The following is a 72,089-nucleotide window of genomic DNA, read 5'->3' on the forward strand; positions in this document are numbered from 1 at the left end:
GAGACCACCTATTATAGCCGGTGTGGCTTTAGTTTATGTGACTATCAATGTGTAGCAATGACTCCCTATGCAATTTTTCAATAGTCCAAAGTTCCTTGGTAGGGTTGTTGAATATGTGTACGCCATAACATGTAAATGTTTACCATCTCCATTGCACCAACATCCAATCATCAAAAGACCATGTGATAGCAGGTGGGCTTAGGTGAGTTGCACAAGGCGCCAAAAGAATGCCCCTTGGAAGTTGCATTGAAAGGTTGACATTTGTCTATCCTTTGGAGAGATGCATCTTGGCCCTTGAGAGGTAAACTTAGCCATTGTACTACCAATTACACTAACCTTACTACCATTCTGGATGCTAGTACCAAGTAGCAACAACCTCAGGTCACAATGACATTGGTAATAATTAGGTGAAAAACCATAGATTAGGCTTCCTTCGATTGCAAACTCAATAGGTTACAAATTACAATAAATATGTGTGTGTGTGTGTGTGTGTGTGTGTGTGTGTGTGTGTGTGTGTGTGGGGGGGGGGGGGGGGGGGGGGGGGTAAGTAGATTTGTGCAATAGGAGCCATCTCCATGTGTACATATAGCCCTTAGACTAAGCTGACCCCCTTTGAGAACATTATAAAAACTACATTGCCTCTAAATTGAGAGAGTGGTCAAAACCCCTTGTAGAAAAGGTAAAGCGTCTCTTCATAGTAGGAGCTTCTATGAGGATCCATTATCATTTTTTCATCTTTTAGAGGGACATCTGTGAGGAACCCTCTTAGCCCATGGTGCCTCACAAAGCACTTCCACACGCCCTCTATGATCAAGTGGTCCTCTAGTTGTGATAGCAAATGCCCATATACCCTTGTACAGCATAATTGTATGCCTAATGTGTGGTAAAGGAGGTCCCCTACTTGAATACAACATTGGCTAAAGACAAACTACAATTCTAGTGTATGGATGGTGGACACCCCCAATCCCCTCCTTTTTCCATGGGGTGGAGCGTGAGGGCCACCAACCTTTTCACAATAATGTCACATGGTCAAAAATGAGGAGTAAGATCTTTAAGTTATTCCTACAACATTTTTTAAAAATTAGAGGGGTCTTATTCTTAATGCAGTTTAAGCAGACCATCACCGCTGGGAAACAATTAAACTAGAGTGCTTCATTAGCTACATTTGTATTGAATTGAGCGAGTTTAGCACAGGCGGTTACGCAATGCGATTTGCCAGTGATTAAAAAAGCTTGCGACATAGGTGATTGCATCTGAAGAGAGGCCTTCTCTTCGCATCTACTGAAAACAGCATATAGCTCCTTTTTGTGCTTTCTCAAGCGCATCACATTTGGCATACATATCAGCCAAGACAATGCCAAGCACGACATCGTTTTTCAACAACCTCTGACTAACAATGTAATCCCGCAATCAGTGCATTCCAAGAGGCGACATGCCAAACATGAAGCTCCTCAAGCACTTTTTATGCTTTCTCAAGCACACCACATTTGGCATACATATCAAGCAAAACAATGCCAATTTCGGTAGCATTTTTAAACAGTCTTTGACCAATTGTGAAGTTTCGTGTCCATACAAGCATCTTGTGTAGAGGCACACCCCTTCAAGATGCATGCGTAGGTGATTGCATCTAGAGAGAGGCACTCGCTTCGCATCTGCTAAAAACGGCCTAGAGCTTTCTAGCCCAGCTCTCATTGCGCACTTGCCACAATCAATATCGACATTCCAGACAGGAAGCTGCTGAAGCAATTTTTATGCTTTCTCAAGCGCACCATATTTGGCATAGATATCGACCAAGACACTGCCAAGCACGACATATTTTTCAACAATGTAGTTTTTGTGCCTATATTAGCATCTTGCGTAGAGCCACATGCCTTTAAGATGCCTGTGTCGATGATTGGAATTGGAGAGTTTTGGCCTTGCTCTTGTTGCACAATCCCACAATAGTGCATTCCTTCGAGGTGACATTCCGGACTGGAAGCTCCTCCAACACTTTTTGTGCTTTCTCAAGCACACCACATTTGGCATACATATCAACCAAGACAATGCCAAGCACAACATCTTTTTTCAACAGCCTCTTACTAACAAAATAATATCGCAATCGGTGCATTCCAAGAGGCAACATTCCGGATAGGAAGCTCTTCAAGCACTTTTGATGCTTTCTCACGCGCACCACATTTGGCATGCATATCCAGCAAGACAGTGCCAAGCACGACAATTTTTTTCAACAGTCTCCGACTAAATGTTAAGTTTTGTGCCCATATTAGCATCTTACGTAGAGCCACATGCATTCAAGATGCATACGTAGGTGATTGCATCTGGAGAGGCCCTCGCTTTGCATCTTTTGAAAGCAGCCTAGAGCTTTCTAGCCTTGCATCATTGCACACATCCCGCAATCAGTGCCGATATTCTAGACGGGAAGCTCCTAAGGCAATTTTTGTGCTTTCTCAAGCGCATATCAGCATCTTGTGCCCATATCAGCATCTTGCATAGAGGTTGCATCCGGAGAGAGGCCCTCGCTTCACATTTCCTGAAAACAACCAAGAGCTTTCTAGCCCTGCTCTCGTTGCACAATGACTGCCGACATTCCAGACAAGAAGCTCCTGAAGCGATTTTTGTGCTTTGTCAAGCGCACCACATTTGGCACACTTTTCGTCCAAGACACTGCCAAGCACGACATCGTGGCACGGAAGCTTTGGTCTGTTACAAAAGGTTCTTGATAGGCATATTGTGCAGTCAACGCGCTCCAACATTTTGCACAGAATGCCCATCAAGAGCTTTCCATGCTTTCATGAGAACATCGAGCAAAGCATGATAATTTTTTGCAACAGTCCGTGACTAGCAATCTCATCATGAATTCTCTCACCCATGTCAACTTCTTTCATAAGACCACACACCTGCAATGTGCAAGCGTAAGTGATTGCATTGGGACAACTGCAAAGAGGCCTTCGCTATCCCGGGAGAACAACAAAGTACTTATGTGACGTAGCCACGTTGGGCTTATCTGTAATAGTGATGACAGATCGGACATGAGAACTTCTCATGCTTTTGTGAGTCTGCTTGATGTGATCACGAGTATTGCTTCTTCCCTGGAGTTGTTAGTGGATTTGCTGCCTTTCTGTGGACATTGTAAGGGCACCACATTTGGCATACATATAAAACAAAACCTTGCCAAGATCAACCCATTTCTGAATAGCTTGTGACTGACTAGCACTCTCATCATAAATTCTCTCACCCATGTCAGCATATTACGAAGGCTTTCAAGATGCTAGCATAGGAGCTTGCTTCATAGATGATTGCATTGGAGAAAGGACTTCTGCTTGCATATGCTTAGAACAACCTTGACGAGTTTTCTTTCCAACGTCCTGCAATCGACGCGTTCGAAGTGACTACCCATCTTGTGGTTTTTTTGTGAAGGCACCAAGAAAGAACAAAGGAAGACGATCTCCTGCTTTCATTGAAAGGCTGCAATTTTGTCGATTTCTCAGTTTGCGCTGAGAAAGACGTCAGAGGGCCGAAACTGTAGTTTAGAGCAGGAATACGTCTTGACAAGTCGATTAATGAAGGCCATCATGCTTTCGTGATAGTACCACATTTGGCATACATATCAACCAAAGCATTCCATGGCATGACATCCTTCACCAAGAGCGTTGGGGATAGACGTATTGCTTGCGAGGATGCATTGCACATTGTCAGTAATGGACTGATGTTGCTTGCGAAAGTCATGATCAGATTCGCTATATGAATTTGAATGCACGCAAGGCATGCCAAGCACGACATTTGTTCTCAACAGCCCCTGACTAACAGTATCAGTGTGAATGTTTATGCCCATATCAACATCTTGCATAGAGCCACATACCTTCAAGATGGACGTGTATGTGATTGCATCAGGAGAGAGGCCCTAAAGTTTGGCCCTTTTGGAACAGGCAACATCTGTGCCTTTGGTAACTTGGCTGGAATCTAGTATAAGGTTGAGCTATTGGCCCTGGTCCTGTTGTGCGTATCCCGCAACCTATGCATTCCAAGAGACGTCGTTCCAAGTCGCTCTCATCGCAACGTCTGAACTCCATCGGTAGACTATATTCACGATATCAATCCATGATTTTGAGCATGGTATAAATATAGCCTCCTTCTTGATTGAAGTGCGATGTCTCGCATTCGATCTACTGAGGTGTATCCTACGCTTCCGGTGATGGTCTATTCAAGCCTTAAGCTGGACTCAATATGAATGATTCAAATGCGATGAAAACCTTGTGATATCTAGTTACTAGTCACGTCTAAGCAACGAACAATGCAAGCGTTTGAAACAAACATGTACTTGGTGCTGGATTGTGCTGCTGTGGACTTTCGAGCTTGGAAGAGGCAAGCGATAGAGCTGGTTTTCCGAATGTCCCTTGCAAAGAATAAGTACGAAGCGTCAGAAAAGTAATAGCATAATGTTCAAGGTTCTGAGAGTAATCTCATTATTTGTATGTGTTCTTTCATTCTTATGTTATAGGAAAAAAAGAAAACCTGCTGGTGTCCTTGCACGGGGGAGTTTGCACAGTCCTCCCCAATTGCAAATGTAGAGGAGATGTGTCCAAGGTTCTCTTGATCTGTTTGCAATGTAACACGGTAGAGTTAGACCATAACTAGTTGCGCCTGCAGAAACGAGCTGAGTAAGGTAGTTGAAGCTGGACATACTGTTCAACTTCTTGTTACACACAAAGCTGCTATGATTGTTACGCGGGGAAGGCGCAGAGGCTTTACTGCAAAAGAAGGTCGATTCCAATATGCCGATGAGGCAAACAGTGACATTGTCAACCTTCTACTGCAGGAATGAATAGGGAGGAGCTTGGCCTACAGAATCTATGATATTGAAGAATGCTCTCGCCATGTCGACGAGGCAAGCTTTTCTAATTCATGGCTCTTTACTTTCATGTGAACAAGCATAAGGTGTCAGTACAACAGCTACCTGGGCGTTGCCACTTCCAACACCATAGATACTCCTAGCACCATAGATCAAAGAATGAGTGGAAGGCAGAAGGGCCCGATGGTTCTATTAAAGCTCTGCGCGAACAAGTACTTCTAACTTTTGTCTCTATTGCTTTCTCTTATATATGACTTCATATGTGAGTAGAAGCTGCTAATTAACCTCCTAATAAGTTGCTTAAGCGTATGATAAATGCGAGCTATTTTGGAGCACATAAGAAAAGCATGGAAAGAGAAGGGTAATCTGTAGACCCACGTGCAGCAATGCTTGTTTGCTTCCTATAGTACTAGCTACAAATAAGTCACAGTCTCGTGTAGCAATTACTACTGTGAGTATGTGTGTGCGGAAATTTTAACGTGCTGCGATGATTGCTTTGGTTGAAAGGAGGAGTGTCAAAAGATGCTACTAGCTTCATAGCCTTCTCTCTCTCTCTCTCTCTCTCTCTCTCTCTCTCTCTCTCTCTCTCTCATACACCCGGGGAATTCACTTTATATACAAAACGGACGTCACCTGCAAGCAAACAACTTTGATAAAACCCATATATACGACTCATACTAGGGAATATGACCCCCGTACTACGCTTATACGACGATCAATGCAAAAAACTATGATATCCTTATCTTACATATAAAATTTAGGTCTCATGTGATCTAATTGAGTAAAACTAGTCAGAGAGCGTGTAGCATTGTGACTCACAACATACTAAGAAATCACTTCGGTTGAAAACTAGATGTACCCTCAATGTGTCTTAGTTTGACTTTCAAACTATGTGCCCATTCAGTCTGCACTCTAGCTACTCGTCCAATTTTGACCCATCTAAATTACTCGAAAAAAACATGGTTATAAACTTGTGTTAAGTTCTCCGTGTAGATTTGCATCCATACAAAATCTTTATAGCTTTCATCCCTCAACAAATGAGCTATAATCACAAAACAAGCAATTGATACAAAGCATTGTTAGTTATTGCATGTATCTTTGTAGCTATTGACTGACAAGTTTGAGGGCAGACTCTTTTGGGAAGCCATGATTTTGAAAGACAAAAACTTTCTCTCATTTTTTCCTTTTCTCACTCTTCCCCTCCCCCCCCATAGATATGATACCTCCTCTCTTATTTTTAAACTTAGAAGATAAATTATTGGAGGCCTACCCCTAACTTACACGCTTATGTAACTTGTAAAAAAAACCCTCTCCATTGCACTTACGTGGTGCGATAAGTTTTCCATGGTGAATCCCCCGGGCTCATACAGTGGCTAGAGACAAACCTGTAGACAAATTTCGAAGCTGATTACTCCTGGAACCTGCGAACTGCTGCGGAAATTTTAACGTGCTGCGATGATGGCTTTGGTGGAAAGGAGGAGTGTCAAAAGATGCTACTACCTACATAGCCTTCTCTCTCTCTCTCTCTCTCTCTCTCTCTCTCTCTCTCATACAGTGGCTAGAGACAAACCTGTAAACAAATTTCGAAGCTGATTACTCCTAGAACCTGCGAACTGCTTGTGAAGAAGATCGAATTGCTCCTGCGAACTGCGTACTTCTTGAACCTGCGAACTGCTTATGGAGAAGATTGAATTGCTCTTGGGAGCAACGAAGTAAAGATTGCTTACTTGCATAGAGTCACATACCTTCAAGATGGACATGTATGTGATTGCATCAGGAGAGAGGCCCTAAAGTTTGGCCCTTTTGGAACAGGCAACATATGTGCCTTTGGTAACTTGGCTGGAATCTAGTATAAGGTTGAGCTATTGGCCCTGGTCCTGTTGTGCGTATCCCGCAACCTATGCATTCCAAGAGACGTCGTTCCAAGTCGCTGTCATCGCAACGTCTGAACTCCATCGGTAGACTATATTGACGATATCAATCCATGATTTTGAGCATGGTATAAATATAGCCTTCTTCTTGATTGAAGTGCGATGTCTCGCATTCGATCTACTGAGGTGTATCCTACGCTTCCGATGATGGTCTATTCAAGCCTTAAGCTGGACTCAATATGAATGATTCAAATGCGATAAAAACCTTGTGATATCTAGTTACTAGTCACGTCTAAGCAACGAACAATGCAAGCGTTTGAAACAAACATGTACCTGGTGCTGGATTGTGCTGTTGTGGGCTTCCGAGCTTGGAAGAGGCAAGCGATTGATGATTTTCCGAATGTCCCTTGCAAAGAATAAGTACGAAGCGTTAGAAAAGTAATAGCACAATGTTGAAGGTTCTGAGAGTAATCTCATTATTTGTATGTGTTCTTTCATTCTTATGTTATAGAAAAAAAAGAAAACGTGTTGGTATCCTTGCACGGGGAAGTTTGCACAGTCCTCCCAATTTTTATAATACGAAGGAACGTGCCATTCCCATGGCAGCATGCAGTTTTCAGTGTGTTCTTTTTACTGTGTTCTCAGTGTTCAAGTCTAGAATGTGGCACTTCTTACTCACCACACGCTGGAATATGTCGTCGTTGCAAATGTAGAGGAGATGTGTCCAAGGTTCTCTTGATCTGTTTGCAATGTAACACGGTAGAGTTAGACCATAACTAGTTACGCTTGCAGAAACGAGCTGAGTAAGGTAGTTGAAGCTGGACATACTGCTCAACTAGCCACTAGGTCTTGTTACACACAAAGCTGCTATGATTGCTACGCGGGGAAGGCACAGAGGCTTTACTGCAAAAGAAGGTCGATTCCAATATGCCGATGAGGCAAACAGTGACATTGTCGACCTTCTACTGCAGGAATGAATAGGGAGGAGCTTGGCCTACAGAATCTATGATATTGAAGAATGCTCTCGCCATGTCGACGAGGCAAGCTTTTCTAATTCATGGCTCTTTACTTTCATGTGAACAAGCATAAGGTGTCAGTACAACAGCTACCTAGGCGTTGCCACTTCCAACACCATAGATGGGTGTTGCCACTGTTAGCACCATAGATCAAAGAATGAGTAGAAGGTAGAAGGGTCCGATGGTTCCATTAAAGCTCTGCGCGAACAAGTACTTTTAACTTTTGTCTCTATTGCTTTCTCTTATATATGACTTCATATGTGAGTAGAAGCTGCTAATTAACCTCCTAATAAGTTGCTTAAGCGTATGATAAATGCGAGCTATTTTGGAGCACATAAGAAAAGCATGGAAAGAGAAGGGCAATCTGTAGACCTACATGCAGCAATGCTTGTTTGCTTCCTGTAGTACTAGCTACAAATAAGTCACAGTCTCGTGTAGCAATTACTACTGTGAGTATATGTGTGCAAAAATTTTAACGTGCTACGATGATGGCTTTGGTTGAAAGGAGGAGTGTCAAAAGATGCTACTAGCTTCATAGCCTTCTCTCTCTCTCTCTCTCTCTCTCTCTCTCTCTCTCTCTCTCTCTTACAATGGCTAGAGACAAACCTGTAGACAAATTTCGAAGCTGACTACTCGTGGAACCTACGAACTGCTGTGGAAATTTTAACGTGCTGCGATGATGGCTTTGGTTGAAAGGAGTGTCAAAAGATGCTACTAGCTTCATAGCCTTCTCTCTCTCTCTCTCTCTCTCTCTCTCTCTCTCTCTCATACAATGGCTAGAGACAAACCTGTAGGAAGCTGATTACTCCTGGAACTTGCGAATTGCTTGTGGAGACGATCGAATTGCTCCTGCGAACTGCATAGTTCTGGAACCTGCGAACTGCTTATGGAGAAGATCGAATTGCTCTTGGGAGCAACGAAGTAAAGATAGCTTACTTCTGGGAGGGTGCGAACTGCTTGTGGAGAAGATCGAATTGCTCGTGAGAGCAACGCACACTGCTGTTTTAATTTTATTCACTTGGTAGCTTCTGACGGCGTAGTTTTCTGTAGAGCTTTTCTATGCCGTTTTTTTAAGAGTATCTCAACGTTGCTAGTGTGTGTGTGTGTGTGTGTGTGTGTGTGTGTGTGTGAGAGAGAGAGAGAGAGAGAGAGAGAGAGAGATTAAAACGCATGTGGGAATGAATATGACGCAAGCCGGGTGAGTGCGGAGCTGCAATGCACGGAGACCAATGTGCAGGTAACGGAGACAAAGGAGCAGAGTGGGCCGTTTTTTTTAGAGCTTTTGCACTGTTTTTTTTTGGGCTGTTGACGGCGCTGGAACCACGTGGGCTGCGTAGTTTTTTTTAGAGCGTTCTTTACCTCTTTTTTTTTGGGCTGTTGACGGCTGGCCACGTGGGTGAATGACAGGGGAGGGATCCAAAAATCGCCACTACGCTAACGAAGTAAATATTGGAAACGATTGAAATATTCACATAACCATTCTGCCGTACATGGTGATTTTCTTATTAACTAAACTGGTCTTATCAAGGGGAAAACTAGATTTAAATCAGATAAAAGAAATCGATAAAAACTACTTCAGGGTGCTTCAGATAGCATTGAAATGGGCCTAGTAGGAGATGATTGAAGAACAATGCTTGCGCAAACCAAAGTTCAAAATACACCTAATGGATTAATCACTACAGGGATTTGAGCGGGTCAATACAAGTGGCTTGAGGGCCTTGTCTCTCCGGTCCCAACCATGTTGACAGAGGCGGTTAAAATACACAAAAGAATGAGATCTCCGATCCCTGATCAGGGGTATGATCTCTTTCTGTACAGACTGTGGCCTTTTTGGTTGTTGAAAGAGAGTATGAACTCAGCACTTAGATTATTAGGGGCTGCAGACTGGTCAGCATTTTACTCAACGAGTGCCTTGCAACTATGATCCACCAGAAAAGCAGTTTACCATGGTGGCTACCTAGTCTGCAACATGAAAACCCCCTTAGTTTACAACATCTTCATGTCACAACGCTTCGCTTCATGCTAAAAAGTGATTCCTTCAAACCCATAATTTACCTTGTCCAACAGGCTTCTGATACCCTCCCCTTCTAGCCTGTCTCTCCCTGTAATTGCCGTTTGAGTTTTTTCAAGGCCGAACAAACCTCAGGATTCAGATTATGTTCTAGCAACTTTCCCTTTGTTGAGTAACACCTGCAATGAACCCCTGCAGTTCAGCACATGTATACACAGCAATGAAGTAAAGACTAGCTTGACAGTGAAAGTTACATACGTCATTTCGCGGACAATCTCGTCGCGCTCTTTCTTAGCATCCTTGATCTTCAAAACCCAAGAGATGGAATCAATTTGTAGGTTCCGTTATTCGTCTTTTACATGAGAAATGGATAATCAGAAACAAAAGCGTTCCTTCAACCTAAGAACATTACTAAGCATGAGTATTCAGACAACAAAAAAAATACGGTTGTAATAACGGCAAGATGTTGCTTGATTGAATCTATTAAAGTCAAGGCTTGACCTTACCGCAGCCACTAGGAATTTGCAGCTCCATACAAATGCACCCTGCATCATGCAAGAATTCATCAGAAACTTTGATTCTTGAACCAAATGAACGAGGATTAGGCAACGCCTCCCCACTAGGGAAAACTTAAGAGATTTTCCGTTTATTTTCCCCCCGGGCCCTTCTCCACCTCATCCACTCCCAAACCAATACAAAAAGAGTCGAATGCCAGGCACAAACCGAGGCATGGGCACACTGCTGCTGGAGGTGGTCAGAAGTTACTACCCAGATTTTTGGGCAGCCGTCTTTTCTAAGCAACCCCACCTGGTCAACAAGCGAACACTACTTCTCAACCACAAAATCAGTGTGCATTCCTCTATGAAGGTAGTGTATTTAGCATCTCTGTGCCACTTGTAACAAAACTTGTAATTAAAAACACCAAACAGAAGAGTAGTAAGCCCAGATTAAACTACAGAAACTTCATTAGGTAAAAAAGGGCTACAAGAAAACAGGTGCCTCTTTATGAAACGACACCACCAAAAATTCGCTTAGATTGACAAATAACTAACCTCCCTCTCAATCCAGGTGTCAGCAGTCACACTAGCTGAAAAGACCATATCAACTCTGCAACAAAACAACCTTGTGTTCATCTGGCGATACATTAGAAGCTAAAAATTTACAATCCAGAGACCTAGTTACCAAAAACCTCAACAATTCAATTTTCAGTTTCAGTAACCATTAGAAAAAAAACAGTCAGAAAATTGGTGTTGTCATTAACGTTGTCGACTTTGGATTGCTTTAGCCATTTACAGCTTTACACTTGTTTTCCAATCCTCTTAGATGCGAGATACATTCCATTGTGTGTAGTGTTATGTCATGTGCACATGGCTCTATGTGCCACGAAGACATGCTACTTTCAAAGCCAAGGTTTGTCTATAGATCCTAGGGGATTTCGTTCGGTGATTTTGTGAGCCATTCACAGGACCTGCACGCCTAGGCAAGTCCATTAGATTAGATTTCCGTATTTTGGAACCCTCTTCAATAAATAGTTTGTACACGTGTTTGAAGGGTGATTTTACACTTCTTGGGTATCCCTCAACGCCAGCATGTAACTTAGGTTCAGCGGAACAAGTTGGTTCAGTCCCCTAGTCAAATGCATCACTGGTTGGTTAGTGAGATACGGCAGAGATAGCGTTTGAAGCTCACAAGTGCACATTTGCACTTACTAGGTGGTGATTGACATACTGAACAGTAACTCTCTCTCTCTCTCTCTCTCTCTCTCTCTCTCTCTCTCTCAGGTTAGAGATTGAGATCGGGAGACATACTGGTGTTCCCAGGGAGGAGCGAGTCTGCAGAGCCTGCACAGAGGAGGTGGAGAGTGAGGAGCACTTTGTATGTAGATGCAGAGCATACACTGAGATCAGAGGCAGGTATGAGGCCTTATTCAGAGGACAGCCCACTCTCCGAGAGATCATGGACTCTCGAGATCAGAGACAGCTCGGACGTTTCTTACTAGAGATACAGAGCCATCGGGACACACTACTACAGCCACACACAGCTACACAGACAGAGGGGAGACAGTCGCAGCTCACAGACTTCTTTCAGAGGATTGCCGCCCCTCCCTCACCAGACACTCAGAGGGGAGTGACACTCCCACAGGCGGAGGTGAGCCGAGCTAGACGACGACCACGAGTCACAGGCTACAGGGGCGCGAGCTCCCACCACCGACAGATCGAGGAGATCCGAGCCCGGGAGCGCCGTGCCACTGAGGAGCGAGTGGCTCAGATGAGGGCCGACCCGACAGCTTTCATCCGGGTAGCCTTGGCACCAGACCCGCCCATGTACCACATCTTACATCCCCCCATTAGTACAGGATGGAGCTAGATAGCTTGATGCATTCTCATGATTGTACTACCTTGAGCATATAGACATGCATATACCCCCTAGAGATAGAGCTCCATCCCTCCTCAGATACTCCACTACCTACATTCAGTTCAGTTTTGTATCAGTTTTGTTTCATTTGTCTTTCCGATAGACGGATGACATACATACCATGTACATTTGATTTGTCTCATAGGCCGATTTCGGCCTGACATAGACGTTAAAAATCTTTCTTTCTTTCTTTCTTTCTCTCTCTCTCTTTCTTGTTTTTACAGTAGCAACCTTGTAAATCCAAATTTTCAGCACCCCTCTTTAAGTTTCAAGTTCTCTCTCATCATGGACATGACCATGAAGTGGACTACTACTATTTGGAAAGGATGGGCTGATTTTGTACAAATTGGAAGGCTCTACTTATGTTCGTATTTTCTTTTTATGCATGTGCACTCATGTACATCTTGCATAGTCTATAGTAGTACGGGCCACTTACAGTGGTATCAGAGCTTTTGCTTGATCCTCACCCATACTCATTTAATGCTTATAGACATTTGCTTGAGTGCACAATTGTCGAGTATAATTCTTGTTACTAATGGAGCAAGAAAGTGTTATTTTGCAAGCTGTTCAGAATCTTCAAGAGGAGAATCAGTAGATCCGGGGGCACCTTTTCAAAATAAAGAAAGGCGCAAAGAGAAACGAGGCAAATATGGAAAAAGCTCCATCAACAAAACGAATCAAATGGGAAAAGCTCTTCAAAAGAAAATGAGGCGAAGCACGACCATCATAATCAAAGAACATCACGAGGCTCTCCCATCTCTAACAAGCATGGTGGGTCAAACAGAATAGTGGGGAGATGCTTGACAGCATGAGCCAGGGATTGATCTGCCTTATCCCCAAGGAGGGAGGCTCCTTGGATGAGATTCGACAATGGCGACCTATCACCATTCTCAAATCAGCCTACAAAATCTTAGCAAAGGTTCTGAGTTTGAAAACCGTTACTTGAGAGCATTATACATGAGACACAAATGGGTTTTGTCAAGGAGCGTAGCATCCTTGACAACATTTTCACCTTTTGGAAGGCGACTGCCCTCGCACGTCTTCGAGGAGAGGATCTTGTGATACTCCTTCTGTCACAAACTGTTGACGTGTCAAGCCACTAAAGAACGGAGCTAGCTTGTAGATCTCGGCCGAGGGGCCTAAACCCTAAGAGAAAGAAGCAAAAGCAGCAAAAGAAGTTCCCACCAACTTCTGGGACCCCTTTCCATGGGGCCCTTGTCTCTAGGATTACAATCGAGTCAGCACACACACACACACACACAATTCTTGCGTAAAAACTCGATGACATGGAAGCAATACGGACGCTCGCGATTTGCGCTAATGACGTGGCAGCCTCTACGGGCTTCCCCGAATTGCACATGTTGACGTGGCACTTGTACGGATTTCCGAATTTTACACTACAGCTTTTGGGTTGGATGCTTTTGGACTTGGGGCCATTGCGCTCTTGGGGGTGGAACTCCACCACTCCGCGTCTCATGTGTCGTGCATCTCTTTCAGTTCAATCATTATTTGAAGTGCTTAAGGTTTTTCGGTATGTTCTTTTCCGTTGGCACGTGGTGCCCTCCCGTTACACCACATCAATTTTGAGAAGGCGTACGACAGAGTTGACCGGGGCTTCCTTGAGGGCACTATGCGTTGGATGGGGTTTTCAGATGCATGGATTAGGGAAGTGTCAACTCTCTATAGACGTGCGCACAACCAGGTGTTGTTGGCAGGGGCAAAAGGGGAACGCTTCATGCTCATACGCTCAGTTCAACAGGGCAGCCCTCTTGCCCCTTCTTGTTCCACTTCTATGTTGAGGCAATGAGCGTGTTTTCGACCTCACAAGAGGTTAGCTTGTGTGGACTGCAGCAGCCTATTCGGGGAGAGAAGCTTCAGGACGCTGAGATTGCTCATGACTCAAGCATGTTTTTGGAGGATCGGGAGGCCAACTTGCACAGTTGTGAGCAATCTCTTGAGGTGTTCTGTTGTGCATCGAGAGCATTGATCAATTGACGAACGACAGTCGCTTTTTGGGTTGGTAGTGCTCCCGTGCACGATTGGTCGTCTGGAGAGGGCTTTAGGTGGATTCCTCCAGGGACACCAACACGTTACTTGGGTTGTCAGGTTGGTTTGAATCTGTCACCAGAGCAGCAGATTGATGCTCTCCTCCTTTCCATCAGGAGGAAACTGCTCCATTGGAGCTCATCACGGCTTTCTCTTACTAGCAAGGTTGTGGTGGCCAACCAGGTGTGTTGTTGGCTACTGTGTGGTACATCACATCTTGCTGGATTTTCTTGAGTTCTTGCATCAACCAGCTGAAGCGGCTGATCAAGAACTTTTTATGGTCATGATGAGACACACAATCGGCTTGCGCCAAGGTCTCAAGGCAGGTCATTACTTTACCTTGCTCTCAGAGAGGGTTTGGAATCATTGACCCAGCACAGCAGAGTAGAGCCCTCCTTGGGAAGCTTGTGGTCAGAGGACTTCTTTTGGGGGAGGAGCCCTAGGAGGAGTTGTTGCTACACCAGATTTGAGCCCAGGTCCCGTAGACAGAGACTCAAGGCCCTCCACCCGTTGGATCTTCTCGGAGATGCACAAAATAGGCCTTAGCCAGAGATGCGAGGATCGCTTTGTTGCGAGCCTGCTTCGGTCTTGGGAGCAGCTGCGGGTGGCCTTCAGCAGCACCAACCCACATGCATTGAGGAGCGGTTGAGGAAGCCACTTGTTTAAAACCCTATGGTCACCACACAACCACGCCCCATGGTTGGTAGCAGACCTCATGTCTCTAGGGGCCACATGGCAGAGGGTCCATCCCATACCTTTGAAGATTGGCTGCAATTTACAGTACTCTCTAAGGAGATTCGGGACATTCAATTGTGCAACATGAGGGGGGGCACAGAGCAGTTGTCAGGATATTATAGAGGCTATACCTGCAGAGTGGCACACCCCTTTGGAGCCTGCAGCTCCCTACTGGATGGGGGCCTCCACGCGACTGGAGGCCCTCATTTCAGTCAGGGCTTCCTCAAGTCACGGGTTCTTGTAGTCTTCAAGGTACATAGGCAGGGCCACCTTCAAAGAGTCACTACCGAGGCACCAGAGGTAGCCGAGTGCTGCTTTCAAAGGATCAAAGTTGTGGGCATCAGAGGGAGGTAACTTGTGTCATCAACCCCGACCCGTCAGATCTTCGTTCAAGACACTGGCAGCTTTGGGCTTGGGAAAGCCACCCTTTGGTGCGAGTGCAATGGAACCCGCAGGAGTGGTTTTGGCAGGATCCCTTTACTCCACCGATCACCGAGGACCCCTTTCTTCCAATACACAGCTCGGCTGGGTTGCAGCATACTGACAGAGAGTCGTCCTGCTGTAGAGCTTCACTGGCAGGAGGAGGATCTCACGTCCAAGTTCTTGGCAGGACTTTGGGAGCGCTTGTGGGACAACAGGCAGCCGAGGCAAGTCACCATATTCCAATGGCTAGTTGCACATCGAGCTACTACAGTCGGGAGTTGGTTGGTGCACACGGGAAGCTCGGTAGTATGTGTCGCCTGTGACCACCCACTTGAGACACAGCGGCACTGTCAGTGGGACTGTCCCATGGCGCAGCAGGTTTGGCTTCAGATTCTTCGGCTGATGCCTGCACTTTCTACATCCAGCCAGTACACTTGGGGTGCGGTCCACACTCAAGGGCCCAGCACTTTGTTTCGAGATGGCTTCAGTCAGCAGGATGATCGTGATATAGGAGGGCCGGCCCACACTCAAGCCAGCCACTGAGTTAGTCCCTCAGGTGTGGAGCAGAGATAGAGAGTGGTGTTGGGAGCTCATCTGCAGCTCAGCTTCAAAGGCAAACGTTCTACCAACCTAATCAATACCACAAACTAGAGGAAGTATCAAACCACCTATATTATGCATCGAACCTCGTCAAATGAATTAACAAACCAGCCGAGGCAAATCAACTCTCTATTGGGAGAGAAGAAGAACAGCACAAGAAGAAATCTCCAGCCATCCCTGGCAACAATCAACAAGGCCATGGGGATCAAAGACCCACCGTGCTTGCAAGCAGAACAGCAGAAAATACAAAAAAAGACCAGGATGTAGAAGAGTCAACCCTCCTGAAAGGCTCAACCAGACCAGGCCACCCGAAAACAGGAAAAATCAACAGAAAGAAATTAAAGAAAAAACAGAGACAAAAACCCAGACACACGCCCGCTTACCATGTGGGTATATGTTTTTTTTGCAATCGAGGAGGGCTTGACTCTTTGTACTACATAACCAAGTGACAGGCCTATAGGCATCAGTGAATAAACGGACCGATAGCGAAAAAACCCTTGAAAATATAATAATTACAACAAACCATAGGGGAACAACCATGAGTGATACAGAGTCACAAAAGGTGGGTGATACATCAAACGCTAGGGACAAAGGAGGTCACGACAACCATAGCAGAGAGCTGAAGCATAAACAAGCCACCCAAACTTTGACGAGGCCAAAAAATCCACTAAAGAATCTCCAATATCAGACTCTGGATCTCCAAGGCCCACAACGCACCCCAGTAGAATAGCATCACCACTGCACATTTACTGTGCAACAAACTCCAGGAGAGAGATAGCCTCAAGAGGGCTATGACGCTCTTCAATATGCAAAAGAACAAGCCAAAGACGAGGCTTAACCCACCCATGCCCACAACTCCCTCCAAAACCGCCCACCAGCATATCCAGCCACCAGGACCCCAGCAAACAGGAGAGAGAAACGAAAACACCACGCAGTAGATAGGCAGAGCATACAGGTTCTTATTAAAACTAATAGGCAAAAATTCTTCTTAAGCTGCAAAGTTGATTCCAACTCCACAGTACAAATGGTGATCTACATCAGTTGAACATCAAAAAAGTTTAATGAATCCAAAGACAACCAGAATTTGATTGGCGATGCGGATCATGAGACAAACAAGCTTGCATCTTCTAATATATGACTGACAGTAATATCTTCTTGTACTTACCCTAGATATGATTCTTTATGATCAGGTAAGCCAGAATCTGCAGCATCAAAAACCACGACTGCTTTTGTTCCTGCAAGAAAAACAATGACCCTTTAAAACATGAGACAAAAGAGAAGAACAATCTCTGCAGCATATTATGGGGCCCCCTTGAGACCAGCAAGTTGGAGAGAGCATAGGAGCCTGTGAAGCAGCACCTCTGTTGTCCTTTAGACCCACTAGCTTTTAGTCTCCTCTACTACCAAAAATGTTCCGTCCCTCTTTCCCGTTGCTGAAGCCTCAAAACTTTCACAGGACATATGTTTCTTTCCAGATTTAGATCTCTGTGTACTAGCAGTCAACCTTGAGTCTTTTGGTGCAAGATGTCTGTTGCCTTTTACGCTCACTCAATCTTTCAGACTTTATTATCCAGTCCCCCTTTCCCCTCACTAGAACTTGCACAACCTTTGGATGTAAACTTTCTTTACACAAGTTGTCACGTGACACATCCAACCCTATGTGTCCGTGGACAAGCTACAGCATGATCAGGGTTCAGTCAGTCCAGTCAGTCTAGATTAGAAGTGATCTGGCACCTTTTGTGAGTCTATTCGTAGACCGTGCATGCCCAATCACTTAGTGCAGATGCATATCCTCTTGTTGCACACAGCATGATCATAAGCATTCCCATCAGAATCAATCAAGGGAATTTTCCAGTGTATTTAGCCTATTTTACCTATTTTTGGTATTTTTCACTTATTAATTTAAGTGACTTTCCAACAGAAGTAGGTAGGGCAATTTTGCTAAGAAAATATATAAGCAAACCCAAGTTAGCACTAAATGGCAGAAGAGGCAGCAGGAGCTCCACGCTCAACAGGCAACTCCTCAGCAGAACCCCCTCAACAGGAGACTTAGCGTTTTCAGCCAAGGACAGCCTGGCGTTTTCTCCATTGTAGCTCAGCCCCAGCGTTTTGCATGGCAGATCGACCCGGCAATAGTTAGACATAGCAGATCAGCCTAGCGTTTTTGCATTTGCAGAATCCCGGTGACAGAAGGACCAAAATTCAGCCCTAGCGTTTTTGGTTGCAGATCAACCCCGGTGTTTTACACCCTTACCGCGACGGAAAGTCAAGGAACATCAGCGTTTTCAGTTTTCAGCAATTACTACCCATAGATCAAGTCCTGAACCTCGCAGATCTCACCTTCCCGCAGCAGTTCCTCGCCGCACGGTCAGTTTCCGCGAGGTTTACAGTTTCAGCCCAGAAAACGCAGATTTCAGCATCTGCGTTTTCAGCGCGTTGTCGTCGCATCGTCATCATCGATATCGTCACCGACATAGAGTCAAAATTCAGCAGATAGAAGGTTCGCAGATGTTAGGTGCAGCGGAATGAATGTTGTATTTTCTCAAGATTAGTGATCTTTATTGCTCAAGGTTCCTTTTAGTTCTTTAGGGAAAGAGAGAGCTTTCCGTTTTGTAGAGTGTTGTGGTCACGAACAAAGTGGGTGGATATTGTGCGTGCAAGTGAATGAGACTGAGAGAACGAGAGAGAAGAGATACGACACCGAGAGGTTGTAAAACCCTCCTCCGAAGGCCCCACTCTCGTCGGCGAGAGTGATCTATTCTTTGATTGCACAAAGGTGTACAATGCGTATGCAATGGACTATGCAACTTGGTCTACGCCGATGACGACGACGGTGACGACGACGACGACGACGATGACAATGACGACGAGGACGATGACGACGACGACGATGGCTGAAATCTGAGATCTTCTAGTCGCTGAATTTCGGGACTGTTTCGGTGGCTGAAAATGACTGTTTTGGCTGCGTTTTCTTGGCTGAAAAATGAGGTTTCTTAGGGCTGAAAACTGATGGTCTTTATGGGCTGAATCTGCTACACTTTAGGTGAATGACGCCGGTCTTAATTTGCTGCTGAAATCCAAAAACGCAAGGGGCTGAAATTGGTCCTTCTGTCGCCGGGGTTCTGCAAATGCAAAAACGCTAGGCTCATCTGCTGTGTCGTGATGACGCCGGGGCTGATCTGTTGTGCACAAATCGCCAAGGCTGATCTGATGCAAAAACGCTAGGTCTTCTGTGGAGAAAACGCTAGAGTAGTCGCGGGGGTTGGTCTTGCTGAGAAGTTGCCTGTTGAGCAAGGTGCTCCTGCTGCCTCTTCTGCTGTGGAGTGCTAACTTGGATTTGCTTATATATTAACTTAGCAAAATTGCCCTGCCTACTTTTGTTGGAAAGTCACTTAAAAATAATAAGTGAAAATAACCAATAAATAGGAAAATAGGCTAAATGCACTGGAAAATTCCCCTAACTGATGCTAATGGATTCTGATGGGAATTCCGATGATCATGCTGTGTGCAACCGGAGGATATGCATCTATGCTAAGTGACTGGGCATGCACGGTCTACGAATAGACTCACAAAAGTGCCAGATCACTACTAATCTAGACTTGACTGAACTGACTAAACCCTGCTTTGATGTAGCTTGTCCACGGACACATAGGGTTGGGATGTGTCACGTGACATCCCCTCCTTTTCAAAGTGAGGTACTGGTACCGAACTGTATGGCGTCAAGGGAGATCGCCAACAGCATTTGGAATCCTGGAAGGGACTCTTCGCCGGCCCACTCTGGTGTGTGGGTCGTGCGGTACTTGAACTTCATAAAGGTCTGCAACGCTTGCTTCTTTGGGCCGCGCCGAAAGCGACTCAAAGTCTTCTGAATCTCCTTCCTTGCTTCAACTTCGTCTAGAGTCCTGCTTCTTTCGTCTTCAAGAATCTCCATGGCTGAAAATTCTTGAAACCATCTCCAACACAAAACACATACCCATTCCATGTAAAGTGAAGGAAAAAAATCTTGTCTTCTCTAAAGACTGTGCATGCAATGCAGATGAACAAATAGACGGAGTGACAACCCGTTCATCAAGCACATGCAAACAATGAGGTCGAATCTTTTCTGTTTGATCGAAATCAATCAGCTGTGGCAAATCACAATGGAAATGCCCATGCTTGGTGCTCATACTATCAGGTGCTCTTTCCGAAATTGTATCATGCCAGAGAAGAGACATGGAATGCGACTTCCTTACATATAAACTTTTCAGCTTTTCATGAACAATCCGCATACATTCGTGCTCATCCATGAGAGAAACGTGCTCAACATAGAGTATGCCATGCCTAGGAAAAGGGATCACATAACGATGTTGACTAAAATACAGGAAACCTTCACGAATGAAACACTCGAACAATGCGTGCGTATCAATCATGCGAACACATAATACTTCGTATGAGGGCTCTTTGGACCAAGGCTCGAGAGCCAAGATCGCTTCTTCTTGAATGATCGAATTGTCTTGTGGGGGTTCTTTGGAGCTTGACTGGAAAGCCAAGATCGGATCTTCGTGATTGATCGGATCTTCAACGAGGTTAGTTTCGCTAGGAAAAGCATCCACTCACACATCATCCTTGTGAACAATCACATCATCTTCATGCAAATCATCATGCTTGTGAGAAATCACATCTTGATCATGCAAATCATCATGCTTGTCATTGTCATCCAAATCATTGGCATCCAAATCATCATGCTTATCATTGTGCTTCAAATCATCATGGAAGTCATTGTCAATCAAATCATCATCATGCTTCACACAATCATGCAAATCCTGTGTATCATGCTTTGGAGAAGAAGAGACTGAGAGAGTCTCCTTTTCTCGATTCTGTTGCATCTGTGCCTGAGCTTGAGAAAAGAGTCGCAATAACTCTTGCATTTGTGCTTTGTTCTCGCGATAAAATTCTGCTTCTATGGCTGCCCTTCGTTCTTGGTACTTACGCTCCATGGTTGCCATATCTTCTTCGTAGGCTTTTCTTTCTGCTTCTCATTCTTGGTCCAACTCCTCCATAGGAGTTAGTGCAATCTTTGTCGTAGATGGGGAAGGGTCGGAAAAACCTCCTGGTGAGGAAAATTCTTCTTCGCCTCTCTCATGCTCATCACCTCCAAGCGAAGTATCCATTCCGCTTCGAGTGATGACCATTCTGCAATCGTGGGTTCTTGTGGGTTCTTGGGTTCTTGGGTTCCCAAGTCCACGAGGAACTTGGGTTCTTGGGGGTCGTGGGTTCTTAAGTTCACGAGGAACTTGGGTTCTTGGGGATCTTGAGGTTCTTGAGGTTTTCTTTCGCTTGCAAATCGCGTTGGAGAAGGATCTTCTCTTCACCCGAGTTCTACCCTTTCCTGCGGGCGCACCCCTTGGCGGCCTTGCGCTCACACCAAGGTTGCTTTTTCCCACCTCACGTCGATTGGCCGGCCACTAAGTGCATGGTCCGCTCTCAATGAGTGAAAAGAGACACAAGGGGAGGTTGGACAAGCCCTTCTTTCTTGGGATTCCTGTCACTCTTCAACAAAACACGATTAGGAATCGCCACGCCCAAGTAAACTTGGGTTCGTGCGATCACAACAAGCAAAAAAAATTCTTGTGGTTCTTCCCTTGAGTAATGCAGAACACTTCCAAAGCTCTCATACCAATGTTAGGTGCAGCGGAATGAATGTTGTATTTTCTCAAGATTAGTGATCTTTATTGCTCAAGGTTTCTTTTAGTTCTTTAGGAAAAGAGAGAGCTTTCCGTCTTGTAGAGTGTTGTGGTCACGAACAAAGTGGATGGATATTGTGCGTGCAAGTGAATGAGACTGAGAGAACGAGAGAGAAGAGATACGACACCGAGAGGTTGTAAAACCCTCCTCCGAAGGCCCCACTCTCGTCAGCGAGAGTGGTCTATCCTTTGATTGCACAAAGGTGTACAATGCGTATGCAATGGACTATGCAACTTGGTCTATGCCGATGACGACGACGGTGACAATGACGACGACGACGATGACAATGACGACGAGGACGATGGCTGAAATCTGAGATCTTCTAGTCGCTGAATTTCGGGACTGTTTCGGTGGCTGAAAATGACTGTTTTGGCTGCGTTTTCTTGGCTGAAAAATGAGGTTTCTTAGGGCTGAAAACTGATGGTCTTTACGGGCTGAATCTGCTACACTTTAGGTGAATGACGCCGGTCTTAATTTGCTGCTGAAATCCAAAAACGCCAGGGGCTGAAATTGGTCCTTCTGTCGCCGGGGTTCTGCAAATGCAAAAACGCTAGGCTAATCTGCTGTGTCGTGATGACGCCGGGGCTGATCTGCTGTGCACAAATCGCCAAGGCTGATCTGATGCAAAAACGCTAGGTCTTCAGTGGAGAAAACGCTAGAGTAGTCGCGGGGGTTGGTCTTGCTGAGAAGTTGCCTGTTGAGCAAGGTGCTCCTGCTGCCTCTTCTGCTGTGGAGTGCTAACTTGGGTTTGCTTATATATTAACTTAGCAAAATTGCCCTACCTACTTTTGTTGGAAAGTCACTTAAAAATAATAAGTGAAAATAACCAATAAATAGGAAAATAGGCTAAATGCACTGGAAAATTCCCCTAACTGATGCTAATGGATTCTGATGGGAATTCCGATGATCATGCTGTGTGCAACCGGAGGATATGCATCTATGCTAAGTGACTGGGCATGCATGGTCTATGAATAAACTCACAAAAGTGCCAGATCACTGCTAATCTAGACTTGACTGAACTGACTGAACCCTGCTGTGATGTAGCTTGTCCACGGACACATAGGGTTGGGATGTGTCACGTGACAGCAGATTTCAGCCCATAGCGTTTTTGGACAGCAGTAGAAAGATTGCAGATTTCAGCCCTTAGGTCGACTTCGTCATCACCGTCGTCATCGTCGACATAGCCTATACTTGCATCAGTCTCATGCATTCCATTTGTACTAGATTGTGCAATCATAAGTAGACCACTCTCGCCGACGAGAGTGGGGCCTTCGGAGGAGGGTTTTACAACGTCTCTGGTGTCGTATCTCTCTTCTCTCTCTATCTCTCAGTTTCATACACTCGTATGCACAGTGTCCATTCACTTTGTTTGTGATCATAGCATTCTCTCATTAAGAACGGAAGGCTCTACCTTCCATAAGAACAAAAGGAACCTTGAGCACAGTTCGGAGCACTCATCTTGAGCAAAGCACAAACATTCATTCCGCTGCACCTTACACAAATAATCTCTACTACTTTATACTTTCAATTAATTGGTGTAAAAAATCAATTTAGTAAGCTTAGGAAGTGATCTGGCACTGTTGTGAGTCTATTCGCAGACCGTGCATGTCTAGACACGAGTAGATGCATATCCTCTGGTTGCACACAACATGATCATCAGATTTCAATCAGATTCCATTAGGAGCATTTTCAAGTGCAGAAAACCTATTTTCCCTATTTTAGCCAATTTTCACTTACTATTTTTAAGTGACTTTTGTTGGGAACTAGGTAGGGCAAATTCAATAGCCAAGTATATAAGAAAACCTAGCGCTAGCGTGTTCGACAGTGCACCTTCTCAGCAAAACTCCCCCGCCAGGAGACATAGTTTTTTCAGCCAGCAGACCCCAGCAAGGCCTAGCGTGTTTCACCAAGATCAGCCCCCTGGCGTTTTTGCATTGAAGATCAGCCGGCGACAGCAAGACCACACCAGAAACCTAGAGTTTTTGCAACAAGACTCCAGTTCAGCCCAATGTTTTTGGATCAGCACAATCTCCTAGCGTTTTGCAGTTCCATCGCGACAAGACCATATATAGCATCAGTGTTTTCAATTTTCAGCAGTCTGACATCACAGTAAAAGTCCCGAACCTCGCAGAACTCAGCTTCCCACAGCAGATCCTCGCCACACGATCAGATCCAGCGTAGTTTGCAGATTCAGCCCGGAAAACGCAGATTTCAGCATCTGCGTTTTCAGCACGTCTTCGTCGCATCGTCGTCATCCCCGCCGTCACTAACATAGAGTCAGAATTCAGCAAATAAAGATTTGCAAATTTCAGCCATTAGCGTTTTCAGATTTCAGCCCGTCTCGTTGCCCGTCCTCGCCGCCGTCGACATTGTCAACAAGTCCAAGCATTGTAGAGAGTTGTGCAATCAATAGTAGACCGCTCTCGCCATAGAGAGTAAGGCCTTTGGAGGAGGGTTTTTGACAACATTTTGGTGTCGTATTCTTCTCTCTCTATCTCTCAGTCTCATGCACCTTCATTCACACTGTTCACCACTTTGTTTGTGATCATTTGCACTCTCTCACTAAAGGAACAGAAGGCTCTCCCTTCCGTAAGTAAAAGGAACCTTGAGCACAGTTCGGAGCACTCATCTTGAGCAAAGTTCAACATTCACTTCCGCTGCACCTTACATCAAGCTGTCCAAAGCTGTCCATGGCTGTAATTGCAGGTTTTTGACCCAATTTTGCCAACATAACGGTGCAAATATCCCTGTAGGTCAAAAGTACACGTCAAGGACACTTTCCCATTGCGGTATGGAAACTTTCCAATGAGCTACAGGTCAACTTCAGCATGCTGTAATTTTTTGTTTTGCCACGGCTAGGTGCCTACTGCCCTGTACACACATCACAAGGCCTTTCTGAGGCTCCCCTGGCGATTCCCTGTAGTTTAGGTGCAAAACCCTCTACCTATAGAAAAACACAGCAGGCTGTAATTCTTTGTTTTGGACCGTTTAGAGCAGAGCGAGCACGCCTACGCGTGTCTCAGGTGCTCCCGCACGCAATGGGACAGTTCCCCTGTAAATCAGACAAGTTTTCACGCGAGAAAACTCTCCGTTTTCGCATTCCTTCACGATGGAACTATGCGTACCTGAAGGGGATTAGCAATTATGTAACAGACTTGGACACTCCAAGTCAAGAGTCAACCGCGACAGCACCAAATAACCACTTCAAAACAAGTCACAGATCACAATAGATTTCACTAGCCCGGCGGAGTTCCATGCCTAGAGATATTGGCCCCAAAGACTGGCGCCCCTTTCGGTGTTTCTTTTTGTATTAATCGATCATCAAAGTACAAGAGAGCGGTAAGGGTTTCACTCTCAAACTCTGCGTCCAGATGCTCTGAGAAGTGAAGCCCTCACCACTTATTTAAAGATACAAGGGATGCCCAAAAGCTTTTAAAATAAAAAGCATCAGTTCTCTCTCTCTCTTAGAGAGTCTTTTCTCTTTTTTTATAAAAAAAAGCAAAATTCGCGTCGCTCATCATTTTTCAAAAAAAAAAAATTCAATCTCCGCGATTTCCGGAAATTAGGGTTTGCAGGAATTTTAGGGTTTCTGGCAGAAATTAGGGTTTTTGTTGTCCGCCACGTCATCACTTTGTGACATACCCCCCTCTTGAAAGCATTGCGATTACGCCTGCAAAACCGACAAAAGCCATAAACCGTCTTAGCAGACACTGACTGTTAGTACCTACGTACTAGGAACACACATCTAGCACATGTACAAAAACGACAGTCACATCACAGGACATCACCAGACATCACAGGACATCACATGACATTCAACATTCATTCGGATCTTAGACCATGATTTATCGGCAATGTAGCTAGCAATCACATCTAGGTCCAATCGGGACCTCATCGATGTCCGATTGATTAACCCCTATTGCAACCATGTCTATTCGAGATCAATCAGACCAAAATGCTACAGTCATTTCGTCTATCAGTTCCTGCACTCACAAGAAGTCAAGAACAAATCAGTATCATTATCAGGAATTCCATTTCATAAAGTCATCCAACAGAATACTGTCAGCTCTCAGTATCCCTGAAGCTCAAAGAGACATCAGTGACTTTAGTATCAAAATCAAGGCATCTGTTGACAAGGGAGCGGAGTGACTCCCCTCTTGTGCATCCCACTGCACCAGATCTCCGGCCAAGCTGAATTCTGCGTTCCGTTTGGAGTAGACTATGCTAGACCAAAACATCGAGGTAAAGTTTCACAATCCGAGGAGTATCTGCTAGGTCCTCCTCCTCCATCCACTTCGCATCAAATGCAGGAAATTTCTTGAACTAAACCAAGAACCGCCTTCGGACTTTACCTTTCTTCGTATCGTTATGTGCCAAAATCTGTTCAGGAACAAGGATCTCCTCGTTTTCTTCCACTTCGGGTTGCTCATCAGGCTCCCCATCATCAGGCACATCACCCTTAACAGGTTTCAAGAGACTCACATGCAATGCATTGTGAATCCTCCAATTATCTGGCAGTTTCAATCGGAAGGAGACATCATGTATCTTGTCAGTGATCTGGAAAGGTCCGTAGTATCGCATACTAAGCTTTGGAAAAAGCCTCTCCTTTCCCTTTTTCTTTCGTAGGCGTGCCTTCTCAAAAGTAAGAGCACCCAATCATCCTCCTTCAGTTTCAAGTCGCGACAATGGCGATCCGCCACCTTTTTCTGTCGTTCTTGAGACTCCTGCAAAGTCTCGCGAACCTTGGCAAAAGCCGTATCTAAATCTCGCGAATATTCATCCGCTTTAAATATCTAATCTTTCGTGCTCAGGAAGGATGGAACCTTCGCAGCACTTTCAACAATCTCACATGGCGTCTTCCCTGTCGAAGAGTGTATCGTGTTATTGTAGGCAAATTCCACCAAAGGTAAGTTCTTTTCCCATTGAGTCTTCTGATCCGAGATACAAGACGTCAATAAATCTAAAATCACTGAATTGGCAATCTCAAATTGCCCGTCAGTTTGCAAGTGGAACGATGACGAGAACTGCAACTGCGTGCCAATGTTCTCCCAAATTGCCTTCCAAAACAAACTCATAAATCTGGGGTCTCTGTCGGAGACAATCGTCTCAGACGTGCCATGTAATCGGAAAATCATCGTGATCATTCTTTGTTCTCGGGAGATCAAAAAATGAAATCCATTTCAATATTTTCCCAGGGGCGGGTGGGTATGGGTAAAAGGGTGTAACAATCTCTACGTCTTATGCCTGTCAAACTTGACCTTCTGGCATACTGCGCACAACTCTTCCACGTCCTTTTTGAGTCACGGCCAAAAGAAGTATCTCTCTACCCCTTTCATGGTGGTAGCAATGCCGCGGTGACCCGTAAAAGGTGGACAGTGGCATTCAGTCATAACCTTATCCCTCAACGGCTGTGTAACGCACAACATAGTCTTTCTCATCAAGTAGCCTTCCCGAAGGGAGTATCCCGCTATTGTCTCTCCATCCCGTATCCGTGAAAATATCTGCAAAATCTGTATTTGTGGCATACTGATCGACCATATCCTCGAAGCTCCTATGATGTATCGCGGAAATAGCCAGAACCAACGGTTTCCGAGACAAAGCATCTGCCACCACATTCTTTTGTCCCTGCACATGGACAATCTGGAAGTGGAACTGTGACAAGATGTTCGCCCACCGCATCTGCTTTTCCGAAAGCTCCTTCTGTGACAAGAAGTAGCGCAAACTCTGATGGTCTGTAAAGACAGTAAAATCCGCTCCGAGTAGGTAATGCCGCCACTGAGTAAGAGCATGGATAACCGCCAAAAGATCTTTCTCATAAATCTGTGCTGTCATCTCCGGCCTAGAGAACAATCGGCTCTCATAAGCTATGACATGGCCTTCTTGCATCAAGACCGCACCCAGACTACGACCACAAGCATCACAATATACTTCAAATGACTTCTGCAAGTCCGGCAAAGTCAAAATAGGTCCCATAGTCAATTTCTCTTTCAATGTCCGAAAGGCAGTCACCTCTGTGGGTCCCCACGAAATTGGTACTCCTTTCTGTGTCAAGGTATGCAAAGGGGAAGCAACCTCTGGAAACTTTCGTATGAACCGCCTGTAGTACGAACACAGTCCCAAGAAGCTTCTAACTTCATGGACATTCCTCAAATCGGGCCAATCACGGATAGTCTCTATCTTGGCCGGGTCCATTTGCACTCCTGCTGCTGACACAATGTGTCCCAAAAAGTGTATCTCTGGTAGGAAAAATTCACTTTTCTTTGCATTAATCACTAACGTGTGATCTCGTAATGCCTGAAAGACTTGGAGCAGATGATCTCTGTGTTTTGCCTCATTCTTGGAGAAAACAATGATGTCGTCAAAGAAAGTGCCAACAAATAGCTTGTACTCTCTAAAAATCCTGTCCATCATCCGGATAAATGTCGCAGGAGCATTGGTTAAGCCAAAAGGCATCACCAAAAACTCAAATAACCCAAAAGTCGTCCGAAAAGCTGTCTTGTAGACATCTCCTGGCGCTATCCTGATCTGATGATATCCACTCTTCAAGTCAATCCTGCTAAAGCACGAGGATCCCTGTAACCTGTCAAGTATATCATCGATCCTAGGAATCGGAAATCTGTTCTTGATGGTGATTTTGTTGAGAGCGCTATAATCGATGCACATTCTCCAAGATCCGTCTTTCTTCAAAACCAACAACACTGGAGAGCAATACGGTGAAGTACTATGCTGGACAAGACCCTTTTCCAAGAGGTCTTTCACTGGGTTCATAATCTTTTCATTCTGTACGCGGCTCACACGGTAAGGTGGCCGATTCGGTGGCGTGCTTCCAGGTATCAGATCAATGGTTTGATCTTCAGGCCCTCTGAAAAGCAATCGGCATGAGTATGGAGAAAAATCTTGGCGTTCTTTTGATCAGGTCAAAACATATTCAACCTTTATCCAGCGTTCAGTTCTCTCCCAAAAGAATGAGTAAGAAACTGAAGTTCATCAAGTACAATCTCTAAGCCCTTCATTTATCAAAGTCGCTTGCTCGGCTCAGAAGTCAACCACGGCGTAGTTCTTGTGGTACCAAGGGATCCTGAGTAGAACGTCACTCGCGTGCCTTGAACACCCCTATCATTGCAAACAAAGTTTGCCAATGTTCAGTGTATTGGCAACATCCCATCCGGGTGCCAGTAGAACTACCTCCGCCTGTGGCGTCAGTCTGTCGGGCGTAATTCCAAATCGAGCCGCCAATTCCAAGTGAAAAGAAGTTGGCCTTGGCTCCTTCAAAAGAGCTTCCAGATCCTTCACTTTGCCCCAAAAGCGGCAAAGTTTGTACTTTCATTCATTAGATTCAGAGCAGGTCCCACGCCATGTGGTACCAGTTCTGCTTTTCTATCTGCCTTTTCTGCCACATTCCTGAGCTGCTCTTGAACTCTCAGGCCTGTCGTCGTCTTTATCATTCTGTTCTTTCTGTGCCTTATTAGGGCACTTCGCGGAGATATGTCCCTGTTCCCCGCATCCAAAGCACTTGCCCTCTCTGATGAAGCGAGCTCTCTCCTCAGGAGTAAGCTTGGGTCGTGCATCCTTTTTCTCTGGGTTGCTCTTTTTTCTTTCTACTTTCATTCCCCGAAGTCTGTTCAGCTCGTTGTGTCATGGCCTTATCTGTGGGGTAGGTCAAACTACCAGAGTGAATGGCAAAGCCCCGCTTCGCATGACTCATCAACTCCTGAATAGAAGCTGACTTCTGTTCCAAGCAGTGATCTCGGATCTGTATAGGTTGACCCAAGGTAAACCGCTCAATCTGTTCTCTGAATGAGATGATCTTGAATGAAGAGACGGGTAGAAAAGAGCTCCAGAATCTTTCACAGTAAGTATTTATTGTATCGCTCTTCGTCATCCGAAGATGGTTCCAAGCAACTCGTATATCTCGTTCATATTCTTGTGTCAACCAAGAAGGAATAAAAAGCTTCTTAAATTTCAGCCATTTAACTGGCGCAATCTTGTTTAAAAGAAGCGTGGACCACCAAGCACGAGGATTCCCCTTAAGGTAAGAGGTAGCTCTCCGAATCTTGGAGTGCTTTGAATAGCGTCCTCCAACGAAAGCGATGTCAAACTGCTGTATAAAAGACAAAGCCTTCGAAGCATCTGAGTATCCTGGAAAAAGTATCAAACTTGATCGAGTGGCCACCTTCCTTAAACTCTCGGACTTTCTTGCTTTTATCTTCGAGAAAGTCACACTCGTTAGCTTTGTAAAAAAAAATTCTTCATTTTCGCATAAAAGTTTCCGTCATCGGAATCTGAGCTGTCTGTAGACGAGTCCTCAGTAGAACTGTCAGTCTCTAGGCGAGATGTAGCCTTCTTTGCCTTTTTCTTGCCCTTTCCGAAGCTTTGTTTCTTGCTTCACTTTTTATCTTTTCTCTCTTCTTCGCTCGAATCTGAGGAGCTAGAAGAACTATCAGAAGAAGAAGAAGAAGAAGAACTAAATACTCCTTCAAATCGAACACGCTTCTTCTGTTTCTTTGCCTTGTCAAAAGTCGACTAACGACCCAAATAACCAAGAAAGTCAGTGCTTTTCTTTTGCTTTTTGCCGTGCTTTTTGGCTTTCTTTTGCGCGTCAAAACGCTGAGCAATCCGTGCATCAATCACGTTCTCTAGTTCCTTCTCCGTATATTTTCTTGGAGGCAGAAGGTTTCTTGAGAGCGGGTTTCGCGAGTGGTGTTGTGGTTCTCTGCCACTCCATTCTATACCTCTTCCAAAGAGGTCTGGTTCATATATTTTGCCATCTTTGGGAAATTGAGCATCATCTTTGTTGCATCGTGTCACCAGCGTGTGACTACTATCTATCCTTTTTGTTGATTTCTTTCTTATTATCTATTTACTTTCACTTTTTGGAAACACCCCTCGGGAAATCTAACTGCCCTGCATTGCATAGCTAGTGTGGAACTGTCCAGAGGGAGTCCAGGCCTGAGGGCAAGAGAGCACTAAGGTTGGACAAGGACTATGGTTAGCCAAGTGGGGTCATTGACTAGCCAAAGTGGAATCCTTTGCTACAGAGGCTACATTTCAGTTCTGGATGTGGCCACAGTGTACAAAGAGGGTCGGATGACCTAGAAAGATACAATGGCAGCATCTCCTAAAATTTAGGGAACTGCTATTTTGGGACCTGAAAATGTGTTGACGTCATTATCTCCGGAATGACAAGGGGAACATTTTCTTACTCTGCCGTGAAGTCAACCGGGCAACCGGTTGGGATATTTTTAGACGGCAACCCCGAAACGGGAAAATGCTTATAAATGTGCCAAGTGGCACCTTTTGGTGCACTTGCCTCATGCAACATGAAGTGGCGCTGAATTTTAAGCTGGGAGAGGCTCATTTGCAGCTTTTGTCACAGGTTAAGAGCTATGGAGAGCTTGCTTTCCCTCTTATGCACAGTGAGGTGCCAGGAGTGATGCCCTGCACGCTACGCACTGCCCTCTCTCTCCCCTTTGGCAGTATGTTATGCCCCTCTAGTGGGCTCTTCATTTGACCAATGTACAGTTGTGTGGGTTCATGCGCGATTGCCGAGGCAAGAGCCTCTTGCACAGGTACTGGATTAGCTAGCGGCTAATCCCCCCACAGGTACAAGTGAATTCGGAAAGGTTTCACGCCAGAAATCTCGTCCGATTCAAAGGGCAAGTAGCCCTACAGGTGCGGGAGCTCGAGGACTTGCTAAGGATGCGACCGGCACGCGAAACGGAGCCCGAAACAGTGAATTACAGCCTGCTGTGTATTTTTGCAGGTTTAGGGTTTTGGCCCTAAACGGACCCTAATACCCCCAAGAGGTTCGGGGACGCAAGGGGACCGCTGTACAGGTGATCTGGCGCATTTTCAGGGCTGAAAACAGAGAATTCAGCGTGCTGCAGATCCTCGCCAGGTTTTGCAAAGTGCCCGTATGCGTCGGGAAAGTCAGTCAATGCGTGGGAATACTGACTGTGAAGGGTTCTAGTACAGTTATGCTACCGAAATCGGGCTGGAACAGTGGAAATTCAGCCGAGTTTGTGCGGGGCAGCTTGTAGGGAACCACAGCGTTTATTCCCTCTTTTGAACAATAAAGAAATACCGAAAGGGGCGCCTAAGTTAGGGGCCAATCTGGTGTCGGTCTTCTCATACAGGTGCATTCTAGCATTTGTATCCCATTCCCCTCTCTTGTGTCACTATAGCGCAGGTAAAATAGACGACTAATAACGGGTGAAAGCTAAATCAAGGTTTAAAGTAAAGTCTACCGCCCTTTTTGGATTGAACAGGCCGGTTACATGGTTCCATCGACGGGACTAAATCACTTTTTCCCATAGAAGTGAGCCTTGGTCAGTTTTGGGCTTGAAGACACAGGGGATCATAGACCAGACACAGGGAATTGCAATTATGGCTGACAGACCAGATGATGTGACTGAAGAGGTTTCCTCTTCACAGGGTCAACAGACACATGAAGTGGGTGAGTCCTCAAGACCACCACAGACAGATGATGATATATTCACGACCAAGTTGGCTACTGTTGTGACTATGTTCACACAAGTAATGCAGAACCCGAGGTTTTTAGCCTTTATGCAACCTCCTGTTCCGTCTCAGCAAGTTGGGTCACTGGATCATATTCAAAAGCCTGTTAAGGCTTGAGCACAGGTGATTCATACTGCACAGTCAATGGAAACACCTGTACACTTGACGGAGAACATGCAGTCTCCACAACCTTTGCCTAAGGTGCAAGAACAGGTGGCTGAGATGCCAGTCTTTCAAGCTGTACTAGTTCAGCCCGCCACCTTTCAGCAGCCTATAGCTGGTTCTAATGGGCAAGGAAGCAACCTACAGGCTATGCAACAGGTCTTCCCACCACCTTCAGTACACCCTTGCTATTTTGGAGGTGGATCGGTATTCCAGAGCATGGCTGGTCATGCACCTGGAAATCAGTTTTACACGCCAAGAACAGTGTTTGGGGGTGCTCAAACGATGATGCCTAACCCCATGTATGGTGTCACGGGTATGCTACCAGGATTTCAGAGCACTCAGGGCCAATTTGGGATGCCACAAGCAAATTTTGGTATGGCTGGAATTACAAATCAGCAGCCAAATATGGTATTTCCAGGTCAAGTTAATAGCGGCCAAGGAACACAGATGAACCCTAATAGTGTTCCCATGTTTCAGTCACTTCCATATGACAATTTAACGCCGCTGGAGAGGCCAACTCCGTACAAAGAAGGTGGCAAAGGTGTGTCATTCACGACCTTTACAGGGTTTGATGACAGGAAGAAGGCTCTCTCATTCCTCCAGCAGTTTGACAAGGCCTATGCAGGGGGAAATTTTACAGAGGCTTCAAAGGTCCGCAAGGCAGCCACTTTCTTGACAGGGAATGCGGGACAATGGTGGACAACTTTATTGCTTCAAGGGCAAGCTCCGTCCACATGGATTTATTTCAAGCAGATTTTTGCAGCAGCATGGTTATCTGATGACTTTGAAGCAGATGTCATGACAGAATGGCACCAACTAAATGCTGCCACTTGCAGAAATCTGGATGATTACAATCGGAAGTTTTGGAAAGCTCTACTTCCAGTAACTTCCTATAGGTTTGTGCCATTGACAGAACAGATTGAAAAATACTGTTGTGGCCTACCTAAAGGATTGAGAAAGTACTGTACGAAGACAAAAGTCACTACTTTGACGCAGCTCATCGAGGTAGCAAACACTGGCAATGGTTTGCTCAAGGGAGAAGATTGTGAATTTAACACTGGCGTCAAGGCAGGATCAGGCAAGAAAAATTCAGCCAAGAAGCACGTTCCCAATGAGGCTCCTAAAGGGACTCAGGAGTCAGCCAACGCAGGGAAAGACAAAGCTACGGCTGAATCAGAAAAAGGACCAGCAAAGAAATGGAAAAGACGTTTTCCTCGCAAGTCAGAAGAGCAAAAGAAGGTCCTGAGGACAGAGAACAAATGCTTTATATGTGAGCAGCCTGGCCACATTGCTTACAATTGTCCTACAAAGAAAAGGCCAGCTGATTTTGATGACAAGGAAGACAAGAAAGGAAAGAAGCCCATGGCTGGTCTAGTGCCAGATATGGTGGGCGACAAGCCAAATTCAGATGCAAGTGAGCTTTGCAGAGCATGGGGAAAGGTCAGGGATCAAACAGTGCTTATCTTCTTTGATCCAAGTGTCAAAGCCAACTTCATTTCCCCAGAATTGGCTTCAAAGTTGGGAATCAGACCTAAAGAGATGGGGTATACAGCAGAGGCAGGTTTGGCATGTCCTGGCCATACAGAGGCTGTGACACCCATCATTGGAAAGTTGCGTCTACATATCTAGTCCTATGTAGATGCTGAAGAATTTTACATCATGCCACTGGACGGATGTAATGTGTTGCTAGGTATTCCTTGGTTGTTTCGTGTACAGGGAATCATGGATGCCTACAACAAAAAGATCACTGTACAGAGCAGGGGGAAGACTCATATTCTGGATGTAAAGCTTAAAGGGGAGTCTATTCCTACTGTATCAGCTTCTGCTATTACTTCTGTAATGAAAAAGCATCTTTCTGCGTACTTGGTTTTTGCACGTGAAGTGTCGGATTGTGATGAATCAAATTTATCTGTGCTAGATAAAGAAAGGTCAATATTTTTACAACAGTATAGTGACTGTTTTTCCGATTCATTACCGTCTCAATTACCGCCAGAGAGACCCGAGGACCATGCGATAGATTTGGTGCCAGGCAGTAGCCCACCAAATAAGCCTCCGTACAGGGTTAGTGCAGCTCAGCAGAAAGAGATAATGGGCCAAGTACAGGAGCTGTTAGAAAAGGGGCTGATTCAGCCCAGTTCATCTCCATTCTGTTCTCCAGTGTTGTTGGTGCAGAAAAAGGATGGCTCATGGCGTATGTGCATCGACTACCGTGCACTGAACAAGAATACCATCAAGAATAGGTTCCCTATACCTAGAATTGATGATATTATGGACAAATTAGAAGGAGCAGCTATGTTTAGCAGGATAGATCTAAAGAGTGGGTACCATCAGATCCGCATTAGATCAGAGGATGTGCACAAGACTGCTTTTAGAACAACGTTTGGCCTTTACGAATTTTTAGTGATGCCCTTTGGTCTCACAAATGCTCCTGCTACGTTCAATAGGATGATGGACAGAATTTTCCGTCCACACCAGCAGTTTGTTGGTACATTCTTTGATGACATGATAGTCTACTCAAAGAATGAAGAGGAGCATAGGCATCACTTGGCCATTGTGTTCAAAGAGCTACGCAGTCATAGGTTGCTCATCAATGCAAAGAAAAGTGAGTTTTTTCTGGAAGAGATTCACTTTCTGGGACACATTGTCTCAAAGGATGGCGTCAAAATGGATCCTGCAAAAGTTGAAGCGATCAACTCATGGCCAAATTTGAAGACGGTGCATGATGTCCGAAGCTTTTTGGGACTATGCTCCTATTACAGAAGGTTTATCCGAAATTTCGCTGAGATTGCTTCACCTTTACATGCTCTTCAAAAGAAGGCAGTCACCTTTAGATGGACACAAAAAGAGATTTCAGCTTTTAATCTCTTAAAGGAAAAGATGACTTCAGATCCAGTCATTGTGTTGCCAGATCTTAGGAAGTCATTTATGGTCCAGTGTGATGCCTGCGGTAGTAGCATTGGTGCAGTGCTAATGCAAGATGGCAGGGTAGTAGCCTATGAGAGCAGACTTTTGCAAGGGCCAGAGATGACCATGCAGGTCTATGAGAAAGAGTTACTGGCTGTGATTCATGCGCTCTTAAGTTGGAAACACTACCTGCTAGGTGCAGACTTTGTTGTCCAAACGGACCATCAGACCTTGCGATACTTCTTGACACAGACAAAGTTATCTGAGAAGCATATGCGATGGGCAAATATCTTGTCCATGTTCCATTTTCAGATTGTGCATGTGGAAGGCAAGAAGAACGTTGTGGCTGATGCCTTGTCAAGGAAGCCACAAATTTCAGCTGTGTCGATTCCTTATCATCATGCACTTGATGATATGAGAGAACAGTATGAAAATGATGAACATTTTGCAAGGGTCTTTGAGCAGCTAATGCAAGGACAACGTCATGAACACTATCTTCTCAAAGATGGGTTCATGATGATGCATGGCAGATTGTGTGTCACAAAGCCATTGCGACGCAAAGTTATGGAAGAGAGTCATGTCCCACCATATGCAGGGCATCGTGGTATTGATGCTACAGTTAAAGCGGTTGAGACATTCTTCTATTGGCCTACATTGAGAAGGGATGTGGATGCCTTTGTGTGAGAATGCCTAATATGCCAAAAGGTCAAGTTTGACAGGCAAAAGGCACTAGGGTTATTGCAACCACTACCTATTCCAGATAAACCATGGGAAAGTATTGCTATGGATTTTATCTTTGATCTTCCGAGAACGCAGACAGGAAACGATGATATTTGGACCATTATTTGTAGATTCAGCAAACAGGCTCATTTTATTCCTGTCAGGAAGAAGATAAAGCCAGATCAAATGGCACGCTTGTTTATGAGCAATATTTTCAAGTATCATGGCATGCCACAGTCGATTGTTAGCGACTGTGATCCACGCATGACAAGTTTGTTCTGGAGAGGTTTGTTTGAGAATATGGGCACCACGCTCAAATTCTCTTCGTCATTTCATCCTCAAACAGATGGGCAATCAGAAGAGGCAAATTCTACTGTCCTAGATCTGCTGAAGTGCTATGTGTCAGAGCATAAAGGAAAGTGGGAGCAGTATTTGCCATTGGTGGAGTATGCATACAATAATACAGTGCATTCATCAACTGGCAAGGCACCCTTTGAGATAGTTGAAGGTGGCAAGAAAGTTCCTCCCATACTCCAAACAAAGGACAAGATATTTGAAGCAGATAAGTATGTTCAGGACATGGATGAAATGTACAAGGTCAAAGTGGCCTTAGAAAGAAAAGTGAAAGGCAAGGTTGCTAGGCGTTACTTGGTAAAGTTCAGAAACTATCCACCAATGGATGCTAAGTGAATGGAAGAAGGTGAACTTGTAGAGTCACCAACTGTGTTATCACTTTACCTTGAAGCCTTCGGTTTGCAACCTACCTTGACCACTTGAGTTTCAAAGCTACATGGATTGTCAGTGTGACAATGGCTTCTGAAACAAATGATGTACAAGGTATTTAAAGTGAGCTCAAATGAAATACCTGTTACATGAATGTTAGAGCTGTACAGATTGTCAGTTTGGCAATTGCTCTTATGGAATGTCCAAAAGTTTGGTTAGTGCTATAGAAGTGAGTATTTCTTGTCAGTTTGTCAAGGATACAGTGATTGCTTCTATTGAAGAGTACATGTGTAACTGCATTCTTAAACTGTCGGTTTGGGTATGCTCGAAAGTGTTACGGGATCCAACATGTACTATAAGACAGTGGCAAAATGTGCAGCTACCATTTTGTCATTGGAAAGTTAGTGACTCAAAGCAATGGCAGAGTGCGAAGCTACCACTATGTCATTGGGACAGGGTTCACACGCAGGCAATACATGAGTCGACGACGTGTTGAATACACCAGGGTTGACAATGAGCATATATGTGTCGTATATGTGTCGACAGGTGTTGAATACATCAGTGTTGACAGTAAGCATGTACGACATAGATGCAAACGAGGACGTTTGAGATTTCAAGAGGGGGGCATGTCACCAGCGTGTGACTACTATCTATCCTTTTTGTTGATTTCTTTCTTATTATCTATTTACTTTCACTTTTTGGAAACACCCCTCGGGAAATCTAACTGCCCTGCATTGCATAGCTAGTGTGGAACTGTCCAGAGGGAGTCCAGGCCTGAGGGCAAGAGAGCACTAAGGTTGGACAAGGACTATGGTTAGCCAAGTGGGGTCATTGACTAGCCAAAGTGGAATCCTTTGCTACAGAGGCTACATTTCAGTTCTGGATGTGGCCACAGTGTACAAAGAGGCTCGGATGACCTAGAAAGATACAATGGCAGCATCTCCTAAAATTTAGGGAACTGCTATTTTGGGACCTGAAAATGTGTTGACGTCATTATCTCCGGAATGACAAGGGGAACATTTTCTTACTCTGCCGTGAAGTCAACTGGGCAACCGGTTGGGATATTTTTAGACGGCAACCCCGAAACGGGAAAATGCTTATAAATGTGCCAAGTGGCACCTTCTGGTGCACTTGCCTCATGCAACATGAAGTGGCACTGAATTTTAAGCTGGGAGAGGCTCATTTGCAGCTTTTGTCACAGGTTAAGAGCTATGGAGTGCTTGCTTTCCCTCTTATGCACAGTGCGGTGCCAGGAGTGATGCCCTGCACGCTACGCACTGCCCTCTCTCTCCCCTTTGGCAGTATGTTATGCCCCTCTAGTGGGCTCTTCATTTGACCAATGTACAGTTGTGTGGGTTCATGCGCGATTGCCGAGGCAAGAGCCTCTTGCACAGGTACTGGATTAGCTAGCGGCTAATCCCCCCGCAGGTACAGGTGAATTCGGAGAGGTTTCACACCAGAAATCTCGTCCGATTCAAAGGGCAAGTAGCCCTACAGGTGCGGGAGCTCGAGGACTTGCTAAGGATGCGACCGGCACGCGAAACGGAGCCCGAAACAGTGAATTACAGCCTGCTGTGTATTTTTGCAGGTTTAGGGTTTTGGCCCTAAACGGACCCTAATACCCCCAGGAGGTTCGGGGACGCAAGGGGACCGCTGTACAGGTGATCTGGCCCATTTTCAGGGCTGAAAACAGAGAATTCAGCGTGCTGCAGATCCTCGCCAGGTTTTGCAAAGTGCCCGTATGCGTCGGGAAAGTCAGTCAATGCGTGGGAATACTGACTGTGAAGGGTTCTAGTACAGTTATGCTGCCGAAATCGGGCTGGAACAGTGGAAATTCAGCCGAGTTTGTGCGGGGCAGCTTGTAGGGAACCACAACGTTTATTCCCTCTTTTGAACAATAAAGAAATACCGAAAGGGGCGCCTAAGTTAGGGGCCAATCTGGTGTCGGTCTTCTCATACAGGTGCATTCTAGCATCTGTATCCCATTCCCCTCTCTTGTGTCACTATAGCGCAGGTAAAATAGACGACTAATAACGGGTGAAAGCTAAATCAAGGTTTAAAGTAAAGTCTACCGCCCTTTTTGGATTGAACAGGCCGGTTACACATCGCCAATGAATTGACGACGCTCCATCTCTCTTTGTTCCGCCTGAGTAGGCCGAGGCGGGCCATACTCTCTGTCTGAATCTTCGTTGTGATCCCAGCTCGCATCTCCAGATGCAGAGGGAGTCGACTGATCATTGCCTGAAGCCATAGGTGCCGCGGAAATAAAAATTCGGGGATCGGATTTCCCGTAGAAGAGAAATCGGCCGTGCTCTGATACCACTGTAACAGACTCGGACACTCCAAGTCAAGAGTCAACCGCGACAGCACCAAATAACCACTTCAAAACAAGTCACAGATCACAATAGATTTACACTGGCCCGGCGGAGTTCCGTGCCTAGAGATATTGGCCCCAAAGACTGGCGCCCCTTTCGGTATTTCTTTTTGTATTAATCAATCATCAAAGTACAAGAGAGCGGTTAGGGTTTCACTCTCAAACTCTGCGTCCAGATGCTCTGAGAAGTGAAGCCCTCACCACTTATTTAAAGATACAAGGGATGCCCGAAAGCAGAGCCCCAAAAGCTTTTAAAATAAAAAGCATCAGTTCTCTCTCTCTCTTAGAGTCTTTTTTCTTTTTTTATAAAAAAAAGGAAAATCCGTGTCGCTCATCATTTTTCAAAAAAAAAAAAATCAACCTCTGCGATTTTCGGAAATTAGGGTTTCTTGCAAAAATTAGGGTTTGCAAGAATTTTAGGGTTTCTGGCAGGGTTTCTGCTGTCCGCCACGTCATCACTTTGTGACAAATTAGCTAATCCGGTTCTTGTACAGAAGGCTCTCCTTGGCAAACGCACATAAACCCCCAGAACTATACATGGTGTCACAAACGGGAGCGCATAACAATATAAAATACATTCGGATAAATAGATTTTATCACTTATTACTGAAGCCAAAGGATATAGAGAGAAATAGATAGAGAGAGAGATAGAGAGTGAGAAGATCGACACAGTACTGGGGACCAGAAGATGGGCTGGTCCCCCCCCCCCCATAATAGTATCTTTATTACCGAGGAGAAGTCTATACAAGCACTTGAACCGAACGTATTACCACGTTCGTTCTAGAATAAGACTTGATGGTTCCTGGAAGCCTTAGCTTCCCGATTCCTAGGGCTAAAACCCTATTCCAAGGAACTTCCGTTCCTTATTCCAAATCCTTGAGAACCAAGGTTCTCACCTCTGGATCTCACCTTCCAGACTCAGGGCATGACATCCCTACAACTCTCTTTCCAGAGTCCTCTTCCTGCAGATTAAATCCGCTTTCCTGGACACAAAGTCCTTCCCTTGGAAATTTCAACTTCTGGATTACATCTCGAGAGTCTACCTCTCTTCGATCCGTGGATCTGCTCCCCAAACTTGGGTACGAAACCCTTGGGCTGATCTAGCTCTAGTTCCTCAGAGCGCTTTTCTCGTGCAGAGGCTCATGCCTTCCTCTGCTCCTACTCCCTCACGAAGAGGAAGTACACCTGCAATCAAATACTCATAGATCATAACATGAAAATGTTACCTTCAAAGTCTCGATGCTCGAAACGCAACTCGGTTCTCGAAAAACAATTCCCCGTAAGAGATCTCGACATAGAAAATCCTCTCTTCCAATCTTACACACAGAAGAGGTGTGTTCTCGCGTTCCTTCTCGTAGATCAGCCCCGTCTACGACGTTTATGGGCTGAAAACAGAGAAAACCAGCAACTTCTCGCGATGGAAACATGCTCCATAGGCACTTCTTCGCGAGGGAACTCGCGCACTGGGTCTTGGCAACATCTGGTACACTTGGGGCAGCCATGGGCATCACCGGCAACGTCTTCTTTACGGCTGAAATCTGCAACAGCATCTCCTTCTTGCAAAGATTGGTCTCTTCTCTGAGTAAGGGCATGTGATGCTTTTATAGCTCCTAGCCACGGGCACGAATAGCTGCTTGCATAGAGATCGCAACCGTTTTTTTTTTTCGCTGCTCTGCCAAAAAAAGAGAGCGAGAAAACGCTGGCTGATCTGTTGCCTTATTTATCATATGGCTGCCCACTTATTAAGTGGGCGGTCGGTCACCTTTAAAAATGGTCTGAATCTGTCCAAAAACTCAATAAAACCTTATAAGTTTAAAACAATGCTTTCACAGCACTTCCCAGGCGTCCCTGGATGCAATCACATGCACAGTTGCAATGCAGACATAGACTTCCTCGCGAGAAAGCATCTGCTTTCCTGAAAGGCAATCCCGCTTTCTCAAAAAGCATTTGTTTTTCCTCAAAGTTTCCTCTGAACCCATCTTCATGCAAGTGCTTGCTTTTTCCTTGTGCACAATTCTAACATAGTTCAGAATTTCCTCCCGACTATGGATATTCCCTTTCCGATGCACCCGTCACCCACCTTGTGACGCATCAGGAAAACCCATCACCTAGTCCTTTCCTACCGAACTTACGGTACAATCTCCTTCGCGATGACCCATCTTATAACGCATCAGAGATGTCCCTTCCCGGATGGTCGGATACTTCTTTCCGATGCTCCCTGTCACCCATCCGATGTGACGTATCAGAAGCACCCGTTCCTAGTGGCCTTACAGATATTCCCTTTCACAGTGCTCCTGTCATTACTTTGAATGACGCACTAGGAATACTCCGTACTCGGATGTCTCCAGTGAGAAAAACCCTCTCACTTAAAATTCCAATAATTCATTTAGAATTATTTTTCCTTGATGTTCCAAGCGAGAAAACCCTCTCACTTATAAATCCAATAATTCATTTAGAATTCTTTTTCTGTCAGATAAAGCCAATTTAGCAACATCCCTCTCACTTATAAACAGTTGAGGATCCTCAACTGTAGAGGTCCAACTGAACTGCCGGGAAGAAACCGGAAAAATTCCAAATTTTGCTCAATGGTGAGTTGAGCTGGTCCTTTCTCAGTAGAGAACTTAAAAAGGAAATTAAACAAAAATTCAATAAATCAATAGGTACCTTACCGGATCATGTCTTTCCTCTAGTACCTCGAGGATATCCTTCACCTTTCATTAAACTTACGAGTCAGGTAAGAACTCGTCATTCGCGTCTTTCCAACAGATTGGAAGTTTCCTCATCCGAGAATCTGTTAACTCAATTCCACCTTCTCAATCCCGAGAAGAATAATCCTCCTAGAAATCAATCTAGGTCTTTGCCCTTGCACATAACCTTGCGCTATTAGTCCTGAGGATATTAAACCTCTTGTGTCCTCTCACATAGGGCATGTCGAGAGCATTAAGCTCATGTGAATCTTCCTGTGGTGGCAGACAAAGTGTGCTATCTTACCAAAGTAAGTTCTTATTCCGGAGCCTTTCCTTTGGGTAGGCCAATTGTTCTGATCCAAAGTTTCCTTATCCGAGACTCTGTTAACTTGATTCCGTCTTCTCAAATTCGAGAAGAATAATCTTCCTAGAAATCAATCTAGGTATCTGTCCTTGCGCATAATCCTGCACTGTTAGTCCAGAGGGTATTAAACCTCTTGTGTCCTCCCACATAGGGAATGCCCAAGTCATAGAGCATTAAGCTCGATGTCTTTCTTTCACAATTTGCGATCACCTTAAGAAGGTTCTTGTTCCAGGCCGTCGCTCAACATAGGCGGACGGTTCCAATCCGAAGATTCCTTGTGCACGGCGGCACTTCCTTCCAATCTTATTCTCTCTTGGAGTTATTACCACTAGCAGTGTTTTCCCGACGTCCATTAGCATCTCTTTCTTGCAAAATCATCAAAAATGATTCACCTTGCGAGCATCAATGACGAGTTGCAAAATCTCAGGCAGATAGGATTCTAGCCATAGCATTTTCTGAACGTACGTTCAAACCCGGTTCACAATAGAGCGAACCCTCTTTGATTCTCAGGGATGTTCTCCCATATGTAATTTTCACCATTTTGAAACGGTTTGCGAACTATATTCTTACGAACATAATAGTTCGAATTTATTCCAGCAGCGTGTAAATGCTACTTGACCTGCTCATGGAGAAACATATACCGCAACCAAAAGTTGCTACTGTAATGGTAAAAGCACATAGCGTACTCAATGATCGACGACCATCAGAAAACCTCTTCTCCGTAGAGAAACTCAAATTCCTTCTACCGAACACATCTCAAATAGAGATTGTCGTGTCGGAATATCCTTGCGCGCAAAAAGACGCTCAAGAGAGTATAACAAACTCTCGTCCAGTTCCTTGGCATAGGTCTGCATCTTCGTGTGTTATCCATGTACTCAAAAATGTACATAATTTATAAGTTGTGTTAAAGTTTCGGAGAACCTGGGAAATTACCTTCCCTTCGTAAGATCCTTAGAGCGAAGACGCTCAACTTGATGATCACTTGGCTCGATCTTAGAGCAAAACCCGCTCATCAAATAATCTAGGATTTTAATCCTTGGATTCCTCAAGCACAGGCCGTAGTCGTTGCTTGTTCCTTCCCTCGTAAAGAGAGTGTTCATTCACTTGTGCAAAAAGCACTACCATATCTTCCCTTACCGGGTAGGGGGTGTGGGCTTAAAGAGTACTCAAGCTTCATGAAAGCTTTTCTTTGCTTGAAAACTCAGAATGGTTCCTTCATAATTTCCTACCCGCAATAGCAAGTGATTTGTTGGAGAACTACCGGATACCAGATCAATCATGGACCTTCCGGATGGTTAAGCAAAGCAGTTCATCGTATAAACAATGTTCTGACTCAACCTTACTCTCATAAACACTCGAGAGTGATTGTCTTCGCTAGACACAACCATACCTCGTGCAAAAGAGCAAACAAGCATAATGCACTTTATGATTTCCTCAAAGATGTAACTTTGATTAAAAACCTTCCCTCTCACTTAAAGTTCAAGGGTCTTCTATTCAAGAACTCAGGAGTTAGATTTAATTCCCTTACTCCAAACTTTCTGTGTTCAATGTTTCTCGTCCCACTACGGGGATTGGATTCTATGTACATTAAGGTGTACACTTTCAGCTTTGTATTGCGGACTCCACCATCTGCTGCAAAGTATCTTGCAGATGCATTTACAAAATTCGGACAAAAGTCCTTCGTTAAATTTGTTCATTTTTCCTTCCTCAGAGAGGATCGAGAGTGGAGCTACCTTGGCAAGAGTGAACCACTACTTGCTTTGACTCACTCGTGTTCCTATTGGGCAAACCCATCCCAATCTTCTTGGATGCCTTCCTCAAAGTGTAGAGGAAAAAAAATTTGTCGAAATATTCAGCCTTGAATTGAATCCAAGTCTTGTTGTAAGTTCCTTGCAGAGCTTTGGTATACCACCAAGTACTTGCAATCCCCTTGAGGTGTTTAATCACATGCCTCATCTTCGACGCTTCTCAGAAATTGCCGTTTTGCAAAGGCAACTCAAACTGTCGAATAAAAGCGGTAGCTTTCGGGGCATCTTCCGTTCCGTCAAAAGTATGAAACTTAACCGGAGTGTTCTGAGGTCTAAAGACCTTCTTCATATCCTTCCCGGAATGATGGGATTTCATGGCTATAGTTCTGGATTGACGTTCATGGATATTTTCTGGATTCTGAAGAATCTCGAGCATTCCGCTCCTTGGATTCTCTAGGTTCTTGAGCATCATGCTCTTGTCGCCTTCTCAGAGAATCCCAAGTCTTGTGTCGACTTCTTGCAGAGAGAAAATTTCTTTCCAACTGTGCGAGCTTTTCCTGCAGGACTTAGGTTTCCGCCTGCTTACTTCTCTCTTGGCTTGTCATGGCTTCTTCCCGTATCTTCCTAGAGTCGTCCTCCTTTACAGAGAAAGAGACGAGACCATGCTCTGATACCACTGTCACAAACGGGAGCGCATAACAATATAAAATACATTCGGATAAATAGATTTTATCACTTATTACTGAAGCCAAAGGATATAGAGATAAAAAGATAGAGAGAGAGAGATAGAGAGTGAGAAGATCCACATAGTACTGGGGACTAGAAGATGGGCTGGTCCCCCCCCCCCCCCCCCCCCCCCGTAATAGTATCTTTATTACCGAGGAGAAGTCTATACAAGCACTTGAACCGAACGTATTACCACGTTCGTTCTAGAATAAGACTTGATGGTTCCTGGAAGCCTTAGCTTCCCGATTCCTAGGGCTACAACCATATTCCAAGGAACTTCCGTTCCTTATTCCAAATCCTTGAGAACCAAGGTTCTCGCCTCTGGATCTCACCTTCCAGACTCAGGGCATGACATCCCTACAACTCTCTTTCCAGAGTCCTCTTCCTGCAGATTAAATCCGCTTTCCTGGACACAAAGTCCTTCCCTTGGGAATTTCAACTTCTGGATTACATCTCGAGAGTCTACCTCTCTTCGATCCGTGGATCTGCTCCCCAAACTTGGGTACGAAACCCTTGGGCTGATCTAGCTCTAGTTCCTCAGAGCGCTTTTCTCGTGCAGAGGCTCATGCCTTCCTCTGCTCCTACTCCCTCACGAAGAGGAAGTACACCTGCAATCAAATACTCATAGATCATAACATGAAAATGTTACCTTCAAAGTCTCGATGCTCGAAACGCAACTCGGTTCTCGAAAAACAATTCCCCGTAAGAGATCTCGACATAGAAAATCCTCTCTTCCAATCTTACACACAGAAGAGGTGTGTTCTCGCGTTCCTTCTCGTAGATCAGCCCCGTCTACGACGTTTATGGGCTGAAAACAGAGAAAACCAGCAACTTCTCGCGATGGAAACATGCTCCATAGGCACTTCTTCGCGAGGGAACTCGCGCACTGGGTCTTGGCAACATCTGGTACACTTGGGGCAGCCATGGGCATCACCGGCAACGTCTTCTTTACGGCTGAAATCTGCAACAGCATCTCCTTCTTGCAAAGATTGGTCTCTTCTCTGAGTAAGGGCATGTGATGCTTTTATAGCTCCTAGCCACGGGCACGAATAGCTGCTTGCATAGAGATCGCAACCGTTTTTTTTTTTCGCTGCTCTGCCAAAAAAAGAGAGCGAGAAAACGCTGGCTGATCTGTTGCCTTATTTATCATATGGCTGCCCACTTATTAAGTGGGCGGTCGGTCACCTTTAAAAATGGTCTGAATCTGTCCAAAAACTCAATAAAACCTTATAAGTTAAAAACAATGCTTTCACAACACTTCCCAGCGTCCCTAGATGCAATCACATGCACAGTTGCAATGCAGACATAGACTTCCTCGCGAGAAAGCATCTGCTTTCCCGAAAGGCAATCCCGCTTTCTCAAAAAGCATCTGTTTTTCCTCAAAGTTTCCTCTGAACCCATCTTCATTCAAGTGCTTGCTTTTTCCTTGTGCACAATTCTAACACAGTTCGGAATTTCCTCCCGACTATGGATATTCCCTTTCCGATGCACCCGTCACCCACCTTGTGACGCATCAGGAATACCCATCACCTAGTCCTTTCCTACCGAACTCACGGTACAATCTCCTTCACGATGACCCATCTTATGACGCATCAGAGATGTCCCTTCCCGGATGGTCGGATACTTCTTTCCGATGCTCCCTGTCACCCATCGGTGGGACGCATCAGAAGCACCCGTTCCTGGTGGCCTTACAGATATTCCCTTTCACAGTGCTCCTGTCATTACTTTGAATGACGCACTAGGAATACTCCGTACTCGGATGTCTCCAGTGAGAAAAACCCTCTCACTTAAAATTCCAATAATTCATTTAGAATTATTTTTCCTTAATGTTCCAAGCGAGAAAACCCTCTCACTTAAAAATCCAATAATTCATTTAGAATTCTTTTTCTGTCAGATAAAGCCAATTTAGCAACACATGATCATCTGAGAAGCCCAACTAGTGGGGCATTACTATATGTGCAAAGGAGAGAGAGAGAGATGCGAGAGCAAATCGTCGCGCTACATAGAGCAAGGGAGAAGGCAAGCTTTCCATTAAAGCTGTGAGCACCTGCACCCACTACTCACACACACTGTAGCACACACTTACGGGCAAAAATCAGCCCCCTCTCTTGAAATGGGCGCTCCCTCTTCATGCAGACCGAGAAAGCTACTCAGGAGCCGCCAAGTGTCTAGTTTGCCTCTTTTGAGTTAATTTCCTAGTAGCCAACAACTTATAGGTGTAGCGAGGGGCCTAAAAGACTTTGAACGGAGCCTAGACACCTTGTGCCCATTGGCCCAACCAACTCGTGGTGACCTGCCCTTCCCGACTGCGGGTGAAGCTCTTGGCCGTCTGCCGTTTCACACTGGCCATACAATGTCCAACCATTTGCAACTTCAAAAAGAGGGTCCCAAAAATTAAACAAAAATCATCGGAAAGAAACCAACAACTCAAGTTAGCAATTGCCACGTCCTCGTGACAAAGTGTGTGTAGGTCGTGCTTTATTTTAATCCTTCATGTAACTTGGGCCCCATCGGACGGGGTCCCATAAGTTGGTAGGACTTCTTCTTCTGTTGCTTGTTTACTCTTCTTAGAGTTTAGGCCCCTCGGCCATGATCTGAAGGTTGGCTCTGCTCTTGAGTGACTGGACACATCAGCAGTTTGTGACAATCAGAGCTACAACAAACCCAGCAGAGTCCTACACAACAGGAGGATCCTGCATGTCAGCATGATAGAGATCAGAAGGGTCTTAGTCAATAGCAACAAAGTGCTTAGTAGCAGCATAGTGTTGATCAAACACACAGACAAAGAGTGACAGGCAAGTAAACAAGGACACGCATAGCCTATCCTTGTTTACAAACAGGTAGTGAGACATAGGTTGGATGAGGCACAGTAGGCCCCAAACAGACCTCTCGAGGAGAGGTTACCAAACCAACATCAAGAGGAGGTCCCAAGGCAGTTGGAAAGAGGGATAGAGCATAAGGTCTGGAGCATCCTCAGTTTCCCTAGAATAGGCAAGTTCATCAGGCTTTGGATCCCTTGGAGATTCAATCACAAGTGCCTCTTACAGTAGGCACTATTGAGGGTGAGCATGAGAGTGAGTCTCCTCAATTTGCAAAAGAGTTTGACTATTCAGCAGGTTTTGCATCACCACCAGATGTCCCATGATTTGAGATCTTGTCCGCACAATTCTTTGCGGATGGTCTGTGGGATTTCCAAATGTCTCTTTGAGGAGTGGGCCACTATGTGTCGACATGTTCTTCTTGCAAATGTCATGAGGACATCACATTTTCCTTGGTCCTAAGCTTCTTTTTTTGGGGTACATCCTCTAGAAATGTTACGAGTGGATGCTGATGGTTTTGGAGGTACATCCTTGGGGTTTCACAGTCCCTTGGCTTTTGTGAGCTGCTCCAGAAGATTTTAACAACAGATCCATCAAACACATAGCACTAGATGAATGTCATGTGCACATTGTCTCGATGTGCCACAAGACATGCTATGGTGACCTAGATCCAACCCGTAGACTAGGTACACCTAGGAGATCTACTAACAGCACCTTTGTGAGCCTGTTCGCAAGACCTTCATGTCCAAACTGATTCACCATATTAATTAGCACCCCTACGTAACCCTCCTTGCATAATTGCTTATACAAAGGTGGAATCGGGCAACTAACAGTGTTGGTTAGTAGCCTAGGACCAGTAGCATCAAGGAGCAGCCTTAATAAAGCACTAAGTAATGAGGAATGAGACAAGTCCATAGGAGCTGCAATTTCAAGGTCCATTTCAGCCATGGAGTACCTAGATCTGAGTGCCCTAGACTGATTCACACCACCCTAGGGCACTCAGATGCAGCTTAACCTGAGCTGTTGGCAGCTAGCAAAGCAGATTTGCAAATTTAGCCACTAATATCCATTAAAATGAAACCTTAAGAAGCACCAAGTAGCCAAGGAATCATATCAGTCCCCAAGATCTGCAATTTCTGCCAAGTGAAGGTCAATTTCAGCAAAGGAGTACCCAGATTTGAGTGCCCTAGATGTATCCACACCGACCCAATAGGTGCCTCGCAGTAGGAGAGACAAGGAGCCATCTGGTAGGGGGTGGCTTGAGCATCAACCAGGCAGTGCCAAGTTATGTACTGGTTTTTCTTCATCAAAAGTACCATCATCATTGCATAAGCATTCAGGGATGGTCTCTTGTACACAACATTTATGCATTAAAGAAGCAAATACCATTAAGGTAACAAGGTGGGGGTGAATTGCAAAATTAAATCTAGCAACTCACCTCTTAATGCACTGAATCCCACCAGCTCGTCAACAAGAATTTGGCGAGCATACTCAAGGTCACCTTTCTTGAAATGCTTCTTCAACTTTGACCAATAACCACACATGTTGTAGCCATCCACCAATAGCACGGGCCTTCTCATCTCAATCTCGATAAAACTATTGGAACTATGAGCATAAACACAGAAAGGAGTACAACCATGTGCTTAGCTATGAAATGCCACAAAAGCAAGTAGTTCCAATCCTGAGTTAGCCATACGTACTCATAAAATTCCCGCTTTTCTTCTTCTTCAGCAAGAATTGATGGATCCCTTTCCACCTTCTTTCGTCGATATCCTGTGGAGGGTCGCTCTCCTGATCTTCCCTCCTGAAAGAGATCAATGGTCGTTCATTGTTTCATGATGATCATGCTCGTGTTCTTTTGACAACATCCCACCTTTATCCGCCTCAAAAACTGAAGGTTGAATTTGACATTTGATGTTATCCTTGGTGGCTGTGGCCTAGGTTTCTGACAGCACAGACACTGAAATTTTACCAAAGGCATATGTTGCACATTTTATATTCTAGAGGTTCAGTAGATACCTCTCTCTCTCTCTCTCTCTCTCTCTCTCTCTCTCTCTCTCTCTCTCGCGCGCGCGCGCGTTGTGCGTGTGTGTCGTTGTTGCATTACAAAAAAAAAAAGTGTCTGTCGTCGTTGTTGTTGTTGTTTTTTCTTTTCTTTTTTTAGTGTTGGGGTTTTTGGGTTTTGGTTTGGGGGGGGGGGGGGGGGGGGGGGGGGGGGGGGGGGGCGGCGGCGGCGGGAGGAGGAGAAGAAGAGAGTTTTAACGTCGTAGGAAACTATCCCAAGAGACCTTAAAGATCTAGCCGACGAGAGAGAGAGAGAGACCTGAGAATCACCGAAAGCTGCAGCGCAGATGAAGACGGCGTGCTCGTGCTTGAAGCAAACGAGTGCCGTGATGTCGATGCCGGAGAAGAAGGAAGCTCTGAGACAGTCATCGGCTGGTGACATCCTTCGACATATGACCAAGTTCAGTCCTTCGCGTTAGCCACGTGTATTTTCTTGGCTCAAAATTCTAAGAACCACAAACCCCCCCTAATAATATACACAAAACTAGGCTTGCTTGCGTGGTTGGCCTTGTAGTGACAATTTATTTTCTCAAGGTATAGTAAAAAATACTGGCTACTACTCAATTATTAGGCAAAATCTTCTAAGATTCCTCTTCGATGATTCCACTTTGCATATTGTCTCCAAAATGGGAACATGCAACATTCATAGATCGAGCTTGCAATCTCCTCACTAGAAGTAAGCATGTCAAACTAAGCCAACACTTTGAGAGAGCTCGCATGATGCAATAGACCCATTTTGCAATTAAAAGAACCTTTGTTGCCTTCTCTTTTGTCGTGCACACTGCTCTGCCACTTGTAGGTGCGTTGGTTCTACTTGCCCCTCACCAAGCTACCTCATGCCCTGCATGCACCCGTTGCCCTTGGCTGCCCCCTCTTGCATGTGCCCCTCGTAGATTGCCTCGTTGCCTTGCAATCTGGATCTTGCAAGATTCGTGTTTTAATTTTAAAAAATCAATCATTGACACATACAGATGTAGGTACATGTTTAAATCGTTGGCACAAACTATTGTAAGGTACATTTTTTTTTAAAATAGTTGGCACATATTAATGTAAGGTATTCCTATGTAAGGTATTGCTAATTGCTTCAAAAAAAAATCACTACCTACAGAATGCAAGGACATTTCAAAGAAAAGAAAACGCCAAAGTAAAAATAAAGGAGAAGAAAAACACAAATGCACTAATGTGAAGTAGATCACCTCTTTGTATGGATACAAAAAGTCTTTATACTTTCCACCTTCATAGGTCTTTTCATTTCCTAAACTCACCCTTCACTTACGCACTTAAAATGTTTTGAAAGGCTTTTTATTTCTTCAAAAATAATATATCAATGTCAACTTAAAAGATTTTGTAGCAACATAGTTTTTTGTGTGAAAATCAGATTGTAATTGTTATGTTACAATCAAACACTCTTATTTTTTGTGTGTAAAGCACAAGTGCAATGTATACATCAAGATAGAGCACTCACCTTATTTGTAGTGGTTTCACTTGAGCAAGTAATCACTTCAAAAAAAACCTTTGATGAACTACAAACAAAAGTAGAACAGTAGTTAAGTGTATGGTCTACATGAGTGTCATACAAAAGTATGGTGGAGAGTCGACATTGTGTCTCTTTGAAATGTCATGGTATTCAAAAACAAGATAACAAACCTAAATTTCTTTGATAATTTGATATTCAAGTCCGTGCCATGGCCATGTGAATTTGTATGTCTAATTTTTTATTCAAGTTCTTGTCACAGCATTATATAAGTAAATCATGTAATCAACATGTTCCGAGAGACTACATTTCAGATAGAAAGTCCGTCAAGAACTTTTGTATAGATTAAACCAGCTTTAGTTTATGTGGTTGATTCCATTTTGAAGAGCTAGGATTTCTATCATCTCAATCCCTCATGCTATCGTCTTAGCATTCATCATCATTGTCACTACCATCATATCCATTATATATATCCTTGCAATTATCATGCTCTTTGCAGATCGTTTGTCCACTGCATCCTTGTGGCTACAATCTCTTGTATATCAAATTTAATCGTGTTTGTCATGATCTCTTCATCTTTCATATTTCTCTCGTGTCGATCATGTCTACCCCGATCTCCATCATCATGTCAGTGTCTTGCATAATGCCACATGCATTCAAGATGTAAGCATAGCCTTCAAGACCAAAGCATAGGTGATTTCATCCGAAGAGATGCCCTCACTTTGCATCTTCTGAAAACAGCCCAAAGCTTCATGGCCCTTCCCCTGTTCTGCATATTCTGCAACAATGCATTCCAAGAGTCGACATTCCGTACAAGAAGCTCCTCAAGAACTTTTTGTGCTTGATGTACATCATATTTGGCACACATGTCAACCGAGGCAATGCCAAGCACAACTTCTTTTTTCACGAGCCCCTAATTAACAATGTCATCATGAATTTTTTTGCCCATATTAGCATCTTGCGTAGTACCACATGCCTACAAAATGAAATCATAGGTGACTGCATTTGGAGAGACACCCTCGCTTGGCATCTACTAACAACAACCCAAGGCTTTCTTGCCTACGACACTTGGCATACATGTCAACCAAGGTAGTGCCAAGCATAATGGGTTTTTTTCAACAACCCCTGACTAACAATAGCATTGTGAGTTTCTTGCCCATCTTAGCATCTTCCAAATTTCCACATGCCTTCAAGATGCAAGCATAGCTAATTGCATTTGGAGAGATGCACTTGCTTTGCATCATCTGAAAATAGCCCAAAGCTTCCTAGTCCTGCCCCTATTCAACATATCCTGCAATCAGTGCATTCTTAGAATTACTGTTCTAGGAAGCAACTCCTCAAGAACTTTTTGTACTTTCTGAAGTACGCCACACTTGGCATACATGTCAACCAAGGCAATGCCCAACATCAAAACTCATGGTAACATTCTCACTAACGGGAAAACATGAGAAAGATGCATACTTTGAAAGCATGTTGGTCAACACATATGTGCACCTTAGAGATCGAACCAAGTCATTGACATGCTCTTCGTTCAGGATTTGTTTTTGTGGCCATAGGGCAACACAGCTTGGATCTCTTTTCAAGGATGCAAAGCAAGGGTCTTGTATGTAGTCTTACTTTTTAAGGGGAAGAACAGCCTTCATGTGGGTGAGAGAACTTTTAACGAAGTACTCAGGAAGCTCATGAGTCAGTGCCAATGTAACTGAGGCTTATAGCAAACATTTTCTACTTCTTCATATTATGGGCAAGGCCATGATCAATTCTACTATGCTCTCTCAAAATAAAGAATGTTGGCAACCCATCGTTGCACTACTGCTTTTCGGCAATAATATTAAAATTATGGAAAGTGAGAGCATCTGTAGTAGTAGGCAGTGTTGAGCTACACAGAGTCAATGCTGACATATTGATTGTAGGATGAGGTTGCAAGGTCGAATATCAGAGAAGTTGAGAACGTGGAACAGCCTTCGCTCAAATTCAATAAAAAGGCCGTAGGCCAACCAAGTAACTAGTGTGCCTTGAATATTGGTTACATACATACTCGCTACCTACATGCTTCACTTTAAAATAATAATAAAAACACTCAATAGCAAGATCCCCCCTCCCAACGAAAACCTTCTACTCCATGTTAGTTCCCTATTGTGCGCTGAGCTCGCTCTCTCCATAACCATCTTGTCCGCCTTCACCCCTCTGCTCGCAAGACACAGATATAGAAGTAGAGAGACCTTCTCATACCCTCCACCTGACAGAGAGAAATTGTCGTATATAAGAGAATTACACACACACAGAGAGAGAGAGAGAGAGTTGTAGCTTAGTGTAGACATCGTCGATGGCGACTCTACAAGCAAGAAAGACACAAACGCATGCACACTCACGCACAAAGAGTGTGAGAGAGTGTAATGGAAATGGCCTATGAACTTTGAGAGTAGCAAAAATTAGAGATAGCACTTTTATGGAATTATTTTGTGAGCATAGAGGGTGAACTTGATTGATGGTAGCAACATAAACATAGCATTTAGTTAACTTGGCGTGAACAATACTTTTGCAAGAGAGAGAGTTTACAAAACATGACAACAGTTGAGGACCGGATTTATGTGGAGCCGCGGTCCCCCCTTCAATAGGCATTTGCATTATAGTTTCTCCCATCAAGGGAGACTTGGTACAATACAATCTTTGTGTTCCTTGTGACCTAGGTGATGCAATGAAGATGGAAAGCTTCATGCATCACGAGCATAACATAAACTTTGTGGAAAGCATTAACTATCCCAAGCCTCAGTCCCAAGACCTCAAACACCTTTGAAGGTGGAGAGAGCTAGCAGGGAATGAGGGTAGGGAAGAGGAAGAAGAAACATTTCATAGGAGAAAGAATTAGTTCCTCACTTATCATCACTCTTCTTGCTAGCATACATAATAGCATAGTAATGAAGATGGCAAGCTTAAGCATTGAAGCATAGCTCTTGGTTGGATTTGCACTCCATAGCCAAGAGTGTTGGTGAAGGCTCTCAACTTCTCTACTAGCTTGGAGAAAGAGATGGAGCTCTTGCACTTTGCACTTCACACAATGAGAGTGTGTGTGAGTGTGTGTGTGGGAGAGTATACCCCTCAAGCAACCCCCTAGCTTACTTTGGTCGACCCCCCCTTGTAGCTCATGCTTGAAGCTCATTGGACCCCTCCATGCCTAGCCAATCACAAGCAAGAGTCATATCAAGCAAGCATGATAGTCTTGGGACAAGTGTCCCCCTTTCCCCTTTGCGAGAGAGGACTTGATAAATAAAAAAATAATTAATTAAATTAACTAATTTATCATTGGACCCTTGAGAGGCCAACCAATAGACTTTAGGCACACCATGAGGGCAACATGAGGAGGATCTTGACAAGTGTCCCTTTTGCTTTCTTTGTACGCCCAAGCTTGCCTTGTGCGAGGGTGTGTGTGTTCTCTTTGTACCCCCCCTCTTGTGGGGCTCGCCCCCTTCTTGTAGGGATAGTTGTTGACTTATGCACACCTTACCCCCAAGCACCTTAGTCAGCAAGCATGACAAAGCACCTCAAGCACCTTAGTCAGCAAGCACAACAAGCACCTCAAGCTTGGGACGGGTTCCCACCTCAAGCTCAGCCCTAGCTTACCTAAGGTCAAAGGACTTTTTAACACTAACCTTTGGAGATCTTTAATGAAGCTAACCCTAAGGTATTTAAGGTCCATTAGCTAGCATTGCTCTTTGATAGACAATCTCTCATTTGGACCCCTTTACCATTGGCCCCGTGTTGAGATAGATCTGAAAGCACATGTCTATATTCTAACCCTTGTTCCCGTTTATCCTCCCACATTAAGTGATCAGTTAAATATGAGAAAATCATTTGCGTTGGTTAGATATTAGATATTATCACACACACACACACACAGATTGTATTATCGTCCACGGAGGTCAGATATGACCTATGGGACCAGAGACAAAACGTTACAAACGTGGGGGGATTGTGGAATACATCTCAGTTAAGGACTGAGGGTCCAAAAAAGATAAGATAAGATGAACAAAATCTATGTAGAAGGGGGTGAGGAGGGAGCCGGTTTGGGAGTTCGAAACTCTTGAATAATGGATTTACCTCCTCGGTAGACTGCCCATTTCCCTGCTGTACGCGCTTCTCACATCTTTTGTAGTTCTGCCTTCTTTTGCCTAAGTTGAGCGGGTGTAAGGTCTTGTGCAAACCACAATTTGGTGTCCTTGAGAAGCCTTGATTGCTCAAGAAATTTGATTCGGTCCACCTTGGTTTTGAAAGTGTAGATTGCATGATTGGTGCAAGGCTCATGTGCAAGAGAAGTGATTGTTGCTGCATCACACTGTAGCATGGGGATTGCGGATTGGATGCAAGCAAAAGACTCGTGAAACTTGAGGTTCCCCTCCCCTTGAGCCTCAAACACAACATATGGACATCCAATGATCCTCATGTTTGTTGGGTTTTCAAGCCCTAGTCCCGTTAAACCATGGGAACACTCTCCTATAGCATACAATACACCTCCAATTCTGCATGGAATCCGGATGGCTAATATGAGCCTAAGGCTATTTATATATGTAAGGCTTTGAATCAATACAAGTGTTGTTTTTATTATTGTCGATCTTCTCTCTCTCTCTCTCTCTCTCTCTCTCTCTCTCTCTCTCTCTCTCTCTCTCTCTCTCTCTCTCTCTCTCTCTCTCTCTCTCTCTCTCTCTCTCGTTCATCTTCTCCTTTGCTTTGCACGCCCTTCTCATTGTCATGGCTCCTCATAGGCTCCATCCTCCCTAGTCGCAACCTTCAACAAGTGATATCAAAACATTGTCGTCGTTTGTTGCTAGGGTGAGATCAAGTGCTATCACTGTTACGAAGAGATTAAGTGCTCTTGTTGCAAAGGTCCAAGTCGGTACTTTTCAAAACTCTTCCTAGGTTGGTGGTCTTCTTGGCAAGGTTCTCTTGCAAAATTTTTCTCAAAACGCTATCAAATTGCTTGCATTAATTACAGGCGGTGCGATTTGGCCAAGGTGGACGTTGTTATAGTGCAGTTAGCTAGCAAGATTTCCCAAAGAAAGATTGCAAAAAGAGTTGAAAAAAGTGACAAAAGAGCCAAAAATAGAAGATTCCAAAAACCTCTTAAATAGATCCAAGATTTCACTTTTGGGTGACCAAAACTTGTCCAAATCCAAAACGATTTTGGGGATAGCCAAGAAATAACTTCATCTATAAGTGATCCAATTTTGGTGTCAAAAGCTCTCCAAACATGCATCACAATCCATGTACCTTTCCCAAATTTTCAACCCAAAACCTAGCCACTTTGATCTACATGCTATTTCTAGCCTAATCCCGAAATTTCATCTCATTTGGAAATCAAAATCCAAGTCAAAATCCCAAAATTATCCAAGTACTCTGAGCAATTGCAAACATTGACCTAATTTCCAATCTAAAGGTCCAAACCCAAAAAAATTGATGCCATTGCATTTAATGGTACCAGGAAAACTCGATTTTGCCTCCAAACATGGATTGCAATCCATGTACCCGTGGAGACAACTTGACTTGAAACTTTCCCAGACTATAGTGCATATATAAGAAAACATATCCCCAAGTCCAATTTTGGAAAACAATTTAGCAGATTAGGGTCAAAAGGTAGCAAAATAGAGGACATACTGAAAATCACAGAACAAAATTAGAATTGGACATTTGACCTATCAAAACAATTCCAAAGGCAAAAATATTTGAGAGATAGCTAGTGGACATAGGGTGTAACAAGCTCTCCAGAGATCAAGCTAGCGGACATAGAGTGTAACAAGCTCTCCAGAGATCAAGCTAGCGGACATAGAGTGTAACAAGCTCTCCAAAGATCAAGTTTAGATGTGGTGGAACATGGATCACAATCCCTGTACCTTGACCTCAGAAATTGGTGAAAATTGATACAGAGCCTAAAAATGACCTTATCTAGCTACTGTCAAATTGAAGTCAAAATTTGACAGAGGGTCATAGATCCTAATCCATGTACCTCTTCACGGTACGAAAATCTGACTTAATAAGCTTTTAGACATACTTGAGTACATATTATATCGCAAGTTTGAGCTAAAAATACCATGTGGAGACCAAGATATAATCAAAAGTTCTTGTGTACTTGGTCTTGAGACTATTTTTTAGTGTTGTTTCAAGTGCAGTTCACCAAATTTGCACTAGCTTTTGATACACAACTCCAAACAGAGTTAGGTAAAGCCATGATAAATGTTTCCAAGCAATAAGACAAAAAAATATTGGTTTTATTTTTAAATATAAATCTTTTAGGTTTCCTAATTTCAAACTTTAAGGGTACCCTAAACCACTTTCCATAGACCAAAGGGTCACAAAGATCTAACTTTTGAGAGACCTGACCAGGGACAACTTAGCAGGGACAAAAAGGGATAAGTTACACTAAGCCAAGGTGGGCTTGTCAAAGACCATCTTGAGAGTATTGAGTGAGCCTCAGCCATGACAAATCATCCACCACTAGCATTTCTACTTAACTTAGAAATATGAAAATGTAAGAAATGTTGCAACACCTTCGAGAGTGGGATTGAGAGGGAATGTGGAGACTTATCAAACATGCAACACCCACACCTCATGGATCTTTTTCAAGTGATTATACACCTCCTTGAGAGTCACACCAGCCATTATATACCTCAACCCAAATAGGTGTGCTTGGAAATACAAGAGGGGAAATTGATGAAGACCTAGAAGACAAGCATCCACTGATCAACAAACCAAACATGAGATTCATCAAAACCAATGAATCCATAGAGTTCTAATGGATTACGGTCATGAGAGTTCTAACAAATTATGCCAAGAGACCCCAAATTGGCCGGACGGGTGAATGAACCAAGACAAATGAGACCATCTCAAGCGGCCAATGTATTGCCATACTTGATAGTGGGGCTAGAGTAGCCATAGCCACCAAGGACATTTGGAAAAAAATGGGAAAAACTGGCTCTTAGAAAGACAAGTATGAAGCTTCAACTCGTAGATGGCTATGTTGAGAGATTGATGGATATGTTGGAACATATTATAGTAAAATGTTGTGTAATAGAGTATGACATCTTGTGTAATAGAGTATGAACATACCTTTGCATTAGTGGATTTTGGCAAAAGCAACAACTTTGATGTAATTTTGGAGAGAACATTCATGCATCAACTTTAGATGGTGCAAGATTGGGGCTATGACCACATCTACTTGAGGCACAAAGTGGTTACGACAAGAATCAATGTAAAGGACCATAGCTATAGAGATGTTAGTCAAGCTTCTATAGAGGAATTCGTCTCAACAATAGTCAATGAGAAAGAGATACCTACATAGTTGTATATCTAATCTTACATTTGGATATGTGGAGTGTCTGAATGTGAGAGTTTGATCAAAGAGGATTGCATTCTAGAGAGATTAGTAGAGGATAAATGCTACTTTCAGGAACCATTTCCTAAGGATTCATTTGAGCCCTTTGGATGGGACCAAACCTTTGATACATTAGATGTGTGCATAAATGAAACAATGCCTACAAAGTTTTGTTATGAGGATGTCTATGACATAGCAACCTGTTTTATGATAAAGGTGTTGAAGGAAGCTAATGAAAATTACATGGAAGCAAAAAGGTGGGACAAAAAATTGTGTCATAAAACATGATGAAAAATTGCAAACAAAGGAAGAAAAGCAACCACAAGAATATGTCATCATCGACATACCCAAAGAGCTGGCAACAATTGTTTCAAAGAACTCGACTCCAAAAAATGCACAACTAAAAGCAGACGAAGAAGTTGTGTTTCCAAGTTCCACATTATAGTGCATTGAAAGCTGGGTATACTGCCATGAGGACTACTGTAGTCAATATGTATGCCTAATGTGGTGATTAGCAGTGCTTGGTTGGCAATAATGGAGCTCAGCGAGACAACACTTTAGTAGATATTTATGCCAAGGATGACTTACTTAGGAAAACATTGATTGCAAGATATGTCCGGCCTAGTAGTGGCAAAGAAGCTTTGATGCTTTTAATGGAATTCAAAGTGAAGGTTTTCCACCAAAAGCTACGACTTATGCTTGCACCTTAAAGTAATTGCCCTTATGGTGGCCGCCCAAATGAGCAAGAGATGTGGCCGCCCCAAAGGGGGGTTAATATGCAAAGTGAGGCCTTCTCTCCAAAACTTATCACTTGTGCTTGTACATTGATGGCTCGGGGCTATTGGAGAGACATGATATGCTAGGCAAGCCCTTGGTCGATGTGCATGCCAAATGTGGTGTCCATTGAAGGAGTGCCGCCGCCCAAGAGGAGCCGGCCGCTCAAAAGCACAAGAACGTCTATGACCACCCAAGGGTTTAGTAAGTGGGAAATGGTTAAAGAAAAAGAGGGAAGGTGTTTTGCCAAATGAAATCACCTATACTTGCATCTTGAGGGCATGTGGTACTACCTTGGTGGACATGTAAACTAAATGTGGTGCACTACAAAGGCCGTCCAACCCACCATGTCAATGGCCGCCCGTTTGAAAAACAACACACACAATGTGTGTCAATTGGGGGGGGGGGGATAATGGAGGAGGAAGTCAACAGGGCGACGATTAGCAAGGAAGGGGAGAAGAGGGCTCGCGTTGGGCTATACACGGCTCAGACGTCGTCGAGCATGCAGTGAAAGTCAAGGAGTAGGATGAGGTGCCCCTTTTCAACACCACTCTTGCCGGTTTTGGTGTTCCTCCTGACACGTGATACCACATCATCATTTGGTTACACACGCCCCTAGAAACGATGGCGCCGTCGTTGCTTAGGGGAGAAGGGGCATTTTTAAGAGAGGAGGAATAAGGTGTGTAGCGGGGAAAAAGATAACAAAGGGGATTTGAGGTAAGAAGAGAACGAGGAGGAAAGGGAAGAAACAAGAAGCTTGGTAAGCTTAAAAACTCTCAATCTCTCTCTCTCTCTCTCTCTCTCTCTCTCTCTCTCTCTCTCTCTCTCTCTCTCTCTCTCTCTCTCTCTCTCTCTCTCGGCGGGCTCAAGAAAGGGCTCTCTCTTGAGGAAGCTCATGTTCTCTCTCTCTCTCTCTCTCTCTCTCTCTCTCTCTCTCTCTCTCTCTCTCGGCATGCTCAAGGATGGCATGAAGGCCAAAACAAGGGAAGAGAAAGAGGATAAGGAAGGGTGAGAGGGAAAGGAGGGAAACAAAGCTAAGAAGAAGGGAGATATGGAGCTCAGCTTTGGGGAAGCTCACGAGCCGAGGCTCGAGAAGGAGTAGATTGAAAGAGCGCGAAAGAAGCAAAAGGGCATGTCGAGCTCGGATCACGCTCGGATGGAGGAAGAAGCGGAGGAGTAGCTTGGGCATGAAAGGAGTTTGATTCTAATCTGTTTCTCTATAACTTTGGGACTTGGGAGAGATTCAACGGGTGAAGGAAGAGGAAGGAACGGGAGATCGCTCTCGATTTTGGGAGAGAATTGGCAAGGAAGGAATTAATGCTACAAGGGCATCAAGCATGGGATTTTTTCCATATACTCTGTTCCTAATTAGCTTCAAAAATCTCTATTGGTAAGCATAAGTGAAATATTTGCAGTCTTGGTCAAATTTGGGAGCATTAAACTCTCTATGAACGCCGTTGTTAACAGCAAACACTCGTAATCAAATTTTCCTTTGGCTAATCATTAGCAGCTTAAAGAATTCAAGTTGTCAATTTTAAGCATTTAGGTGTCATCAGAGTCTTTTGCTTTGTGTTGTGCATCTTGTCTCTCTTATTATTCCCACAACAAGAATCTTGATGCTAACCCAACTTACCTCGCGAACCATTATCCCCGACAACGCATGCTTGCCTACCACTAGAGCCGATACGGCTGCATGTAGATTGTCTAAGTGAGCGAATGGACATAGTTTGAGAGATTCTATCACCTAGTTTCTTGTACATACTAGTAGTTTAGCTAGTAGGTCTCACTTATCGATGCATCACCTTTAAGTGAAAGTTTGTTGGGGTAAAGGTGTTGCACCTTTGCCCGGGGCCGAACGTCTGATGTTCGATCGCCTGCCCATCGTGTGTACATACCTTTATTCATAATATACATATGAATAAGGAGCTCCTCACCATACACTTCATGGGGTTGCTCCACCCACACTCTTGTGCTTCTCCCCTTCCTCGTATGCACCATACCGCGCACACATGCATCCACGCACTGCGCCCTCACAGAATTCACAAGCACCTTCTACATAATCAAGTCCCATCACATAAAAGAGAGTGGTACTGATGGATAAATGCCTTCTTTTGAAAACAACAAAAAGCTTCAACGACAACAACAGTCATAGTCCCATAAGCATCTCAAATCCATGCAAAGAGAAGAAACAACCAATTGTTAGCAGAGAAAGGTAAAGGTAAAGCAATCACTGAAGCATTTCAACCGCACAAGTCAACCTTACCTTCAATGAATCTCCATCAAACTTCCTACACATCCTCTACATAAAATGCCAAACCATCAACAATGCAATGGAAACCTAAGGAAAAAATATATCAACCCAAGTTTGTGTCATATCAAAGCCTCCAAAAAAAGCTAAAAAGAGTCAACCAAGTGTTAGTATCCAAAGAGCACATCAAAGTCAAAGATCCAGTTTGGATACACCAATCAGAAGTTCAACCTCAACAACCAAAAGTAATAGGGTGGGTAACATCAACTGGGTCAATCACTACTCAAGGCTACTTTCAAGGAAACACTCATGTGTGCGCCAACACGCCTAATGTAAAAGCTTGGACCTACTCACCTCAAGAAAAAAGTTCTATAAAGCTAAAGCCAAGATTTTAACGAAAGAAAACACCTCAATTAGGAGAAAGAACAACAACAAAAGACAAAAGTGAAAACCTTCAAAGAAACAAGCAATGCGACAAGTATGGGTACCAAAGTCAGACGTCTACCAAGCTATCCAAAAAAGACATGTGAAGCAATGGATGATTCCAATCAAGCTACTTGAAGCACAAGGATTTAATGAAGGTAACTCTCAAATATGATTACCAAAATTAGTATCTCGACCTAGAACAACTAAAATCAGTCACGTAGCACAAGGCTCCACCCAAAGGCAAGCAATCACAACCAAGAGCTGGTAGAAGCCAATCATAATTGAGGGTGATACAATATCTAGATGAATGCTTTGACTTCTACTACAAAAGAAAGGCTTTTACAATGGTAAAGTTCAGCTATGAATCCCAAAGCCTAGTGTCCATCAAGTCATAGAGCAAAAGGGGCAAATGCAAACGACGATCACACGAGGATAAAAAACAAGGTGGGTTCCAAAATCTATAGTGGAAACTCAATTGTAGAGAACCTGCACGCATCTACAAATGCTTTACATGGGAGATAAAGAAAAGGCTCCATCCATCCCTGCTACAACCATAGAACCTATTTTACAAAGCAGTATCAATATATGACAAACAAACAAATCAACAGGAGCAAAAGTATGCCAACCTTCTGGAAAAAATGGTGGCATCCAAAGACCAAAACAATGAAAGAGGCCTAAATCTAAAAAACGTAAGGAATTTGATTTTTGGCCTTGAATAGGTCTGCCTTGAATAGGTGTGCTCAAGTCGCCATTAAAAATACATGGCATAAGAGTCAGAGTCGGGTAGCTAAGCCATTGAAGGAGCAAGGAATTAGTCCCAAAGCTTCAAGTAATACTCTCTGTGGTCTAAGCATCTTAGCTACTCTAGGTACTGCTCAAGCTACAAGAGTTGAGCATATTTATGTTGTGTCACTCGTGTTGGTATAGGTGAGCATAATAGTCAAAATCTAGTGAAGTGAAGAGGAAGTCAAAAATACACTCACGCACTATGCAAAATGAGGTATGAGTGGAGAAGCTTCTACATCAAAAACCCTTCTTGGAAATGTGAAATCTATTGTAACATCCTTTGAAATTACATGTGCTATATTTGTTCCTTGAAGCACCCACCAACTCTATCTTTCACATTGCATGTTTTTGTTTGACAAATTTCTTGTATGCATATAGAGTGCCCCATAATTGACACTTGCATTAGAAACTCTTCCTTTGTTTCTCCCAAACACTCACCTTGTATGAACAGGTACTTAAAATCCAAATGCTTAGCTCCAATAAGAGCATATCCCAAAGGCACTTTTTTTCCATTGAGTTTTTTCCCTTTGGTCATCCAGGTGTTAGACCCTAATCTAGCAACACTTATTAGTATCTTCTTGTATATATTCCTTCTACATTAGCAATAAGAAAATTGCTACCCATATCATTCATCAAAGAATTAGAGCAACAACTGCAAGTCTCAACTATGTTTGTCTTCAAGAACAACAACACAACTCCATTAAAAAAGGCAAAGTCAATGAACGACATACAAGAACAATAAATAGGCAATGACAAATTCAACAAAAAGCTATCTACAAAAATCATAAGGAGCTCTTATAGTGCTTCAAGTTGGTGAAATATTGTAGAGGACTCACATTACCATGGAATCCCAGGGTAACATCCATCATAAATTCAACGAACCAAAGAGGCTCAACTCTTAGACATACAAGAACAATAGATATGCAATGACAAATTCAACAAAAAGCTATCTACAACAATCATAAGGAGCTCTTACAATGATTCAATTTGGTGAAATATTGTAGAGGACTCACATTACCATGGAATCCTCGGGAGACATCCATCATAAATTCAATGAACCAAGGCGGCCCACTCTTCGACATGCAGCACCAATAGACATCTTCACTGCCAAAAGTGGCAACAAAAAGGATTATGCACAACAAAATGTAAAGTTGCCTCAATAATAGAAGCCCGGATCACGTATCGACGAACACACAACATATATAAATCATTCAAGTAAGGAGGGAGTGTCATCAAGTACAAAGAAATTTCAAAGCTAAAGACTAGCCTTGAAGACAAACCTAAAGATAACTCTAATGAGCAAATTGCACATGGTCATGTCAAGAGACGACGTGAGCTAGAAAGGGGGGAATGCTTGGTAAATATTATGCAATTTCAGCATACAAGCATCCACTTAGTCGAACACTATATATTTTTATATATTTGTGCTCTGTAAATTTTTCAAGCTCGTGTAACTACACTAGATATAAATATGACAGGTTGATTCCATGAGCTGTAACTCTATCATGATTGGTGTAAAGGCCCATGTGAGCTAGCCACTAGCCACTTAAAAAGCCTTAGGTATAAAAGAAAATAAATTAAGTGTGAAAAGGAGGCTTATCTTTTGGAGAGGAAGAACTATGTGTACATATGCTCAAGCAGCCAAGCAGCTCCAACTTGTAATCAACATAAGTTATGATCAGGTTATCCGATTTAAATTTCAAAACTTGCATTGTGTTTCTCTTTCCCTACTCTTCAATTAAGTGTAAGCATTGCAAACTTCCATTGTGATTCACAACTATGCGTCTATGAGCCCATTTCTTCAATGCATTTCTTCAATGCATGGACAATAGCATACAACTCCCTCTCTTATACTGAGTAATTTTGTTGTGCATGGTCTAACCTTTTACTTTCAAAAGCTATGGTTGGCCCCTTGAGTTAGAACTGTACCTATAGCAAAACTACTAGCATCTGTCTCAACCACAAAAAGTTTATGGGGATCCACTATATATAAAATTGGAGAGTGTAGCTATTGCTACCTTCAATTCTTGCATAATTTTCTTTTGATTCCCCCCGCTCAAAGGTTTTTCCCTTTCCTTTGAGTTCGTCAGTCATGGGGAATTCTATGTTGGCATAATCCTCAATAACTCTACAATAAAATGTAGACGTTCCTAAGAAGATCTATAGCTCTTCTAGGTTCTTAGCTTCAATTGCAAAATAGCTTAAAGTTTGTCTAGCTCCGTTCTAATTTCATCTTTAGAAATGATAGTATCAAGATAATTCATTTCTTCAGCAAAGAATTCACATTTTGAATTCTTTTGCATAAAGGGATTTTTCTCTAAGCAATTGGAACACTTTTCTAAGATGTTCTAAATGTTCCTCTCGAGTACATCTATAGATGAGGATATCATCAAGAAAGACTACTACAAATTTACCTAGATAGGGCTGTGGAACACTATCATAAAGGTAGCTGGTGCATTGGTAAGCCCAAAAGGAATTACCAAAAACTCATAATGCCCATATCTAGTCATCAAGGCTGTTTTTGCAACATCTTTAGTCTTCATTCTAACTTGATGATAGACAGATTGTAAGTAGATCTTGGTTAAATACTTGGCTCCCTCTAACTAATAAAAAAGATCTTCCATTATAAGACCTTTTACTTATAAGCTTTTGTAACTCAAGGGAACAAAAATATCAAAGGACCATTATGTACATCATGCTCACCTTGTATAATATCCTTTTTACCTTCTTTTCAAATATTGGTGAGTTTTACTGGTAACTCTGACTTAAACAAGATCCTAGCCCTCACAACCATTTCATTCCCAAAACCAAGTTTGCACAATCCATATTCATAATTTGGAAGTCAAGCATGTCTGTATACCCTTGTATCTCAACTTCCAAATTGGATATAAGTGTATTCCATACGTTTTGGTCTTCACCATGCATCATGGAGACAATATATTGGAGAGCACTCGGTTGTTGAGACAGTTTTAGTTTCTTGACAAGATAATAATTCACAAAGTTATGTGTGGTAGAGTCATCTATCATGACCCTAACCCATTTCCCATTTACAGACCCATGCATTTCTACCAGCTTATGTGGAACAAAACTTCATTTCTATAAGATTCCCGATTTTGGGGTTTCTTTTAAAACTAAAAAAAATAGATTTCAATGTTCACTTCTTAAATTTTTGGTTCAAAATGCTTGTTTGACAGCATTATACGATTTTAAAATGAAAAGCAAGGTTGTTTTCATGTTCCAATACATCGGACGTTTGGTTTGGTTTTGAAAAGAATTACTTTTTTTAGCCTTTTCATGTCTTTGTGCTTTTGGGTGTTTTTTTTTTTTGGTGAAAAGTAGGGCCGTATTTTTAATCTACGAGTCTCAAGGATTCTATGGTTCAATTTTGTAAAATATGTTTTTTGAGTGCTTTTTACGCTATTTTAACCTTTTCATGATTTTTGGCGCTTTTCAATGAAAAGTGAATCTGCTTTTTTATGCGGGTGGACAAGAGAAACTCGTGGTTCAATTTTAGAAATTTTACTTTTTACTTTATTTTTAGCTTTTTCGTGCTTTTGTCGTTTTCAAAAAGCAATGTGCTTTTAAGGATGACCTAAACTTAAAAATCATATTTTTAATCACCGTCGAGTATAAAAACGACTATACAATGAAGAGACAGGATTAAATAGAATTTTTACGAGGATTGTATTTATAAAAAGAGACACCGCAAATACGTTAGGGCAGTATGGGAAAATCATAATTACACCGGAGCATCACGATGCAACCTAGTTCAGTTACGGTCTCATTAGCTGCCATGATACTGCTTTTATTATTGCAACACAAATTGAAGGGTAAGGCGGCATTTGATTGCAAAAAGCAAAATCCTTGTTTTTAGAAAAGTCTTTTGTAAAGGCTGGGAGCTAATCTGGGCTGAGAGAGGGCGTTACCTACTAGCTTGGGCAACACTCCAACCCCACATAATGCCTATAAAAGCAGCCTCAATGCTCATTTTTCAATGTCGACAGTTGCATCTTTTATCACATGGCTATACATACCATTTATACGGAGTGGTGCAAGCTCTCCATCACCATCTTTATAAGAGAATCTCTTTCATTTGCGAGAAGAAGAAGAAGGACACACTCCCTCTCTCTACTTGTTTATTATATTCTCTTCTCTTTTCACGGTGTACATGTTCTTCATCGGACTTTGCGGCAAAAACGTCTCCGTACCTCTCATCATGGCTTACTTGAGGCAAAGCAAGAAGATTTTCAAACATTGATAATCACTTCTTAAGCACGATAAGTAGCTTTAAAGTCCCTAGCCATCATCTCTTTCTCTCTGTAATTTGTTTTTGAGTAACTATCCTCTCAGTGGTTGCTTTTTCGTATATGTAGGCATGTATGGGCTTGCCAGATGTGTACAAGGATACTGTGTGCATATTTCATCATGTTTGGCATGCTGATTTATACACACGGTATGTTATGCCCACCTAGGTACATAAAAATCACTTTTCGTTTCACATCATGTAGACAATAGGAACATTGTTTTGATCGTATCCTTCAAACTGCAATGAACTAGATCAAACCCTTTGAACTAGAGATTGAACTCATCATTTAGAACATTTTTACTCCTGTGTGTTGCGTGAAAATCCCACACAAGTAAAGAGTTATGGTCAAAATACAGCTTGCTATCCCAGGCTCTTGGAGGACTACTATATAGATTTATCGAATAAAGGAGACCACTTAACCAATTCAAAAACTTGATTGAACTAGCTAATCATGTATTTAGATCATTGATATCAATTAGTGAGTGCGAGTTATTAACCGCTCCTTGTACAGAGTTACTTACGTGTGCTACCTAGGTGGAGTACCATATGGCATCATGACTTTGATGAGTGGTTCATATATGTTTTGTGGTTTGTTTTGATGAGTTGATTTCAAGTGTTTGATGTCATAAACTTATATGGGTGTATATAGTTAGTCAACGCGAATCGTACATGCAAATATGAGTAAAGTGTCTTTCTGTTTGCGTTATGGTTATTCGCATAAGTCTCAAATGGGTAAAGTGATGTGATAAGGTGCTAGTCTATGTTATGGGGCTGATCTTAATGCATTGGTTTGAGGTCAAATACTTTTGTTTACATGCCATGCACAATTAGTTAGTTGTCGGGATGGACGTCTATAGCATAGCTATCTGGCACTAACATAATGTCAATACTTAGGAAAGAGACTCAGATAGAACACAGAGACTCTTTGAGGTTGTCAATCCTGAAGAAGTGAACCTAGCAAGCAAACGCATCATGTTAGCAACAAGCTAACTCGGATAACATTTTTTTGTAAAAACACTTATTATTTTGATAAATTGGGAATGCTGTAACTCCTACTTTTTAGATAAATAGTGTAATTGATGAGCCGGGGCTACAAGCTTCTAAATTGTATCAACCTATCTTTAGTTAGAGCTCTTAGATTATTAAGTTTGACCAAAGAAACCTTGGCAAAGTGTAAGTATTTTGTAAGTTTTTGGATAATAGAATACAGCGTGAGCTAACGACGCTCACTTCTCTCCTTCTTGTGCTTCCTACTCCCTCCCCGGTTGTCACATTGCAATGCCGTCTATTGCGTTGCAACTGCAGGTAAGAGCTCTATGCGTTGATGTAAACGTTTCATGGTAATCCGTATCCTTTGGCGTCGCCGACCCGTGGCCTAATTTTATCATAAATAGGAATTTAAGCTAGAAAATCATAAAATAAGTATAGGCGGGGTATTGGGGCATCATTGTTAAGCATTTAGATGCATTCTAGGTCGAAAACGACTAGGTCAAAAACTCATTGCTGTTAATAAGCGTGATTTTTACACTTGACCTAAAGTGAAATTTGAGACCATAAGCATCTGTGCTTAGGTCTTATAAACATGTCCTACAAGTTTCATAACGTTTGGATATCGTTTGATGCTATAACGGTTATGATTTGTTTGCCGATTTAGTGACTAGCTTTTGGTGATTTCGGTCATTTGAGTGTAGCTTAAGTTAGATGCAAGTTGTTTGTTGTTTTCCAAAATATTGACAACCTCTTGTAGCCTCTATGCACTAGTAGAGTCAGCTTTGTCCCATGGATTGACAATTATGTTTGTGGGTTTCGCTATGTTTGCAATAAGATAAGAGTGAGGTTAGAAACCCATCCCACATTTGGCGCCGCTACCAAGGATCTAAGAGACCTAAACTAGGGAAAACACGAGCATCTTGTGTAGTTGTCCTTTAACTTCCTCTAGGATCACTTAGAGTCAAAACTTTCTCTTTAAAACCGCATAACTTAAAATTGTCGTCTTTTGTTGTGTAGAGGTAGCTTGGAAGTAAGTTTACTTGCTAAGTACCTTTTAGGATTGTAGGATTTGTTAGGAAATAGGACGTAGCTAAATAGATATCTGAGTACATTACTTAATGGAGAGAGATAGATTTCACACACAAAAGATTAGAGAGAGAGAGAGAGAGAGAGAGAGAGAGAGAGAGAGAGAGAGAGAGAGTACACACGATATACGTGTTCACTCAATGTGGGATATGTCTACGGGAAAGTAGCCACTCAGTGGCTTTAGTACTTCAAAACAAGAAGTAGTTTACAAACGGATTATACCCTTAATAGAGCTCCTGCCTTGCTTCACTCTCACCACCTCACACCCACCTTGTTGCATCAACTTCACACTATGAAATGTGTGTAGAAATGGCCTCCTTTTATAGGCCAAAAGGGTTGTCCTCTGTCATGAGAGGCAGCCATGTGTAGTCGCCCTTGTGTAGACAAAGTCCAAATCGGACCCTCCAATCCGCCCATGTGTGGCCGCCCTTGAGAAAAAAAGTCCGCTTTTGAATTCGGCCACAGACCATTGATTTCGGCTACCGGCCACCGACCACCGGCCATTGACTTCCAACTACGGCCACCGGCCACCACTGGCCAACCGACCGGTCGTTTTCCAACCACTTTCCAGCCGCCGTCCGGTCATAATATTCCGGCGAAGCCAATCACGAGCTTAGGCTCGAGACTGGGCGTGAAAATTTTGGTTTTCGGCGAGTGATTTTATTTTTCGGCAAGTTATTTTTCTTCACGCACGATGGCTTCTCCTCATAATGGGGGCCTTACAAATATGCGTTTTTAACACAAAAAATTACAAGGGGTAAATCAAGCTCCATACTTAACAAGATTAGATTAGGATTTTGAGAATGATTGATGGACGAAACAAGTCTTAAGATCAAGGCTCAAAAAACCATAAAAAACAAGAAAATGAGTGTTTGTGGACACTTTCCACAACCCCATTGCAGTAGACCTAGGAGTAGGCGAGATCTCAGAACATTGCTCTCTCTAGAAGAATCAATTGTGAGTTGTTTATGTGAAGTTGCAGAATTTCAGGCCTATGGCTTGAAATAGCACCAAAAGACTGTCAACCACTAAATCTGGCTGGAGATTATGCTTTATAAGTTGTATGAACCAGTGGGTAAACTTAAGGACGTTCTTGAGGTAAATTTTGAAGAGTTTGCAAAAACTCAGATTATTTACTTTTTTCTTGATATTTTAGGCCAAATTAAGTTTTGACTTGACTTAGAGACTTAAAATAGATCACTGTCCACTGAAAAATTTAAAAAATGTATTCATTTTGGGCCAAAAGTAAATAATCACGATCATTTATTTTTAGATGCCAGAGACTCTATAAATGTGTACAAACATCTTTTGTAAAGGCCCATAGAATTTGGATCACCAAACTGACCAAAACCTTGATAAAAATTAAAATGTGTACTGATTGTTGAGAACTTAAGTGTGACTTGGAAAAATCTTGTTCAAACTTAGTGAAACTTGACTCATAGGCTTATATTGAAGTGTTAAACAATTGTACATGATTTGTTGACCCAAAAGATGCAAAAAGTTATCAGAAGTAAATAATCACGATTATGTACTTTCGTCCCATTTCTCAACTTTTTTGACCAACCCAGCATACCACTAGTTTTAGCATGTTATATTAAGCCCACAAATCAAATTTGGTGAAATTTGGATCACAAAAGTGAAAATTGTGGCCAAACTTATAAATTCAGTTTGCAGATACAAAACTTTTGACCAATTGAAAAGGGATTATCCAAACTTGATGAAACTTGGCTAGGGGGCTTAAGCTGGGCTACTTAACCATTCTATGTCAACATTGTGGCAAAAAGTTGCACAAAAATACAAGAAGTAAATAATCACGATTATTTACATCTGCTATAAAATTGGATATTTTTGCACATTTGAGCATACCTCAAGGACAAGCATATCAAGTAGAGTCCAAAATTCAAATTTGGATCACAAAAGTGAGACTTAAGACAAATTCTTGAAAACTGAGCGTGCGGACACGAAACAGTTTTTAACTTGGACAAATTTTATTCAAACTTAGTGAAACTTGTCTAGAGACCATAACAAGTTAAATACCTGGCAAAACAAGTCTAAAAAGTGAAAAAAAACTGAGAAAAGTAAATAATTGTGATAATTTACTTCTCACACACAAAGACAAAATTTTGGACTTTCCAGCTTGTACAATGTTGGAACTGTTCACTCAGTTTCCAGGTTGCAGATTAGTCCTTTGGCTTTTTACAAAAGTAGAATCTGAAAGTCTCAATTACTGACTCACTTAGCTCAAATTGAAGTGATACACATAGACCAATCACAATAGTTAGCAAAAATTATACAGTCTTAGTGGAAGAATAGCTAACTTGATTAAAAGTGATACAAGAATCAGGTTGCAGACAAGGAATTGAAAGCTTGCCAGGAGTTGCACTCGAGTCAAGTGGAAGAAACTGATAACAAGTCAACCCGACGGTAAGTACTCTATCCAGGGCTAGAATATCCACCGAAGAGAGTGTGAACCAAGGAGATCATTTGGACACTATCTTTGAAGAAGTCTGAGACACTTATTTAGTCTCAACATCTGAAATGTCTTCCTATTCGACTCATTCAAAAATCGGAACAACAGTGCGATATAAACACATACTCACCTTTTATAAGACTAATGGCCATGGAGCTGAGGTTTATCTGGATCTAATGAAGAGTATGCCATTCGCATTGATGACCATGATATAGAGTTTGAAGAGGAAATCAAGGCAAACAAACAAGGAAAATGTATATGGATAAGAACGGGACTCAATATTTAAAAGTTGAAAATCCTGATGTGATAGACAAATGGGGGTTAGAAGTAAATACCATAATTCTAGATATGGTAGCAAAAGAAGGTCCACCAACTTTAGAATTTGAATGATACGATCAAGTTGATCTTATACCTTTGAAATAGCTTAGTACGGATAATCCTAGGATCAGAGTCTATTGTTGGGAGGATAGAAACGTCAAGGATCTTCTATGGACTTCCCATGCCAAATTAGGACAGCTAACATCCATGAAGATCATCTATATCTTCAAAATTAAAGACAAGGGTTTAGCAGATCTACCAACCTACCTATTTAGGGACTTTTATAACAATAACTTTGTTATGATGAGTCATGAGGAGGTGGAACAAACCAAATATCAAGGGTACTCCA

General features: G+C 43.3%; 1 protein-coding gene across 6 annotated transcripts; it reads right to left on the reverse strand.

Annotated features, from left to right (window-relative positions):
• Nucleotides 1-9,307: 9,307 nt before the first annotated feature.
• On the reverse strand, nt 9,308-49,940 carry LOC147448390 (yacP-like NYN domain protein). 6 transcript variants are annotated; one of them, XM_086521019.1, is made up of 11 exons: nt 49,759-49,939; nt 49,309-49,395; nt 49,136-49,239; nt 48,874-49,040; nt 17,129-17,198; nt 10,797-10,851; nt 10,468-10,551; nt 10,251-10,289; nt 10,003-10,049; nt 9,789-9,923; nt 9,308-9,695 (listed from the first exon to the last, which is right to left on the reverse strand). In XM_086521019.1, the coding sequence occupies exons 1-10, from the start codon at nt 49,879-49,881 to the stop codon at nt 9,821-9,823; spliced, it is 879 nt and encodes a 292-aa protein (XP_086377145.1). In that variant the 5' UTR covers nt 49,882-49,939; the 3' UTR covers nt 9,308-9,695; nt 9,789-9,820. The 6 variants fall into 6 exon arrangements, 4 of the variants coding, with proteins under 4 accessions (XP_086377145.1, XP_086377146.1, XP_086377147.1 ...); XM_086521020.1 differs by having other exon boundaries at nt 49,309-49,380; nt 49,759-49,937; XM_086521021.1 differs by lacking the exon at nt 10,468-10,551 and having other exon boundaries at nt 49,759-49,940.
• Nucleotides 49,941-72,089: the final 22,149 nt, after the last annotated feature.

The sequence above is a fragment of the Adiantum capillus-veneris genome, chromosome 10 (assembly GCF_014529385.1).
Source record: "Adiantum capillus-veneris isolate H3 chromosome 10, ASM1452938v2, whole genome shotgun sequence".
In the NCBI taxonomy this organism is placed as follows: Eukaryota; Viridiplantae; Streptophyta; class Polypodiopsida; order Polypodiales; family Pteridaceae; genus Adiantum; species Adiantum capillus-veneris.

What these genes read in the sequence shown, in the direction of transcription:
- LOC147448390 (XM_086521019.1), bottom strand. Translation starts at nt 49,881, where the DNA reads ATGTCACCAGCCGATGACTGTCTCAGAGCTTCCTTCTTCTCCGGCATC. An exon ending in AGCAGTGTGCCCATGCCTCG is followed by an intron (nt 10,290 to 10,467) that starts GTTTGTGCCTGG and finishes TGCATGATGCAG; the next exon opens with GGTGCATTTGTATGGAGCTG. An exon ending in GAGATTGTCCGCGAAATGAC is followed by an intron (nt 9,924 to 10,002) that starts GTATGTAACTTT and finishes GGTTCATTGCAG; the next exon opens with GTGTTACTCAACAAAGGGAA.